General features: G+C 38.6%; 5 protein-coding genes across 7 annotated transcripts in view; 3 read left to right on the plus strand and 2 right to left on the minus strand.

The window, feature by feature from the left end:
* The window catches only part of LOC149018949 (IAA-amino acid hydrolase ILR1-like 5), a 4,459-nt gene extending 835 nt beyond the window's left edge, over nt 1–3,624 (plus strand). The window contains exons 3-5 of the mRNA XM_089154022.1: nt 233–547; nt 1,817–1,945; nt 3,247–3,624. Of these exons, the coding sequence (XP_089010148.1) occupies nt 233–547; nt 1,817–1,945; nt 3,247–3,624 (822 nt within the window). The remainder of the gene's footprint in view (nt 1–232; nt 548–1,816; nt 1,946–3,246) is intronic.
* Nucleotides 3,625–15,420: 11,796 nt separating this feature from the next.
* LOC149018950 (uncharacterized) lies at nt 15,421–16,124 on the minus strand. Its single transcript, XM_089154023.1, has 2 exons — nt 15,780–16,124; nt 15,421–15,720 (listed from the first exon to the last, which is right to left on the minus strand). Exons 1-2 carry the CDS (start codon nt 16,122–16,124, stop codon nt 15,421–15,423), a joined length of 645 nt encoding a protein of 214 aa, XP_089010149.1.
* Nucleotides 16,125–22,419: 6,295 nt separating this feature from the next.
* Nucleotides 22,420–36,166, plus strand: LOC149018951 (IAA-amino acid hydrolase ILR1-like 5). Of its 3 annotated transcripts, none has more exons than XM_089153063.1 (6): nt 22,420–23,223; nt 23,345–23,470; nt 23,987–24,301; nt 33,863–33,991; nt 34,966–35,106; nt 35,318–36,161. In XM_089153063.1, the coding sequence occupies exons 1-6, from the start codon at nt 22,897–22,899 to the stop codon at nt 35,693–35,695; spliced, it is 1,416 nt and encodes a 471-aa protein (XP_089009189.1). In that variant the 5' UTR covers nt 22,420–22,896; the 3' UTR covers nt 35,696–36,161. The 3 variants fall into 3 exon arrangements, with proteins under 3 accessions (XP_089009189.1, XP_089009190.1, XP_089009191.1); XM_089153065.1 differs by having other exon boundaries at nt 23,133–23,223; nt 23,340–23,470; nt 35,318–36,166; XM_089153064.1 differs by lacking the exon at nt 34,966–35,106 and having other exon boundaries at nt 35,318–36,157.
* Nucleotides 36,167–49,059: 12,893 nt separating this feature from the next.
* On the plus strand, nt 49,060–50,354 carry LOC149018952 (xyloglucan endotransglucosylase protein 1-like). Its single transcript, XM_089154454.1, has 3 exons — nt 49,060–49,435; nt 49,516–49,709; nt 49,802–50,354. Exons 1-3 carry the CDS (start codon nt 49,157–49,159, stop codon nt 50,208–50,210), a joined length of 882 nt encoding a protein of 293 aa, XP_089010580.1. The 5' UTR covers nt 49,060–49,156; the 3' UTR covers nt 50,211–50,354.
* A 5,695-nt stretch (nt 50,355–56,049) lies between these two features.
* Nucleotides 56,050–57,521, minus strand: LOC149018953 (xyloglucan endotransglucosylase protein 1-like). Its single transcript, XM_089154455.1, has 3 exons — nt 57,023–57,521; nt 56,717–56,910; nt 56,050–56,612 (listed from the first exon to the last, which is right to left on the minus strand). The coding sequence occupies exons 1-3, from the start codon at nt 57,299–57,301 to the stop codon at nt 56,204–56,206; spliced, it is 882 nt and encodes a 293-aa protein (XP_089010581.1). The 5' UTR covers nt 57,302–57,521; the 3' UTR covers nt 56,050–56,203.
* Between the last annotated feature and the right edge of the window lie 5,210 nt (nt 57,522–62,731).

Below are 62,731 nucleotides of genomic sequence, written 5' to 3' on the forward strand. Positions count from 1 at the left end.
CTTTATTTCATCAGTTTCTCTTTCCTGTAATTTATTTTTGGTGTGATGTGCTTCTAGCACAATGTTAGATGCAGTAAGTCCAGGTAGGTCTTGGTTCAAAACAATTTTGAACAAGAAGAAGCAGCGAGGAGTTCCAGGGTCTTGTTAATTGTTAGTTGTTATTTTAACCAAGTCCATATTTTGTTTGATTCAGTTGAAATGCCTTGATATTTTTGATTGCTTGATGTTGAAGGGAACTGTGAGACTCCTCTTTCAACCTGCAGAAGAGGGTGGTGCTGGAGCAGCTCACATGATAAAGGAAGGGGCCCTTGGTGAGGCTGAAGCAATCTTTGGAATGCATGTTAACTCCCAAAAAGCCACGGGAAGCATAGAATCCATTGCAGGACCTGCTCTAGCAGCTGCTTGTGTCTTTGAAGCAAAAATTGAAGGAAGAGATGGTCATGCTGCAATGCCCCAAAGAAATGCGAATCCAGTACTTGCCACATCATTTGCAATCTTATCATTGCAGCTCCTCATCTCAACAGAAACGGATCCACTCCATAGTCAAGTACGCCCTAACATAGTATTCTTTTTCACTGGCCATTAATATTTTGTTTCCTTACTATTCAAACCCTATTTCGAAAGTGATAAGTGACACTCTTCCTAAACTCTTTTGCGGGTTTAGTCACATGACTGTAAAACACAATAACTACACTTATACAAATAAAAGATATAGCTGAGTGCAAAAGGTTGAAAGCATAAGAACTTTGGAGGAGAGGTGGAAGCAGCAGGTGATGGATCAATTGGGAGAGGTAGAAGCATCTGGCTTAGTCAACATGTGATGCAACATACGCATCTCTCCAGTGAGAGAGAGAGAGTCTTTAGGGGTTGCTAATGGTGTCACCTGAGTGTGCTGAGCTTGGGCAGAGTCAGATTCTCCATGGCCTTGACCATAGCCACATCAGTGACAAGAAGTGGATTCGGGATGATCAAGTAGTCTCCTACAATACTCCTCCGTGTGGCTTTCCTTCCCAAGATACTCAATAACACTGGAGCATGAGCAGAGGAAGGATGATCAGCAGGAAGACCAGGTGTATCTGTGAGAGGAACTCCAGGACCATTATGGAGAACTGATAGGGTAAGAGTAGTCTGTTGACTCTCCTCAAGAAGAATAAAATAGCAAATGGCTCCTTTGGAGATGGAGGAGGATAGAAACTGAGAAGTTGAAATCTGATTTGATCACATTTTACATTGGACCAGCTAAGAACTTTTTTATAGATCCTTCTCTCATCCTTGTATTAGTTGAAGCCATAAGCATCAGTTAAGAACATGTGAGCTGGCTAAATGTTAGATATAGTCTTTTCTTGGTCATTCATCCATTTTTACAGTAAACCTTCCCATGCTAATTATGATGGTGGGTTAAACTCCTTATACCTAAATCAAGATTTATTATAAGCTACCATAGTACTTTGCCATGCCTTAAAACTAGCTTCCTGGCAATTTTATATCCTTTAGATCCGCTACCTCTTTAATGCTTTGCATCCCATAAAACTAGCTTTCTTAGCCTTAATGGTTGCTCGTATCTAATTGTACCTCCACCAAGTTCCAGTGTCATGGCATATACCCTTTGATTCCCCTAGAACCTCTCTGGCAACTTTAATACAAGTTGTCATCTCGTTCCATGTCATATTACCATATCCTTCAAAGTTGCATTTTCGTTGTTTACCTTCAAAGAATATCCTTTTTAAGCTCCACAAACTTATCCATATTTCCTAATAGCAGTTTTGATCAAATATATCTTATGCGACTTCTTGCTGATGCTAGCTTTCTGTTGAAGGTACTGTCTGTTACCTATGTACGAGGAGGGTCGGCATTAGATGCGATTCCTTCATATGTAGAATTTGGTGGCACTTTGAGAAGTCTCACCACTGATGGCCTGCATCAACTCCAGCAGAGGGTAAAAGAGGTATTTTAAATCATGACTTTTATCTTGTTGTTACTTGGTTCCTTCGGTTTAATATTGTTTCTAGTGACTTCCTGTTAACATAAATTGGTGGTTAGCAAAATTTCGTTTTTAATTCTGCAAAAAAATGATACCATTGGCATGAAATCACCTGAATAATATTGCTAACATACTGCACTTAACGTTTTATTGGTGTTGAACTGCAAGTCAGTAACTCATCACATATGTTGTTAAATCATGGCCTAGGTGCCTTAAATTGGGGTTTAAGCATAGGACTTTCAATCACACCTGAATGCAGCACCACTTTATCATTCGTATAGGTTCAGCACCTCAGTTTTAGGTTCAGCACCACTCATGTTTATAAAAATATGAGTCTGCAAAATTATTCTTCTATAAGGTGTCACTTGTCCTAGTCTCTGTGTGGTCTTGGTCGCTTGTTCCTTCTTCATTTTTGAGCACTTAGAAGCGAATTTACGTGCGTGATAGTTCAGTGAATGTCTTCTATTGTGTAGATATCTCGGTTAGAGTCATGAACAACATTCAGGCAATTTAAGACACTCTTTGGCTACGTTTGCTTGTGGATACTCTAATGTATTGTTTTGATGTGTCTTTCTTCAATCTTGCATAACATTTCAGTGCTTATATGTGAAAAAGAATATTTAAATGTCCACTCCCCAACCCAAAAAAAAAAGGAAAGAGTGAGGTATAATTTTTTTTTTAGTTGTTATTTAAACTTTATGGGTTAAATATATGTAATCATACTAAAATATGTTTCAGGTAAATATTATAAAAAATATTAAAAAAAAAAGAAAAAAAAGAAAAGGAAATTAAGAAGAAGAAAAGAAGGGGGGGGGGGGGGGGAAGGCTGGAGGCATAATTTGAATATATGAATGTCTTTTTCTATGTTTAGACTAGTAGATTCATTGGAACCTTTTAATTTAAAAAACCAAGAGAAATTGTTGCAGTGCTGAGAAGGTCATTGTTTCTCCGGGACTTGTTAACTTCTTGGGCAATCTAGATGCAGTTAGTGTGAATGGAGATGATAACCAGAGCAAGCTGACTTCTGAACCAGAGGTCAAAACCCATGCAATGGTTTGGTCCAACTCTTACATCCCAGAAGTGTGCTCCATTCATTAAAAGAGTCTGCTGTATGGTGATAAGTGTCTTATGAGTTCCATCTTTACTCTCAGCAATTTGGGATTTTAAGCGGAATAGTTAATTTATGAGTTTTGAGTTATTTGTTGCAATAAATCAGTTGAGCTGGGCTGGTCTACAAATTACATTCTGTATGAGATTGTTTGCAGGTTATCGAACAGCAGGCAGGTGTACACAGATGTAATGCGATGATCGACTTGATGGAAGAGAAGTACCCATCATACCCAGCTGTGATGAATGATGAGAAGTTGCATGAACATGTGAAGACAGTAGGGAAGCTTCTTCTTGGTCCCAATAACGTAATGATAGGCGGGAAGGTGATGGCAGGTGAAGATTTTGCTTTCTATCAGGAAGTGATTCCTGGAATAATGTTTGGTATTGGAATCAGAAACGAAGCAGCAGGATCTGTTCACTCCCCACATTCCCCTCACTTCTTTCTTGATGAGGATGTGCTTCCCATTGGAGCAGCATTGCACGCCGCACTTGCAGAGATATATCTGAATGAGTCTTCGTCTTTAAGATTCTAAAATTTGATGACAAAGATGTTAACGCTCACTGTATATTTGCTTAAGAAGCAAATTTGACAATCTTTGCTGGTTATAGGCAGGCCTTGGGGATCAATACACCTACTCCTCTAGGGATATCTAGGAATCCCACTACCCCACACCACCGGAAAAACCTACGATGTAATGTCCTTTGCTGGATCTTCAAAGTACTGCACAACATGATAAAATAAAATGTTATTTTTCTACACAAGTTCCACAAAAAGACCAAATCCCTCTACAATAAGTAATCCATTCATGATTTTTTTATATTATTTATTATTATTTTTTTAATACAAGGATCAAACTTTATCTATTTATAAATGAAAAAAACATAAACAAATAGAGGAACAAATCACTCAATCTTGCAACTTTACTTTGCCTAACACACCAAACTCGCTGGTTCCTTTATTATGAAATAAAACGAAAACAAGGCCAATATATGGGGTACGAAGTCTGATCCTTCACCGCTGACTTTGCAAGGAAGTCAACAATAAGATGTGCCTCATGAAAGCAGTGGGTAATCCTCCACTTTATACTATCTAAATATGTTGTCAAACCATTCTCAAGAGCATTGGTGATTTGGTGCTCTTCTACTTCCCTTTCCTCTCTAAAGCCTCCCTCTATGTTTTCAAGAAATGAGATCCCCCCCCCCCCCCCCCTCATGTAAGGTTTTGAGGCATTTTTACCATTTTACCTCCCACTAATACCATCAACCGGGAATGATTGGTGGTCCACAGATCGACTAGCAGCTCAGGGTAGCCCACTAAGAGACCTGTACTAAACCCAAGCTCCCTAGGATAAGTATGTGTACATACAAGTGATTAAATACTGGTGTAGGGCGATGGGATTTACCTGATGGAAACATTTCACATATGCAGTTTCTGAAATTGGGGTATCCACCAGTGTTCCTTTTCCGGTTCTCTCCCTGCACACCTACATGGTATGGAACATCTACTTCCATATTTGTGGGTTGACTTGTGGGTCTATCCTCAATGCCCATAGAATAGCCACATTAGCTCTCTCGGGTTCCAACATCTAATTTAACCGGGTTAGAATCCTGAGGGATATATCACATGTTGAGTTTCCCAAGGCTGTAAACTCACCGGTTGCAAATGGATGTACAAGACCAAGAAGGATTCTTGAGGAAAGATCGAGAGATTTAAAGCCAGTCTGGTAGCTAAGAGATTTATTCAAAAAGAAGGAATTGGCTATAATGGGACTTTTTCACTTGTCTTTTCTAAAGACTCTTTTAGGGTAATCATGACATTGGTAGTTCATTTTGATATGGAATTGTACCAGATGGATGTAAAAACTGTATTTTTGAATGAAAACATTGATGAAGATGTTTATATAGTTCAATAAGAGGGTTTTGCGATGGATGGTTTTGATCATCATGTGTGTAAACTCAAGAAGTCTATTTATGATCTCAACCAAACATCCAGATAGTGGTACTTAATGTTTGATTGTGGTGTGACTTCATTTAATTTTGTCAAGAACTTCGAAGATTGATGTATATATAGTAAAGTTAGTGGGAGGAATTTTATCTTCTTCATTCTTTATGTTGACATCATTTTGCTTGCTATTAGTGATTGGCTTACTAGGTCAAACCAAACAAATGTTGTCTGAGAATTTTGATATGTAGGACCTTTGTGAGGCATCTTTTGTCCTAAGCATTGAGGTCCATCAGAATTATTCATGCCATTTATTGGCTACTCAAAGTGCATATGTAAATTGTATTTTGAAGATGTTTGTATGCTGGATTGCAAACTTGGGAATTTTCTGATTCTCAAGGGAGATAAACTGAGCCTATTGCAGTATTCTAGAAATGATGTTGAGAGAGAACATATGAATAAAGTACCCTATGATAGTGCACTTGGTAGATACAGTCAAACCCTAGTCATGATCAATAGGTTGCTTTGAAGAAGTTTTTGAGGTGCCTAAAGAGGACAAGAGGTTATATGTTAATCTACAAGCATGTTCCAAACTTGTTGTTGGTTGGGTATACAAGTTCTAACTTTGCTGGTTGTTAGGATGATAGAAAGCCCACATTAGACTATATTTTCTTGATGGTTGGAGGGGTAGTATCGTGGAAAATATGAAGCATGGTATATTCGCTTCTTCTACAATGTAGGCAAAGTTTAGAGCATGTTATGGACCAACTACTTATGTAGTTTGGCTAAGGAATCTCATCAGCTAGTTGACAATATTTGACTTTGTGGATAGATGTATCCAACTGTACTATGGTATTCTACCATGTTGTTTATTAACACAATTAAAGTATTATAAGGTCTAAACACATGAAAATAAGTATTTGGCAATTAAAGAAAATGTTAAACAAGGTGATATCACAGTGAAAAAATATTTTTTACAAATGATATGGTTATAGATCCCTTGACTAAGGATCTCTGTCCTAATGTCTTTGAGAAACACGTAGTGACCATGGCCTTGGGGACATCCTAAAATGTGGTTTCTTAGTGAGAGTTCTTGTATCTTTCTTTATTGTGTAATAAAGTTTTTCAATCTATATTTGTATATTAACATTTTATTTGCATATACACTGATTACCTAACATTTGAATTCAATAAAGATCTTTGGTGAAATATGGGTGTTCACAATTATTATCATATTGCATATTATGCAAGTCTTAAGATATGTGTTACCTTAAGCAAATGCTATGACATTTACTTTTAGCTTTAAGGTATATTATATAACACATAAAGTTAAATTTGAGTTATCAAAGGATGACATAAAGATTCATGAGAACCATTAAGTATACTCTCTGAGAGCATTGACTCACATAAAATAAGATATTTGGACTAACATAAGGGAATGACACATAATGTCATTCAGTTGTCACACTACTATATTGCATTCATTTCAATGTAGTTAAGAGTCTTTTTTTTTTTTAACCATGGATGATTTAGTGTAGCTTAAAAGATGCAATTATTGTCATGACTCCATAAGTTGTGCACATAAAGGTCAAAACATTCTCAATGTGTTTTTTATTTTTATTCTTAAAAACAAAAAGAGTTTTGTTTTATTTGATTGATTATAATCATAATATGGCAAGTGGTAGAATATTAGAATACTAGTGAAATACTCCACATAAGGTGAACATTATTGATTGTATCTTATTTTATTTGGTTTTCTTAATTTAGTTTGATATGGGAGACATATAGTTACTAAACCCTGATATGGACTGGCTAGTGTAGGCTAATAGGGACTATTAGATCTTCTATTAGATCTTGATGGAGGATCTAATGAGTTTGCCTAGATAAAGAGATGCTAGGTCTTTCATCTAACCCTAATCAATCACACATCTTTCTCTGTCCATAAGGTATGAGTTCAGAGAGTGGTTGTTCTGTTAAGTTAGTGAATATGAATGAGCTTAGAGGAGAAGACCCTATTGTCAAGAAGAGAGTTTGATTTAATGGGGGACGGAAGAAAAGACTCCACAGTGTATCATCTCCAATGGATCGCAAAGAAGGTATGCTTCATGATCTTGTACTGTCATTATTTATGGTGTTTTTAATCAATCTATGTCCCGAGCTGGCTTAAACCATGCCTTTACTAAAAAAGAGAGTCTCGCCATTTCAAAAGAAAAGCCTTTAGCCCCTTCCCTTGGCTACTTTAACTACGTACGCTATTCAAAGCATCTCGAAAGCCCGTCTTATTGGCTCCCGCTTGAAAACATTGAAAAGACTAGCTGCGTATTCTGACTTCTATTCTTCTTGAGAACCTGAGCATCTCAGAAGGTGAGGTCAGAAGGCAAATGGATTCCGGTGCGGGAGAGAAAGAGATGCATCCTACTTAAGTGAGATTTGTTTTGTTTGGTTGTTTTTCTCCCCTATCTAGATTGGTTGAAACTTCGGTTCAGTTGTGTAAAATGGCTACCTGAGAAGGTGGAGCTTTCAAGGATATTAAGTTTATAAGATAATGAAGTTTTCTAAAGGATGGATATCAAAGAAAAGTTGGATAGTGGAGTCATTAACAACCCTATGTGTTCCAAGGAGTTGAATGATTCAAGACATGCAATATGGAAATTATTGTAGATATTCTGGAAGAGATGTATGGATCGAAAGGATGGGATGTCAAGTTTGGTTAGACATACAATAAAAACGACAACAAGCCTTGTCCCAACTAAATGGGGTTGGCTACATAGATATTGCATTCCAGTCAGCTCTATTTGAGGCCACATTAGATAAAAGGCCTAAAGCTATGCATATCCTTTCTAACCAATTCTTTTAAGGTTATATTGGGTCTTGCAATTAGTTCTTTTAATTTCTTCAATATGGATTAAATCGCTTCTCCACATAGGGGCATTTACAAGTTTGATCCAATATGCTAATGAAAAAGATGAAATAAGAATGAGAGTAGTTGTTATGTGTGACTAGAATCCTTGAAATTAGTTTGAAAATTGACCTCACACAATCATACTTTGACAGATAGCCTGAATGAACCATTTGCTAAGATTTATGGTGGAAGCAAAGGACTTGGGTTGACCCATAAACTCTATAAATATATACCTTAGTTCTCTTACAGAGTCATTGTGAGGTGGTTTGGGGACTTTTGCCTTAAGGTTATGGGAGAAAGTTTTGTAAGCCATTATGGTGTTGGTGAGAGATCTCCATTGTGTACATAGTGAAAGTTCTTGTTCTCCATTGGTAGAGTAGCACACCATGTTGGTGTATGAACAATATTAAATATTTCTGTTGCTTGGACTTGTTTATATTTCTATTCGTGATTTCTTGGTGTTGATTTTAATAGTGATACTTTACATAGCTAAAGAAGAGAGTTAGAGAAGCAATAAGAAGAAAGAAAAGGAGGTGAGTGATTGACTAATTGTTAAGAGAACAAATAATAGTTGCAATAGGGACTAGGGTTTGGATATCAAATTCAAAGGATATACCAAAAATTTATTCTTTTATATATCTTAGTGGAAATTTGATCACCCTGTTGATGTAGGTTGTTTTACTAAACTCCATAAGTCATTTGTAGATTATGTGTGTTATATTCAAGACGAAAATTTACTGTTTTATTTGAAATTTTTTATTAGACACCATGGAATACCCATTCTCTTATAAATGCTCTCGTTGCATACACTAAAGATTTGTGGGTCATTTCATTCAAACCGGTTGATATATTTGAAATTGTTGACAAAAAATGGTCAGACAACCTACAAACATTTATATAAGAAATGAATAATGTATCATGACTAGTGGTGCATATGCGAATATGATTATTAATATCTATGAGATTATTTGATTACACTAAGTATGGTCTATTTTAATCATGATTCCTGCATCTTACTAGGAAAACTACACTAATTATGATATCTTATGCTTCTAGTGTTGTATTGTTGGTCGCGAAATAACTAGAGTATGAAAGAAATGAAATAAAAGGTTGAAAATGTTATTAAATAAATTACTAAAACAATGCTTCCACATAGGAGGTCAGAGTTCGAATCCCCTCAAGGCCAGGGGTGAAGCTCCGCCTATATTAATTATATGAAAGCTCCCTTGAGGATGTAGTTGAGATGCGCATATGCTAGCCTAGATGAGCCTCATATCCGCCCACACCCAAAAAGAGAAAAATTATTAAATAAATAGCTAAAGAAAATGACTTTCATGTGAGAATTTGTTATAAGAGAGCCTTGATCCTCTACTGATTAGGTGCTCTTTCATAGCTCTCCACCAAACACTAGTAGGGGGACCTGAATGTGAACGCTAACAAGGTATATTAGAAATGGAACCCTTTCCTAGATATAAAGACTTGAACATCATTGATCTCTAGCTTAGAGTGGAGGATTCTATTTGGCTTCTCTCCTTGGAGAAAATCTCCCAATGAATGCTCAATAAGTTGTAGAATTTAGCCACGTGTGGTATTCTAATCCAAGGGCAATCATTGATTTACACTAGTAAGTTAGCTTTGTCGATCGGATAACCAAGTCACGTCATCAAATTCAACACTGATTTGTACAAGAGTTATGAATCTGTGATGCATTTCGTATTTTTATCCATGCATTTGTATTCTTATCCATTGCTCCATTCTTTGTTTGTTTCCATTAATTTTATACCCTCCTTATAGTATATTGTTGCCATTGTACAGTTAAGTTGCATTTTCATATGAATCCCAATTAACCTTATATTGAACTTGGTTGCCAACAATGAGAATGAATCGAAGGACTGAACGGTTACAAGGGGAAAGAAGACACAAAAACGCAAAACCTTGCATACAGCCTACTTACTCAACGCATAAAATAAATCGCTGATGTTGCTTTGCTCCTCTTAGTCGTTGTAGGTTGTTGTAGTCTTGCGAGAGAAGGAATTAACAAAGTGAGTGAAGTTAACAATTAAGTTGAATATATATATATATATATTGTACTCTTGTTGTTCTTGTAATGATTCTAACACATTTCTTTAATCTTGCAGTGCCTCCCAAATTTAACCCGAACGCAATGAGGGCTCTGGCCCAGCAAAAGTTTTCTTCTACGGAAGAACGGGTCTCCTGAAAGGGGAAAGAAAAAACTACTCCCAAGGGTTCTCCTAACCTAAAGGGGGCTTCTGCTGTTGTTGCCCCAAAGGGGCTTCTAAAAGTAAGGCAGAATCATGCTGCCAAAGAGAAGGAACTGGTGGACGTTATCGAGTCCACCCATGATGATGCCACTCCCATTTGGAGGAAACGGGAGTTGGTGGACGATGCTGCTTAAAAAAGGAGTAGAATCGATCAAGGGGAAGTCTACGTCCCCAAATGGAAGGTGAGCACTTGGGCCCGATTTCTCAAGATGCAGAGGCATCCATTGACTGGGTCGTTAATGCTCGAGCTTCTGGGGATTTGGTGGCCCTGAAAACCATGCCAACAAGGAACTGGTGAACTCCAACATCAGGTTTGTCTCAAACCCAAACCTTGTGTACTTAAAAAATTCTATTGTACTCATTGTCTAATTCCCGATCGTATTTTGAATGCAGGGTCCTCACAGAGCACTTCCACCGTCAGATGGAAGCAAATCTTTGGGTAAGTCACCTCACCGTTCCGGCTAAACATAGTGATGCCCTTGCCAAGGCGAAGCAAGAAGAGGTCTCCAAGTTGACAGAGGAGTGCCTGACTCCGCACTTCTGGCGGGGAACTTGTGGTGGTTAAGTCCCGAATGGAGGAGATGGAGAAAGAACTGGGACAACTGAGTACTGTTGTCTCGACTTCAGAATCCAAAATTAGCAGCCTCATTCGGGAAAAGATAGAGCTAGAGGAGAAACTGAAGGTTGCTGCCCCAAGGGTCCCAAAAGACTGGATCATGAGATTCGGAAGGCTTGTGTCAACAAATATTTGAATAGTAAACCCTTCAGTCAGTTGCTCAATCTTTATAATTTGGTAGCATATCGAGCAGAGATCAATGAGGTTTGGAAGAGCATACTGACTAAGGACCCTGCCTTCCCAATTGAGGAGTAGAAGGACCTCATCTATGAAGAAATCTTTGAGGAACTGCAGCAGCCTACCCCTATAACAACCCCCGTATTTCTAACCCGGGATCAGTATTGCAGGTCCAAGAACCCGAAGGTCTAGCCGGGTAAATCTGTGGAGTGTCCGGATAGAAGTCCATGATCCATACCCTGAGCCCATGGATCTGGATTCTCTTGATCAAGAGCCTGCCTTGCTTGGTAGTTGGACTTCTATAAGGCAAGTGATGTCTGGAGTTGTCCGGAATGAAGGTAAGACCTCCCCCATGTGTCCATTAGGGTTAGGTTGTACTTGGACATCAACCCCCTAAGCAAAGCACCCTTGCATAGCAATATACTTGGAGGCGGTTGCTAGTGGCGGTTGATTAGACCAAGCGACCGCCTGGTCCTGGTTGCGGGGTTTTGCCCTATTTTGCCTCTAGACTCCTATAAATAGTAACCCTCGCCTATTTTATGAATATTATATTCAGGATTACTGTTGTTGGAGGTTAGATGGTTGTGGAGATGTGCTGGAAGGTGATATGAAGTGCTGTTAGTGTTCCAGAAGGTTCTACTATCCTTCATAGCTGATTTGGTTGAGGTAAGTGATTCTCTGTTCACTTCATACTTCACTTTAAGATATAATAAAAGTAGATTAGTGTTCTTCTTTGGTTGTTCTTGATCCTTCTATTGCATTGTCTACCTTTTTGATGATCTTGGTGAGATCAGATCCGAAAATGAAACCCTGCTTTCGTGAAAAGGGCTGATCTAATCAAGAGGGGGGATTTTGGATAACCAAATTGATGTCATTGGTTGGGTTTAGTATCACCCTTGGTTATGGGAGTGATAGATTTGAAATTCGGACTATGATCATCCAAAATTCGGATTGAAATCGGATGATCAGAAACCTGAGTTTCGGATTGAAACTCTCTATTTTTGGGGCGGTCACTAGTGGCGGTCGCTCAGCCTAAGCGATTGGCTGGTTTCCAGTGACCAAATGGCTTTTGGTTTTGACCCGATTTGATTCATTCGACTTATACCTTATTGTAACCCTGTATATAGGTGTTCTCTATTTCAAATAAAAGTCTTATAATTGTTCCTGGTTTGCAAGTTAGAGGAATTCTACTTATTTACAAGTAAGGACATACAATCCTATCTTTATGAAATGACTTAAACATGCTAGTCTAGTGTCTGTTAATACTATTCTTTCATTTCATATACTGCTGTAACCTTGTTTAGTATGCTGATATTATTATATGCTTACTGTTTGTACTGTCTTTACTTATACTTTGTTGATTATGAATGTGATATGATAATGGTTGATGGTTTGTGGTTCTGATGGAAGGGGTATTCCATTGGGATATCTTGGCTTAGGATATCAGAGGGCTGTGGTATGAGACACATGCTCGTTGATGTCTTCAGCACTGTCATAACTACTAGATGACATACCTAGGTAGAGTCTAGAGTTGCATGGCTAGGTACCCCACATGCTACTACCCTTTCGGTAGGGGAATTGAAGCCGGATGACCCATGACAGCAGTGATGTGACGATGGTCCATTGTTGGTCATACAATGGTAAGGTTGCATATGTTAGGGTTGGGCTCATGGACGTCCCAGGAACGGACCGGGTGTCTTGAGGAGTCATGAGAGCATCCCGCCCTAACAATATGTGGATGACCATAGGGTTATGAAATGGAGTCCAATAGCGGTAGCCAGTTCGTGAGGGTTCTCATTCCTAGGTTGCGAAGGATATTGAAACGAGTTGGTTGGTGCCATAGGGGATGTATTTGGACTTCACGTAGTATGTTATCAGTATGACTTGCATTGGATTAGAAACCCTGACATGCGCCAGTACTCATGCCAATGGTCGTGGTGAGAGAGTGTTGACTTAACCCCAGCCATGGTTTGAGAGCCAGGTGCATATGGACTTTCCATTTTACCCAGGATCCTACAGAGGTAACCAGTCCTTGCCGGATCAGAGTGACTAGACCTACCCAGAGGAGGGCTGGTGTTATATCTTAAAGCATGTCAACTGTTAGAGACTTGCATAATTAGACCTTAGTGGTATTCATACTTTGCATCATACATATCATGTATGCATTTTTGATTGGTTTGACATATGGATGGGAATCATTGTTTATTCTTACTGAGTTCTCCATAACTCATTCCTATATTTGTCTATGTTTTATTAGCTTGTACAGATGGAGGATATACGCCGAAAGATGGATTGGTTTCCCATGAAGGAACCTTCTCGTATGAAGAAGATGTGGCACCGACAATGGAAAATGGAGATAGCTTGTGCGGGAGCTCCTGGGAGTGCATGGAATGTGCTTATAGCACCCATTGATGGGCGGAGGAGACAGGTTGCTAGGCAGTTTGCTCACCGAATGGAGAAGAATTGGAGGACCCCATTTCTAGAAATTCATGAAAAACATTATCTAGCTTTAGAGAAAGAAACTGAAAAGAAAATCATATAACTCTTTTTGATTGCTTCCGCTGAACTCATTTTCATTATTTATTCTTTCATTGATTATTTTATTGGAGTATTTGGACTCCTGTAATCCTTTTATTTAATTATTGAACTTATTCTTGCTCATAATTGTCTTTACTTGCATTTATTATTATTTAGACTAAAACCGTGGATCCTGTGACGGATCACTCCCACGGGTTGTCGGGCGGGTGGGGTGTGACAACCCTGAACTGGGTTATGGAGAAGGATAATCCTCCTCCTACCAATCCAAACGTTGAGGGGTATCTTAGTGATGATCCTTCTATGACTCCTGAACAAGAAGGTGTGGAGGAGAATGCTGCCCAACTTAATGTTCGAGATCAAGCTCCAGATGACTAAACTCTTGAGCTTATCAATGTTCAAGTTCCCAATCCTCTTGTCTGATTTGTAAACTTTTTTCTGAAATTTGTAAGAACTTTGTAATTTCTTTTCCTCTCTTTATGTTAACGAAGTTCTTTTCTTGTTAGCCTTTGAACATCATAAGACCGAACGTAATCAACTTCATAAGATTGAACGTAATCATTCATAAGCTTTTGGATTTATTCGGGTTTATGCTCTCGATGCCTCATCATAAACATACTTAGAGGAATTCCGTAGAATTCATAAGCTTTTGGAGGACTCATTTCGGTTCCTGCTCCCAATGCCTCATCATAAACATACTTAGAGGAATTCCGTAGAATTCATAAGCTTTCGGAGGACTCATTCAGTTTTTGCCCCCGATACCTCATCATAAACATACTTAGAGGAATTTCGTAGAACTCATAAGCTTTCAGAGGACTCATTCAGGTTCGTGCCCCCGATGCCTCATCATAAACATACTTAGAGGAATTTCGTAGAATTCATAAGCTTTCGGAGGACTCATTCGGGTTCGTGCCCCTGATGCCTCATCATAAACATACTTAGAGGAATTCTGTAGAATTCATAAGCTTTCGGAGGACTCATTCGGGTTCGTGCCCCGGATGCCTCATTATAAACCTCTAGAGTCATCTGGTATAGTCAATATTGGGGCGTTAGTCAACCTCTTCTTGAGTTCTTGAAAATTCTCCTCGCAGGCTTCACTCAAAAAAACTTGATTCCCTTTCTGGTAAGCCTCGTTATAGGAGCCGATAGTCTAGAGAAGTTCTTAATGAATTGCCTATAATAACCAGCCATACCCAGAAAACTTCTAATCTCGATGACTGACTTGGATCTGTCCCAATCTGCCTCAACTTTCACCTTAGCAGGATCAACTTTAATACCTTCAGCTGATACAATATGCCCCTAAAAGATAACTTTTGACAACCAAAAGTCACATTTTCTGAATTTGGCATATAACTTCTTCTCTCTCAATCGCTATAAGGCAAAACTCAAATGCTCAACATGCTCTTTCTCGTTCTTTGAATATATCAGAATGTTATCAATGAACACTATAATGAATTTGTCCAAAACATCTTGAAATACTCAATTCCTCAGATCCATGAATGTTGCCAGAGCATTTGTAAGACCAAATGACATGACTCTGAATTTGTAGTGCCCATATCTGGTCATAAATGTCGTCCTGTAGACATCACTAGATTTTACTCTCAGCTGATGATATCTAAATCTCAGATCAATCTTTGAGAATACAACAACACCTTTCAATTGATTAAACAAGTCATCGATCCTAGGAAGAGGATACTTGTTCTTGATCGTTAACTTGTTCAACTCTCGGTAGTCTATGCACATCCGCATACTACCATCCTTCTTCTTCACAAACAACACCAGAGCTCCCCAAGGTGAAACATTGGGTTGAATAAACCCTTTGTTTAACAATTCATTTAACTGGGTTTGAAGTTCTTTTAACTCTATTGGAGCCATTCAGTACGAAGCTTTTGAAACTGGGGCTGCTCCAGGAATTATATCAATAGAAAACTCTAATTCCCTCCCTAGGGGTAAACCAGACAAATCATCAAGGAAAACATCAGCAAAATCCATGACTACCTCAATATCAGATAATTGCCTCACATCTTCAGGAACATCTATTGAAAAGGAGAGAAGTCCAACATCCTTAGTCCATTCTCTGACTTTCACCATTGCAGCAACAATCTTCTTACTCAGCTTCCCTTGGTTCCCTTGGTATTCAAATGGATGAGCATCTTTAGGATGAAAACTACTTTCCTTTCAGAACATAGGATGACAGCTTTATGCTTCGTCAACCAATCCATTTCGAGTATCACATCAAAGTCTTTCATATCAAGCTTCACTAGCTGAGCTTCCAAGTTTCTACCAGCTATAGCTACTAGACAAGACTCAACCACTTCATCTAATCTTACAACAAATCCGGTAGGAGTACTGATAACTAGTCCTCTTTCCAATTTCTCAAGTGTGATAGGGATACGACTCACAAATGAAGATGCAATGAATGAGTGCGATGCGTTAGTATCAAATAATACAAATGCAGAAGTATATGATACTTGAATAATACCTATCACCACATCATGATCTGTTTCGGGTTCAGTACCAATAACACTGAAAACTTTCCTTGCAGGAGCATTTTGTGCTGGCTTCATCATAGCTGACATCTGCGGATTAGGTCTCTAAGTACAATTGTGAGAATAGTGACCCACCTTTCCATAGTTGAAGCAAGTAACAACTCTGACGCCAATAGGAGCTGTTGAGGTAGGAACTGCAGGTCTTTGATTACTCACCGCTGGACGAGGATTAGTATACACCAGTCCAATACTTTGACTTCCTACAGCTGGACATACTGGTCCACTGCTAGATACATAACTCTAACCAGATCTAAAACCAGAACTAGAACCTCTAGGCTGAAAAGTAGGTGCATGATATGGAGCAAGCCTAGAGAATCTTTGGTTATGGTCCACTAGATTGTTCCTGTTCGCCATTGATCTTTGGAGCTGATAATGTTCTTTTTCATTATCTTCAACTTTCTTGGCATTTTGCACCGTTTGAGCATATCCTTCAATCAGCTGAATAGCAAGATACGTCTTCAGTGATGATCTTAGTCCTTTGAAGAATTTCTTTGCCTTCTTACGATCACTTCTTGTGGCTTCATGGGCAAAGAAGAACAACTCTTCAAATTTTTGTTGGTACTTTAGAACTGTACTAGATCCTTGAATGAGAGCCATGAATTTAGACTCCTTAGCATCTCTCACATACTCAGGAAAGTAGATCTTGAAGAAGGCCTCTTTGAAGATTTCCCAAGTAAGATTCTGATGCAATGCTTCAAGAATGGCCGAGTAGCATTCCACCAAGCATCAGCTTCATGCTACAGTTTCTGCTCAGCACACAGGATCTTCTGAGCTTCATTACAGCGGAGGTTGCGAAAAGCTTTCTCCATCTCTCTAATCCACTTGTTCAGAAATAGAACATCCTTGGTGATTCCAATGAAAGCAGGGACTTGAAGCTTGATGAAATGTTCCATCAACTTCGAATGAGGATGCATAGGATGAAGATCAGGGAGACTCGCCACCACCACATAGTTCAAGGTACCATTTGGGGCTTAGGGTACACCAGAGAGATCACCGACTTCAGCACCTATCTGGGCTGGAGACGCAGTCCTAGGTGAGATACTCACTCGATAGAGCACCTAGATCTAAAGCAGCATCAGGCAGTGATGAGGGGTCAGTTGGGCGAGTGTTTAGATATTCTTCACCAACTGAGGCCAGCAGCCCACCACCACAAGAGTAGTTTAGTCATGTTTATGCTCGTTTTGACTCTGTATGGACTGACTTAGGAATTATATATTATTTTTATCTTAAACCACCACTTGTTCATTTCCTACTCATTTTGACTTTTAAAGTGTGAGTCACTCTTCAGCTTATCTTATTAATGAAATTCAGTTATGCTTGTTGCATTTTTTATTATTGTCTCTTATGCACTTCTTGATGGTTATTAAATGAGAATATGCTTCGCTTAATTTATGGTATCTTATGAGAAAACAAAAATTCATTTTCTTTATTGTTTCACTTTCTAGCAAAAGGTTGTACCTATTATTCACTTATAATATTTTAAGTCACTTCTGGATCTATGACTCAGATTGCTCAGTTATTACTTGTATTCACTATTAAAATCTCGGTTTGGACCATGATGCACACTAGTTGAACTATAAGTAAATAAAGTTGCACCTTCTCCATAGGTCTGGACTTTTGGAGTAATGACAAGAGCTTGATCCTACACTTCCTTTTTGTATGAAGCTTGCCCTAGCATCCATTTCTATGACTCTCACTATGGGTGTTGCTTAGGTCTCCCTTTGTCTTGACGTTGATAGTGGCGGGCTGTAGCAATACCCCCTCTTTCTACCTTGTCCACTTGTTGGAGCTAGCTTCCCTCTAATTTGAAATACCCACCATGTCAGAGTTATTCTCAATTGGATCTAGAGGCCCGACCACATGGGAGTAGATGTAGGCTCAGATTGAGGAGGGTTAAGGTTACAAGATCTGTTGGAATGTCAAAACATACCGTGGCATGAACAAAATGAAGGTGCGCAATCATACTTAACCTATTGAATATACTCATCCTCCATCATCATCTTCAACAATCCTCAAAAGCCCATTTTTACTTCAATAAGAACATGAAAGCATGCAAATGCCAACTGCTCATGAGATGCAATGCACTAGTCCATACATATATGAGTTCTAAAGATGCTCTCAATATTGCCAAGAGCTTGACATACCCAATGGTGAAGGTTAAGACTAGGAAGTCCACCCCAAATGGGGAGGATAGATTCCTCCATTCATTGAAGGGAGACTTTCTTGGACCACAGTTTTAGAACTAGAGGTTTATCACCCATTGTCCTAGGGCTTTCTTCGAGTGTCTCTGAACTCAGAATCATCTCATGAAACTTGAATACAAACTTCCCATTGCTTAATCCGTAGACTTCCACCAATGCTACATGAGCCCATTTGTCCTGAATGAACTTACTTTGTGTCCCTAAAAGATGCTAGGTACTAAAAAACAGGGCAATTTCCCACCTGTTAAATCCATTAGAGTAGTCTTCAACCATACATCTAGCTTTCTTCTTCCCATCAACAACTACAAGAGGAAAGTAAGAAAGGGGTTTGACAGCCTCACTATGTTTTCCTGCAACAAACATACTTGGCCATGACCGTTGAGGATTAGTACTTCTCTCTCTCGAAGCCGCCTGACCCTACATGGCAGGGTGATCAAGGGATGGGTCACCGAGGATTGGCCCTTCGGGACCCAAATGTTGGAAAGCAAGTGTTGAGTCACCACCTTGGTGTTTCTTTGCTCACTTCAAATTTAGATCTCGTCACTCTATACTTCTTCCTTTTCCACCCTTCATCATTTTTTGTATAAACTTCGTTTTTGATGATTATTTGGTCAATCTGCAAGAGCATGGAAATCCAAACAAGTAATGTAAAGTAGACTATTATCCCAACGGAGACCAAATCGAAACCAAATTGCTTACGAACTTCGCTTTTCTTATAATTATTTGGCCAAGCAATAATTCAAGCCAATTTAATTCTAACATTTTCTACTAAGAAGGAATTAAAAGGAATTAATTAAATAACTAGAAAATAAGAATTGAATGACTACAAATAGTGAAACAAACTGATAAAACAATCATACAATTCACTAAGGCCTGTTTGGTTACTTGAGTCTGGAGATTTCAAATTTATGGAGTTCTGGTTCATAAAATTAACTGTTTGGTTAGCTTGAATCTTTGGAATGAAATTTGTAGATTTATCATGAAAAACCATCTATGGAGTCATGGTTCGAATGTTTAGCGCTTTTATACTAGGGGTGAAATCTCTAGATTTCACCTCATACCCATAAATCTACATATTCACATTTGTAGTGTAAAAAGGTGAATCCCTAGATTTCATGAATCCAGGGATTCACACAACCAAACAGGTATAAATCTCCCATTTGTATCCACATATTTCAAATCTTTGGATTCATGTAACCAAATAGGCCCTAAATTTCTCTTTGTATTTGTGGATTTCCTTCAACTAGACAATCACTATCACACCCCACCTGATGGTATCGGATCTGCCCCAACAACCCATGGGTGTGATCCACAGCCACAAGATCCCTAGTTACACGATCGTAATGAATAAAACACATAATTTCATAATTAAGAGCAAAAGAATAGTTCAATAATTAACTAAGGAATAAATGTTTCCAGAATTCAAGGAATAAATACTTAATGAATTAAAGGAATGTATCAACGAAAGTAAAAACAAAACTATATGTCTTTTTATGGTTTACTACTTCCTTTTATCAGCTTATGGTATTCTTCTTATAGTTTCTCTATGAAAGGAGTCATGAGACCCTCCTCATCACTTTATCCAAGTGATGGACAACCTGGATCTCTTCCCATCAATCGGTACCATAAGAGCACCTCATTCACCCTCAAGAAGCTTCGTGTTGATCAAGACTAGGTCCCACTGACATCTCCAATACCTCTTCAGAGGTATTCTCCCACGCATAGGAAACTTCTCCTAAATCTGCAAAGGTAAATGAAGAAAACAAAACTAATCCACAAGGATGAGTTCCAATGAACTCTGTAAGGCAACAATTCCATATATATACCACAATCACTTAGTAAGCAAAAGATGAGTAAATGAAATGCCAAGTTATGGATGCAACTAATAATCTAACTATGTGAGTCTCTATCTAGGCAAACATGCTTTAAGATATACCACCAATCCTCTTCTAGGTAGGTCTCATAACTCTGATTCCTCATGGACTGGCTACCTTTATTAGAATTCCGGGTAACAGGTATGGTCCTCATCATTAACCATGGTGGGGGGGGGGGGGAATAGGTCCACACTCTCTCACCACAACCATTGGTCTAAGTATTGGCGCATGTTAGGGAATCTAAACCTAATGCAAGGTCCTATGGTAACACAGTACATGTGGTCCAAATACCTTTCCTTATGTCTAGTGTCCTTTTGGTCCAATATCCTTCTCCACCTAGGAATGTAAATCCTCATGGATTGATTACCTTTGTTGGACGTCATTCCTTTACCCTACGATTGCCCACATATTGTTGGGGTGGAAGCTCTCCTGTCCCCTCACAACACTCAAGTCGTCTTTTGGACACCCATTAGCCTAACCCTACCATTGTATGATAAATAGTGGATCACTAAGTCTCCTCATGGACTAGTTATCTCTTTTGGATGACATAGAGCCACGTCACTGCCATCACAGGTCACTCAGCTTCAATATCCCTATCGAAAGGGTATTAGCATGTATGGGTACCTAACCATGTAATCTAGACCTCCTATAATGTAGGACAACAACCATGATAGTGCAGGGGCATCAGAGGACAGTGTCCTATACCACAACCCCTGATATCCCAAGCTAGGAGTACCAAGCTAGGTATTCCCCAATCATAGTTGCACCAAACACATCATTTCATAATAAACCAAAAAGTAAAATGCATCAATCTTCATTCACGACACATCATTAACAAGTAAACATGCTTAACATTCCATTGTGTCCTTACCTATCTTAGCGAAGAAAGTATTGAAAAATGTGCTAGATCTCTCAAGCAGAACCCCCAATAAATACTAGAAAACCCCTAGATTAAGATTATAAAGTTACATTAGAGTCTGAGATTCAAACTAGGCAAGGATAGCTTCAACACAACCTCTGGAAATCGACTGGTCGGAAAGGCAGTTGGTCAAGTCGGTCGACCGCCTTACGCAACCGCCCAGTCTCGAGTATAATTCCAAGTTTGAAATTAGACTTTTGTTACCCATCATTGATCTAATTTTGGGCTAATCTAAGTCTAAACTACATTCTTAGAACTCTAAAGAGGTTACTTAGACTACAAACACCGAAAGGAGAAATTAATTCTATATCGATAAGATCCACAATTTGAATCGGATATGAAATGCACTCCTCTTGCATGTTCAATCGAGATCATCAATGGGAAGAAATAAAATCATCCAAACCACCACAATAGAACTAGAGGAGGAATAACTACTCTATAATTTAAAAAATCAGAGAGAATTCGAAAGATTCTTCACAAAAAAAGGTTCCCTTCCACCAACCACGTGTTCTCTGCCTCCATTTAGTCCACAATAGCCTTAAAAAATAAATTTATGTCGTGGAAGGCTTTAAATAGGGTGCCAGGGGAAAATTAGGGTTTTTCGGCAAAATTTTCCAATCAATTGTCTTAAACAACCGCCCCCTGGTACTCTTCAGTACTTGGATGTTTTGCTCTCCGGTTGATCACTAACACTGCTGCAACAATCAACATGTGGAGGGGTTTTACCTTGTTCTCAGACATCCATCTGCCCAATCCATCCGGATCTCGGTTGGATCTTCTTCTAGTTCCCAATAGGGTAGGTTCTTCACTAACAATATCCAGATCAATGGGCTCTGGGGCTGAAACATGAGCTTCAATCCGGATGGACCACTCCTTCTGGTTAAAGCTTCGAGTACTTAGACTTAGAATTCGGGTTTTGGGTTAGGAACATGGGGATTATTACAATCACACCTACTACAACAATGGTATCCCTACTTTATCCAAATCATCCTATCATTTATTAATTAGATGAAATTCAACGAAAGACAATGCGATTTTTGGAAAACTGAGTAAGGCCAAATAAGCCAACTAGAACTACTCCAGGTGCTAGATGTAAAAACTCATCGTTCTAATCCCCTTTCACCCACACAAATTTATAACAGTTATGTACATCAAAATCATGCTAAGAGTCAACTGAATATTGATCCGGTATTCAAAATTTTATTATTTTTTAGTCAAATGGTATTCAAAAAATCAAGAACTAAAAAAGGAGCACAAGAATCGAAATTTATGAATTGCATAAAGGTAACTCGAACATATCTATTACAGCCATTATCTAATCAAAACAATAGTAAAGTGCAAAAGAAGAAGAGAAAGTTCACAACGCTCCAAGCTTGTGCCGCTCGCCAACTCCAAATCCTAGAAAATTCCACAATCCAAAAGTCCATATCGTTCTAAATTCATCTTTCTTGTTTTTATGGAGGAAAAGATTTAGGGCATTAGGAAAGGAAACTAATTGACTGTGCGGCTTTTCTTCAGCCCAATCGACTACATTCGAGTAGGTCAATCAAGGATCGACTGACCGATTGACTGCTCAAAAAGATTGGCTCTAAAAATTGAAACTCAACAGGTGTAATATGTTTGATGACTCACTTGATCGTCGGTCGACCAACTCTTGATTCACAACCTGGGTTGGTGGGTTAGGATTCTTTTTCCTGATAGTTCTACACTTCTACTTCAGTAGCTGGGGCTGCTGTCGTTTGATTGATTGATTCTTAATGTTCATCATTTGTTAGTTGTTGTTTCCAATTGTTGTCTGAAAATCTGAGATGTGGACTATTGTTTTCTTTCTGATCATTTTACCGATTCCGTGTTCTGGATTGCATGGGGATTTTGACGAGAGCTACTCAAGAGAGCTAATGGACTCCGCTTTACAAGACAGAGACTGGTTGGTTTCCATCAGGAGAGAAATACACGAAAACCCAGAACTTCGTTTCGAAGAACACAACACCAGCGCTCTTATTCGTAGAGAACTCGATACGCTCGGCATCTCTTATTCCTTCCCCTTCGCCACAACCGGTGTCGTAGCGCTGATTGGGTCTGGTTCTCCACCCGTTGTTGCCCTACGAGCAGACATGGATGCTCTTCCGTTACAGGTCTCTGCAAACTGCAATCCCTGTTTCACTAATGCTTTGTTGCTGTCTCTGTTTACTTCTTTTGCTTTCGTTTTTCATTCTTGTCTCTGTTTGACTTCGTTGCGTTTGAGAGGCAGTATAGGAACTTGTGGAGTGGGAGCATAAGAGCAAAGTTGACGGTAAAATGCACGGATGTGGCCACGATGCCCATGTAACCATGCTTCTTGGAGCTGCTAAATTGCTTAATCAACGGAAACATAATCTGCAGGTCAATAGTCTTTGATTGGATTTCTCGCTTCCAGTCTAATTTTAATTTTCTTTACTCTCTGTGTGGGTGTGTGGGAAGGGTTAGTGTTGTCACTTTGCTGCAAATATCATATTCTGTTTAAATGAAAATCAGAGGACTTCGTCTTGGAGATTCTGGAGCAGCCATTTGGTTAAAACCTTTATTTCATCATCTTTCTCTTTTCTGTAATTTGTTTTTGGTGGATGTGTTTCTAGCACAGTGGTTGAGGCAGTAAGTCCAAAGAAGTCTTGGGTTTAAGTCTCCACCCTTCAACCTTTATTTCATCAGTTTCTCTTTCCTGTAATTTATTTTTGGTGGATGTGCTTCTAGCACAGTGTTAGATGCAGTAAGTCCAAGTAAGTCTTGGTTCAAAACAATTTTGAACAAGAAGCAGCAGCGAGGAGTTCCAGGGTCTTGTTAATTATTATTTTAATCAAGTCCATATTTTGTTTGACTCGGTTGAAATGCCTTGATATTTTTGATTGCTTGATGTTGAAGGGAACTGTGAGACTCCTCTTTCAACCTGCAGAAGAGGGTGGTGCTGGAGCCGCTCACATGATAAAGGAAGGGGCCCTTGGTGAGGCTGAAGCAATCTTTGGAATGCATGTTAACTACCTACTAGCCACGGGAAGCATAGAATCCAATGCAGGACCTGCTCTAGCAGCTGTATGTGTCTTTGAAGCAAAAATTGAAGGAAGAGATGGTCCTGCTGCAATGCCCCAAAGGAATGCAAATCCAGTACTTGCCACATCATTTGCAATCTTATCATTGCAGCTCCTCATCTCAACAGAAACGGATCCACTCCATAGTCAGGTATGCCCCTAACATAGTTTTCTTTTTCACTGGCCATTAATCTTGTATGTTTGATAGGTGCCTGTAGAATATTTTGTTTTCCTTACTACTTTAACCCTATTTTGAAAGTGACGAGTGACACTCTTCCTATACTTCTTTTGCGGGTTTAGCTTAATTCTTGGTCTACTTTGTTAAATTTTAATCTATTTGTCAATTGCACATGGGATAAAAACAAGTAAGCTACTTTTCAGCCCTGACATCACTCTTCTACCTACCAAGCCAGTTTGTTCATAAATAAAGGTGAGAGGGATATCGGCAATCCAATGCGTGAGCTTGATATACAACTTGGAGAAAACTAGCAGAGCTAGTCACATGACTGTAGTACCAAGGTAAATTATACAGGATGAGACATTAGTAGAACTACAATGACCAAATAAAAGATAGAGCTGAGTGCAAAAGGTTGAAAGCATAATAACTTTGGACTGAGAGGTGGAAGCAGCAGGTGATGGATCAATTGGAGAGGTAGAAGCATCTGGCCTAGTCAACATGTGGTGCAACATAAGCATCTCTCCAGTGAGACAGAGTCTTTAGGGGTTGCTAGTGGTGTCACCTGAGTGTGCTGAGCATGGGCAGAGTCAGATTCTCCATGGCCTTGACCTTAGCCACATCAGTGACAAGAAGTGGATTCGGGATGACCATGTAGTCTCCTACAATACTCCTCCGTGTGGCTTTCCTTCCCAATATACTCAATAACACTGGAGCATGAGCAGAGGAAGGATGATCAGCAGGGAGACCAGGTGTATGAGTCAGATTCTCCATGGCCTTGACCTTAGCCACATCTGTGATAGGAAGTGGATTCGGGATGATCGGGTAGTCTCCTACAATACTCCTCCGTGTGGCTTTCCTTCCCAAGATACTCAATAACACTGGAGCATAGCAGAGGAAGGATGATCAGCGGGGAGACCAGGTGTATCTGTGAGAGGAACTCCAGGACCATTATGGAGAACTGATAGGGTAAAAGTAGTCTGTTGACTCTCCTCAAGATGAATAAATAGCATATGGCTCCTTTGGAGAGGGAGGAGGATAGAAACTGAGAAGTTGGAATCTGATTTGATCACATTTTACATTGGACCAGCTAAGAATTTTTTATAGACCCTGCTCTTGTCCTTGTATTTGTTGAAGCCATAAGCGTCAGTTAAGAACATGTGAGCTGGCTAAATGTTAGATGTAGTCTTTTCTTGGTCATTCATCCATTTTTACAGTAAACCTTCCCATGCTAATCATGGTGGTGGGTTAAACTCCTTATACCTAAATCAAGCTCCTATTATAAGCTATGCAGATTTGAGTAGTATTTTGGCAATGATAGTTCAGGCTGAGTGGTGCCGTAACATGCTTGTGTAGATCAAACACTAGGGTTACATTTCAAACTCTAGGAAATATGTTTCTTTTACAGCGTTCCTGATCTTCTCGGTTGTCCAAAAGAAGGTACCCTGGGTCAATATTTGGCTGCATAAAGTTGATTAGAAAGGCAGTAACAAGGTTATTCGATCCATTTCCCCAAGAGAGGGTCAGCTGTAGTAGGCTTTGAAACCGTACCCAGTAAGAAACAAGTAGCAATTGAAATAAATCTAGACTAATCATATCGATTGAAGGATTGATCCCAAATAGAAAGTATTTTCTATTGAGAAGCTTCAAGCCAAAATAGGAAGTTCTAATGAATTCTTGCTGCCATACATGAAAAATATAAATTCCTATTTCAGAGAAGAAAACAGAAAATAGTAACAAGTGAAGACGGGAAAGTTTCTATAAGTTTCCTATACTTAACTCCATGTTTACTCGAACTCCCCTTCTTTAACTTTCATATCTGATTCCCCCCCCCCCCCCCCCAAAAAAAAAGTGAACTTCTACATCCCCTTCTTCTTTGATCTTTAGAAAACCCTAATTATCCCTCTTTTAACGAAATCTCAGCTTCTCTGTCCCTTTTTATTTGACTAATTTTCCAATTTTTTTTGCAATATTTTATATTTGATTCTTCTTTTGATTTCCTGCCTGTTCTGCCAAAATCAGAATGCAATCCCACCTCCCTTTCTTCCCTCCCCAATTCTCCCCTGCCCTCACCCACTCACTCCATCCATTCCTCTGCCCTGCAACCCCATCAAACTCCACCATCTCTTGTAGCCTGGCCCAAAAAAAATGACAAGCTTGAACCAAGAGATAGGTTGTGCACTTTGATTTGTGCACATACACCATTTCAAATAAGAGGTTAAAAGCTAAGAAACAATTTCCCATTTATGTTTAAGTGGTGGCTTCAAGTTTTTATGTTGCGACTTTCACTACTCTTTAACTTAGATTACCCATAGATCTGCTTTCTTATGTTTAAGATTTGCAGGAGTTCGGTTCAGTTAGTGAGTGAAACACTGAGTGGGTCTTAGCATCATTAAAGAATTAAACAGCTATCTTATCCTTTCTGTTAAGCTTTGTAATAAAACCTGGTGCAAGCAGTTTCTGCGTGATAGTGTTGCTTTAGTTGCAGAAATACCTTCACACCAATGTCTACAATTTATCTGATCTGGGTCTAAATACCCAGTACCATCTTTATGTTGCTTCTTCAGTTCACTATGGATGAAATCGTAATCATGGTCATTGGATCCAATCCGTCTGAAGAATCTTACTTCCCCTGTGAAAATTTCTTTTTTCCATAAAGAAGTGGGACCTACTAATTTTTGTGTTAGTCATGGGCGCATTGTTTTTACTTCTATTGAATAACACACCGAGTTTCAGAGCTGGAATTGCATTGATTATTTTCTTCAAAAATGTATATGGGGAATTATATTGGCTTTACCGGAACTCACATTCCATCACAATCTGTTGAGAAAATCGATTGTGGTAGAATAGCTTGAATTTATTAGTGTGATTTCATGCCCTCTATTTATAAGGTGGAAAGAGCACTATTACATAAATATCCTTACTTTGGGTATTAAGAAATATGAAAATAACATGAACCAAAGCTCTAACATAATACTCCTAATAGAACTCAACTAACACCCCCCTCAAGTTGAGGCATAGATATTAGTTATGCCCAACTTGCTTACAATAAGAAGAAAATCTCCTTCCTTCAAACCCTAAGTGAAAATATTTGCCACTTAGTCTCCGGACCTTACAAAAGGCATGTAGATGAGCCTTTGTTCCAGCTTTCTTTTGATAAAAAATCTGTCAATTTCAATGTGCTTAGTTCAATCATGTTGCACATGATTATTTGCAATACTAATGGCAGCCCTGTTGTCACAATATAGCATCATAGGGTTTGGAATTTGGACTCCAATATCTTCTAGCAGGCTTTTCAACCATAATAGCTCACAAACTCCATGAATCATAGCTTTGTATTCAGCTTTAGTATTGGATGAAGCTACCCCCCCACCCCCACAAACAACCACCACCCCACACAAGCCCCAACAAACACAGAGCCCCAACGGCGGAGGCCAGCAGAACAAGGCCTAAGCAACAACCCCACCACCTCCAAGGACAGGCACCCCAGCTCCAGCCCAAAGGATATACACCCCGACGGGAGCAAAGGCGGAACGGGGGCCACCCAAACGACTCCAAGCACACAGGGAGCAACCACCAACCAAAGACGCTACTATCCATCCTAGGCCACCATCCACAGCATCCCACGCAACGAGATCAAGACAACACCCAACACCGCACGACACAAGCGGCGAACAACGGCCAAAAATTCCAAGCAAGGAAACGCCGACACAAAGACCCGGACGACCTCTCCACCACCACCCTATTTAACGGAAACCTCATCTTCCAAACACCTCACATGATTGAACCAGGTACCAAAACAACACCCGAGAAACCCTATCGCAAGTACACCACCCATCATCGCCGATCAGACTAAAGTTACAAACTAAAAACGCGATCTACTAAGTAAAGCCGATTCCAAAGCAACTCCAGACTAATGGTAAATCCCCACGGCATCAACAACACAATATCATCCCAAAAGCAACACCGGGGACCTCATCTTGAATGTCTTGGTTAATTCATCCATACCAGTGCAAATAGATATAGGCTTAAAGCGACCCTGATGTAGCCAACGACGGGAATCTCCAGATTCTAATTTGGTATTAATCCCCACGGGTTCATCAACAACACAATACATCCAAAAAAGCATACACCGGGGACCTCACTTGAATGTCTTTGGTTAATTCATCCATTACCAGTGCAAATAGATATAGGCTAAAGGACCCGATGTAGCCCAACGACGGGAACAACGCCCCCCGCAACACAGTCACCGAACCACAACAATCCAACAACAAAACGCAACACTCTCTCAGTACTGCCAAAAACACCAGGGACCATCAAAGCCAGGCAATAAAACCAAGAAGACCCACACTCATACCCCAAAGTCTCTAATTAAGTAAATAGCCTCCGGAGATCTTCCGGCAAAACCCAAAGGCCCAGCGTAGAAGTGTCCAAACGGGCAAACTCTCCCAAACACCGATGGCTCATCAAAAGCCCCATAGTATTACAACGAATATCTCCAGTAAATGGAACCACAACACCCCTCCAACACGGCACCCGTGCCAACAAAACAACAGTCAACCAAACAGTCCAGGGCCAAGCCCCAACTCAAGGGATTCACGGACCGGCGCGAGCACCCCAAAGCCACTGGACATCGAAATCTACGATATAAGTCGGACCTGGTGCCTGGTGAAAAGGTAATCGCCGAAACATAAGTGCTGAAGAATGCTCATTAGTAAACTAGAGAAATAGGTTTCCCATCCAATATCCTCCTCACAAACTAATACTACCATCTCCAAATACATCTAACAGGAAGATCTCTACTCCCTACCCCATCAGCTATCTATAAATAGACCCCCCGGCCCAAAAACAACTCCATACCCCGCCGCAACAGCCACTATCCAACCTAACCAGAAGATCCTCAACATCTTAGCGCATGCCGAAACTAGCACCTAATGGCAACGAACCTCACACCCACCACCACGCCCATAAGAATGAGTCCCGATCACCAGAACATCTAGCCACCCAAACACAAGCCATCTCATCCAAGCATGGTATCCCCAAAATCCCACCGTGACTACTTCATAATGAATGATTAGAGTACTCTCCCAAACACCATCACGGGATAGTTACCGGACCAGGCGGGACTAAGCACAACCAAGACCACAAGCAGGGCGAAGCCCCCGGACACCCAACCGCACAACAATCTATCAGCACAGTAAGAAGAAATCATGGCTCAGCGTCCACTGAAAGTAATTAAAGCATCTCGAAGAAGTAAATATAGATAGATCAAAAGAGAGCAAAACCAAAAGAAACCCCCCACCCTCCAAACCAACCTCCAGAACACTCCAACCTCGACCAAAGTCCACAAACACCCCAGATAACCCGGAATCCGCAAACCACCAACCCCAAAACAGCAGACCACAACCACGAGGTGCAAGCACAAAAAAGCAAACCGAAGAAAACCACACCCACAACACCACAAAAAAACCACAAACCCACCAAGATCCCGAACCAAAGAAAGCACCAAGGACCCCCACAGCGAGAAGCAAAACCAACACAACAACAAGAAAGACAGCCAAGAGCCAAAAAGAGGACAGGAGGGAGACAGGGGGGGGACCAAGGAGGGGGGAGAGGCACGGAAAGAAAGGTGGGTCGGGGCCCTCCACGGGGGGGGGGGGGGGGAAAACGGGGGGGGGGGGGCCAAAAAAAAAGAAGGAGGGGAGAGGGGGGGGGGGGGGGGGGGGGGGGGGGGAGGGGGGGAGGGGGGGGGGGGGGGTGGGGGGGGGTGAGTGACAAAAGTATTCCTTTTCCAAACGTTCCCTTTAAATACTTGCATTATTCGGTAAGAACCTTCATATAAGCTAAATATGGATCATGTATGAATTGACTCACTATCTCCACGACATAACCAATGTCTGGCTTGGTGTGAGATAAGTAAATAAGCTACCCTACTAGCCTTTGAGATCGTTCTTTGTCCATTGGTTTTCCCTCTTTCTCCTTAAGTTTAGCTCCAATCTCAATCGGGGTATTAACTGCTTTACACCCCAACATTCCCACTTCGATAATAAATCTAGGACATACTTCCTTTGGGATAGGTATATATACCCTTCTTTGACTCCACCTCAATCCCTAGGAAGTATTGTAACTTCCCTATATCTTTAATCTCAAACTCTCTGCGAATAAAGTCCTTCAATCTTTAAATTCTTTACCATCATTTCTTGTGATGACAATATTGTCCACATAAACAATGTGAAGTGTGATATTGGTACCTAACTTCTTGACACATAATTTATGATCAACATTGTTTTGCTTGTACCCAATAGAGGCACTGTCTTCTAGAGGCATCCAAACCTGCATCTAGGAGACTGTTTTAACCCATAAATTAACCTCTTCAACTGACAAACTTTCCTCGTAGTATTATCATCAGAGAAACCATGTGGGGTTTTCATATAGACTTCCTCCAACTCCTCATGCAAAAAGGCATTCTTTGCGTCTACTTTGTGCAACTTTCAATCTTTGTTCACAGCTACAGACAACAAAACTCTGACAGTGTTCAATTTTGCAACTGGGGCAAATTTCTCCTGATAATCAATCTCATATGTGTGGGTAAACCCCTCTGCAACTAGTCTAGCCTTCAACTTGTTGATGGATCCATCCATGTTTTGTTTAACTACAAACATCCATTTACAACCCACGGGTTTTTTTTCCTGAACAAAGTGTAACCAACTATCAAGTGTCATTTTTCTTCATTGCTTGCATTTCCTCTATCATAAATGCCTTCCATCTCTTATCAACATAGGCTTCCCTATTAGCTTTTGATATCTTCCTTTGTCCACTAGTTCTCCCTCTTTCTCTTTAAGTTTAGCTATAGCCTCAATGGGGGTATCAACTGCTTTACACTCCAACATTCTCACTTCTGATAATAAATCTAGGATATACTTTCTCTAGGATAGGTTTATGGCTTTCTTTAATTGAGCCACCTAAATCCTTAGGAAGTACTGTAACTTTCCTAGATCTTTAATCTCAAACTCTCTGCCAAGAAAGTATTTCAACCTTTGAATTTCTTTGTCATTATTCCCTGTGATGACAATATTGTCTACATAAACAATGACAAGTGTGATATTGGTACCTGACTTCTTGACAAACAGTTTATAATCAGCATTGCTTTGCTTGTACCCAATAGAGGTCACTGTCTTCTGGAGGCATCCAAACCAGCATCAAAGAAATTGTTTTAACCCATAAATTGACCTTTTCAACTGATAAACTTTCCTTGCAGTATTGTCATTAGAGAAACCATGTGGGATTTTTATATAGACGTCTTCCTCCAATTCCCCATGCAAGAAGGCATTCTTTGTGTCTAGTTTGTGCAAGTTCTAATCTTTGTTCACGACAAAACTTTGACAGTGTTCAGTTTCACAACAGGAGCAAAAGTCTCCTAAGAATCAATCCCATTTGTCTGGGTAACCCTTTTTCATAGTTACAATTTTTTTTTTTTTTTTGAAGGTGGTGAGGCTGAATAAAAAAAAGAATCGAAGGTGCTGGTTTGGTGATATTTGCAAGCGCTAGAATGGTTTCCCCCTTGTTTTGCAACTATGATCTCTATTTTTTAGTTGTAGAGGTGAAGGAGGTGGAGGCAGTGGCCGGCTAGGAGAATTGCATCAGTCTTTGGTTGTGGCAAGTGATGATGGTAGTGGTTGCAGATGGCAGAGGAGGTGGAGGCAGTAGCAGTGAGAGAGAGTCGCTACGGTGAGGAAAATCGAGAGAGATAATCAATTTCTCTAGTTCCCTCTTTTTCCCCCTTTTTTTTCTTCCCTTAAACGACCTTTGGCTCTAATACCATGTTGAGAAAATCGATTGTGGTAGAATGGCTTGAATTTATTAGTGTGATCTCAAGCCCTCTATTTATAATAAGGTGGAAAGAGCACTATTACGTGAATACCCTTGGATAACAAGAAATATAAAATTATATGAACCAAAACTCTAACAGAATTGAATTCAACCAACACAATCTTCTTTCCTAACTTCATTGTCGATGAAATCTCACACCCCTCTCCCACTATTATTAGATTCATCACTGCATGAGAGATAACCAACACCCACATAGTCCTCTTGTGATGTTCTCCATCCACAATTTGCCATTGATTTCTTGTTGGGTGAAGGATAGGAAGGATAGTTATTGAATAATAGATATTGGACAATTAATAATAAAAAAAAATAAAGCAAGAGGAGAGAAATTAGGAAATTCTATTAAATTAGAGGGTAGTTTGGGTATTCTAAAAGATCAGGGGAAAGGGAGAAGTAGGAATTCATATTCTTAGGGGTGGGGGGGGGGGTCATATGTGAATGTACCAGTATGGGAGTTTGAGTAAACATGGAGTATGTATAGGGGACTCAAAAATTTTCCTAGATAAGAAACTTCCTAAGACTGTTGCAATGAAATAGAATATCATACTATCATACTACCGTATAAAAATAGAACCCCAATTCAGTTATGGTATGTTGTTTCATGGGACCAAAATACCCTTCCACCATAACAACATGCCTTTTCCTCATTGAATATACCCTTTGAAACCACCTCCGTATAATATTCGTTGAATCAGACTGCCAACGAAACATCCCACCTATCCTTAAGAGGTAAACCTCTTCAACTAACACCATCTCACCCAAACACTAGGTCTCTTCACCTCCCTTATTTCTCCCATAAATATTATTCACAACCAAAAAGTTTCTCACTATATTTCATCCCACCCCAAGAATCTGCCTAATAACCACATCAATCAACTTAATAACTCATGAACGTTTAAAAAATAATTTAAGCTCGATCATTTATCTATTCCCTTAAAAGAAAATATGTATATATTTATGTTATTAAAATAAAAAAAAATAATAAAAAAAAAACCATGTGCGTTTGTATGTGAAAATTTTCTAGTACTTTCTAAGACTGAAAATGAAAACTAACCTATCAGTAGCATTAGGATAGAAGTTTTCTCCACTTGATGCATGATGGCAACATTAGCATTAGAATATATTTTTTTCAAACAGTGTTTTGGTCCTTTTTCTTTCATATTTCAATCTTCATCAAGATTATTGTAAAAATCTTCATTATTTTTGCCCGTGGTTTCCATGCAATCTTCTTAACTTTGTTTTTAGCAATTTTATATCTTTTTATATTCTCTACCACAGTATTTTGCCATGCCTTGAAACTAGCTTCCTGGCAATTTTATATCCTTTAGATCTGCTAACTCTTTAATGTTTTGCATCCCTTAAAACTAGCTTTCTTAGCCTTAATGGTTGCTCGTGTCTAATTATGCCTCCGCCAAGTTCCATTGTCATGGCATGTACCCTTTGATTCCCCTAGAACCTCTGTGGCAACTCTAACACAAGTTGTCATCTCGTTTCATGTCATATGACCCTATCCTTCAAAGTCCCATTTTCAGTATTTACATTCAAAGAATCTCCATTTTAAGCTCCACAAACTTATCTATATTTCCTACTAGCAGTTTTGATCAAATATATCTCGTGCGACTTCTTGCTAATGCTAGCTTTCTGTTGAAGGTACTCTCTGTTACCTATGTACGAGGAGGGTCGGCATTAGATGCGATTCCTTCATATGTAGAATTTGGTGGCACTTTGAGAAGTCTCACCACTGATGGCCTGCATCAACTCCAGCAGAGGGTAAAAGAGGTATTTTAAATCATGACTTTCATCTTGTTGTTACTTGGTTCCTTCTGTTTAATATTTTTCCTAGTGACTTCCTGTTAACATAAATTGTTGGTTAGCAAAATTTGGTATTTAATTCTGCAAAAAAATGTTACCATTCCTAAAATGGCATGAACTTACCTGAATAATATTGCTAACATACTGCACTTAACGTTTTATTGGTGTTGAACTGCAAGTCAGTAATTCATCACATATGTCGTTAAATCATGGCCTAGGTGCCCTAAATTGGGGCTTAAGCATATGACTTTCAATCACACCCGAATGCAGCACCACTTTATCATTCATATAGGTTGAGCACCTCTGTTATAGGTTCAGCACCACTCATGTTTATAAAAATATGAGTGTGCAAAATATCTTCCATAAGGTGTCACTTGTCCTAGTCTATGTGTGTGGTCTTGGTCGCTTGTTCTTCATTCTTGAGCACTTAGAAGCGTATTTACGTGTGTGATAGTTCAGTGAATGTCTTCTATTGTGTAGATATCTCGTTTAGAGTCTTGAACATCATTCAGGCGATTTAAGACGTTCCTTGGCTACGTTTGCTTGTAGATACTTTAATGTATTGTTTTGATGTGTCTTTCTTCGATCTTACATGAGTAACATGTCAGTGCTTATATATGAAAAAGGATATTTAAATGTCCACTCCCCCCCCCCCCCAAAAAAAAAAAAATAATAAATAAATAAAAAAAAGAAAGAAAAAGAGTGAGGCATAATTTTTGTTTTAGTTGTTATTTAAACTTTATGGGTTGAGTATATGTAATCATGCTAAAATATGTTTCAGGTAAATATTATTAAAAAAAAAAAAAAGAAAAAAGGAAAGAAAAGAAAACTAAGAAGAAGAGGGGGGGGGGAAGGCTGGAGGCATAATTTGAATATATGAATGTCTTTTTCTATGTGTAGACTAGCAGATTCATTGGAACCTTTTAATTTAAAAAACCCAGAGAAATTGTTGCAGTGCTGAGAAGGTCATTGTTTCTCCGGGACTTATTAACTTCTTGGGCAATCTAGATGCAGTTAGTGTGAATGGAGATGATAACCAGAGCAAGCTGACTTCTGAACCAGAGGTCAAAACCCATGCAATGGTTTGGTCCAACTCTTACATCCCAGAAGTGTGCTCCATTCATTAAAAGAGTTTGCTGTATGGTGACAAGTGTCTATGAGTTCCATCTTTACTCTCAGGAATTTGGGATTTTAAGCGGAATAGTTAATTTATGAGTTTTGAGTTATTTGTTGCAATAAATCAGTTGAGCTGGGCTGGTTTACAAATTACATTCTGTATGAGATTGTTTGCAGGTTATCGAACAGCAGGCAGGTGTACACAGATGTAATGCGATGATCAACTTGATGGAAGAGAAGTACCCATCATACCCAGCTGTGATGAATGATGAGAGGTTGCATGAACATGTGAAGACAGTAGGGAAGCTTCTTCTTGGTCCCAATAACGTAATGATAGGCGGGAAGGTGATGGCAGGTGAAGATTTTGCTTTCTATCAGGAAGTGATTCCTGGAGTGATGTTCGGTATTGGAATCAGAAACGAAGCAGCAGGATCTGTTCACTCTCCACATTCCCCTCACTTCTTTCTTGATGAGGATGTGCTTCCTATTGGAGCAGCATTGCACGCCGCACTTGCAGAGATATATATGAATGAGTCTTCAACTTTAAGATTCTAAAATTTGATGACAAAGATGTGTTAAGGCTCACTGTATATCTGCTTAAGAAGCAAATTTGACAATCTTTGCTGGTTATAGGCAGGCCCTGGGGATCAATACACCTACTCCTCTAGGGATATCTTGGAATCCCACTACACCACACCACTGGAAAAACCTACGATGTAATTTCCTTTGCTGGATCTTCAAAGTACTGCACAACATGATAAAATAAAATGTTATTTTTCTACACAAGTTCCACTAGAAGGACCAAATCCCTCTACAATAAGTAATCCATTCATGATTTTTTTATTTATTATTTATTTATTCTTTATTTTTAGATACAAGGATCAAACTTTATCTATTTATAAATGAAAGAAGCATAAACAAATAGAGGAACAAATCACTCAATCCTGCAACTTTACTTTGTCTAACACACCAAACTCGCTGGCTCCTTTATTATGAAATACAGCGAAAACAAGAACAAAACCAACAACATCTACTACTAGGGCTAATTGGCCTAAACCAAACCTGAACCTAAGAAGCTGCCACACATCCTGTTGCAGCTCCTTTTGGTTGTGGCCGGGCCACTCGCCAATGGGGTACGAAGTCTGATCCTTCGCCGCTGACTTTGCAAGGAAGTCAGCAATAAGATGTGCCTCATGAAAGCAGTGGGTAATCCTCCACTTTATACTATATAAATATGTTGTCAAACCATTCTCAAGAGCATTGGTGATTTGGTGCTCTTCTACTTCCCTTTCCTCTCTTAAGCCTCCCTCTATGTTTTCAAGAAATGACATCTCCCCCCCCCCCTCATGTAAGGTTTTGAGGCATTTTTACCATTTTAACTCCCACTAAATAGCATCAGCCGGGAATGGTTGGTGGTCCACAGATCGACCAGGGTGGCCCACTAAGAGAGTTGTACTAAACCAAGCTCCCTAGGATAAGTATGTGTACACACAAGCGATTAAATACTGGTGTAGACTTGTAGTGCGATGGGATTTACCTGATGGAAACATTTCATATATGCAGTTTCTGAAATTGGAGTATCCACCAGTGTTCCTTTTTTGGTTCTCTCCTTGCACACCTACATGGTATGGAACATCTACTTCCATATTTGTGGGTTGACTTGTGGGTCTATCCTCAATGCCCATAGAATAGCCACATTAGCTCTCTCGGGTTCCGAACGTTCAATTTAACCAGGTTAGAATCCTGAGGGAGATATCACATGTTGAGTTGCCTAAGGCTATAAACTCATTGGTTGCAAATGGATGTACAAAATCAAGAAGGATTCCTGAGGAAAGATCGAGAGATTTAAAGCCAGTCTGGTAGCTAAGAGATTTATTCAAAAAGAAGGAATTGGCTATAATGGGACTTTTGCACTTGTCTTTTCTAAGGACACTTTTAGGGTAATTATGACATTAGTAGCTCATTTTGATATGGAATTGCACCAAATGGATGTAAAAACTGTTTTTTTTTGAATGAAAACATTGATGAAGATGTTTATATAGTTCAATAAGAGGGTTTTGTGATGGATGGTTTTGATCATTATGTGTGTAAACTCCAGAAGTCTATTTATGATCTCAACCAAATGTCCAGATAGTGGTACTTAATGTTTGATTGTGGTGTGACTTCATTTAATTTTGTCAAGAACTTCGAAGATCAATGTATATATAGTAAAGTTAGTGGGAGGATTTTATCTTCTTCATTCTTTATGTTGACAACATTTTGCTTGCTATTAGTGATTGGCTTACTACATCAAACCAAACAAATGTTGTCTGAAAATTTTGATATGTAGGACCTTGGTGAGGCATCTTTTGTCCTAAGCATTGAGGTCCATTGGGATTATTCATGCCATTTATTGGCTACTCAAAGTGCATATGTAAATTGTATTTTGAAGATGTTCTGTATGCTGGATTGCAAACTTGGGAATGTTTTGATTCTCAAGGGAGATAAACTGAGCCTATTGTAGTATTCTAGAAATGATGTTAAGAGAGAACATATGAAGAAAGTACCCTATGTTAGTGCACTTGGTAGATACAGTCAAACCCTAGTCATGATCAATAGGTTGCTATGAAGAAGGTTTTGAGGTGCCTAAAGAGGACAATAAGTTATATGTTAATCTACAAGCATGTTCCAAACTTGTAGTTGGTTGGGTATACAAATTTTAACTTTGCTGGTTGTCAGGATGATCAAAAGCCGACATTAGACTATATTTTCTTGATGGTTGGAGGGGTAGAATCGTGGAAAATATGAAGCATGGTATATTTGCTTCTTCTACAATGTAGGCAAAGTTTAGAGTGTGTTATGGACCAACTACTTATGTAGTTTGGCTAAGGAATCTTATTAGTTAGTTGACAATTTTTGACTTTGTGGATAGATGTATCCAACTGTACTATGGTATTCTACCATGTTGTTTATTAACACAATTAAAGTATTACAAGGTCTAAACACATGAAAATAAGTATTTGGCCATTAAAGAAAATGTTAAACAAGGTGATATCACAGTGAAAAAATATTTGTATAAATGATATGGTTGTAGATCCCCTAACTAAGGGTCTTTGTCTTAATGTCTTTGAGACACACATAGTGACTATGGGCTTGGGGACATCCTCAGATGCGGTTTCTTAGTGAGAGTTCTTGTATCTTGCTCAGTTGTGTAATAAAGATGTACACTGATTACCTAATGTTTGAATTCAATAAAGATCTTTGGTGACACATGGGTGTTCACAATTATTACCATATTGCATATTATGTAAGTCTTAAGGTATGTGTTATCTTAAGCAAATGCTAGGACATTTACTTTTAGCTTTAAGGTATATTATATAACACATAAAGTTAAATTTGAGTTATCAAAGGATGACATAAAGATTCATGAGAACCATTAAGTATACTCTCTCAGAGCATTGACTCATATAAAATAAGATATTTGTACTAACATAAGGGAATGACACATAGTGTCATTCAATTGTCACACTACTATATTGCATCCATTTCAATGTAGTTAAGAGTTTTTTTTTTTTTTTTTTTTTTTTGAACCATGGATGATTTAGTGTAGCTTAAAAGATGCAATTATTGCCATGACTCCATAAGTTGTGCACATAAAGGTCAAAACATTCTCAATGTGTTTTTCAATTTTATTCTTAAAAACAAAAAGAGTTTTGTTTTATTTGACTGATTATAATCATAATATGGCCAGTGGTAGAATATTAGAATACTGGTGAAATACTCCACATAAGGTGAACATTATTAATTGTATCTTATTTTATTTGGTTTTCCTAATTTAGTTTAATATGGGAGACATAGTTACTAAACCCTAATATGGACTGCCTAGTAAAAACAAAGACATTGAAGTGGTTGCTTGGTCAAAAAAATTGAACTCGTTGGCAACTTCGAAAACCCTAGTCTCCCGGCCCACGCTGAACGCTCCCCAACAACGTGCTGTTTGAGGCGGAGAGTCTCAGCCTCTGCAGTCTCTCCGCCTCCATTTCTCTCTCTTCTCCTCTTCCCACCTTCTTGCCTTCCCTCCTCTGCTCGAAGCTGAACTTCAGATCGGAATTGTTTTTTCCTTCTGTTTTGTCTTCTCCTTCTTTGGTTCGAAAACCAGATTTGTTTCTGAACGCTCCTCTCCTATCTCTCCCATCTCTGTCTCTCCCGTCTCTGTCTCTCTCGTCTCCGTCTTTCCCGTCTCCGGCTTCTGCTCCTCACCCATCTCCATCTTTGTCTTCGTCATTCCCACCTCCGCTCTCCGTCTCTCCTTTCTCTGGTTCCATCACCAGATCTGGGGTTTTTCCCTTAGATTTGTTTGTTCTTACCAATCTGTCTCCTCTCTTTCCGATCTGTTTGTTTGCTCCCACTTCTCTTTTCTTTCTTTTTTTTAGGATAAAAAATAAAAAAATAAAAAAATAAAAAAAATTATGGTTGCAGGGAGATTTGGTGCATACCACAGAACAACCCAGATCTGGAGTCCAAGTTCTTCTGTGGAAGGCTTTACAGGTACGCCTTTACGGCTGTGATGGATGGCAGGCCAGACCTTTTCCGCAATATTGTTGCTCCCTACGCGACAACCACGGTTCCACCCTTGTGTGTTTTTGTGTCCGCCCTTGTGGCATGTTTTGCGTCCACCCATGTGGTGTGTAAATTTCCGCATTTGTGGTGTGTTCCCCCCTTATGTGGGTGTTGGTGCTTAACTGCTGTTGTATTGGTTACAACTGCTCTAAGGGTTTCGTGGGCTTGACCCATCCCTTAGCCTGGATGACCCCGTCTATTGCATGTACGACAGTTTGGTCATTTCCGCTCCTTGGTTCGGACCGAACCTTGTGTTTTCATGCACCTATCTATTGTATTTTCCTTTCTTTTGCGGGTCTATTTTTTTTTCTTAGTTCATGAATGAAGTGTTATTTACCAAAAAAAAAGAAGGACTGCCTAGTGTGGGCTACTAGGGACTATTAGATCTTGATGGAAGATCTAATGAGTTTGCCTAGATAAAGAGATGCTAGGTCTTTCATCTAACCCTAATCAATCACACATTTTTCTCTGTACATAAGGTATGAGTTAAGAGAGTGTTGTTCTATTAAGTTAGTGAATATGAATGAGCTTAGAGGAGAAGACCCTATTGTCAATAAGAGAGTTTGATTTAATGGGGGATTGAAGAAAAGACTCCACAGTGTATCGTCTCCAATGGATCGCAAAGAAGGTATGCTTCATGATCTTGTACTGTCATTATTTATGGTGTTTTTAATCAATCTATGTGATTTTGGTTTGGATTCTAATCTTACATCCTACTTAAGTGAGATTTGTTGGATTTGGTTGTTTTTCTCCCCTATCTAGATTGGTTGAAACTTCGGTTCAGTTGTGTAAAAGGGCTACTTGAGAAGGTGGAGCTTTCAAGGATATTAAGTTTTTAAGATAATGAAGTTTTCTCAAGGATGGATATTAAAAAACAGTTGGATAGTGGAGTCATTAACAAGCCTATGTGTTCCAAGGAGTTGAATGATTCAAGACATGCAATATGGAAATTATTGTAGATACTTTTGGAAGAGATGTATGGATCGAAAGGATGGGATGTCAAGTTTGGTTAGACATACAATAAGAACAACAACAAGCCTTGTCCCAACTAAATGGGATTGCCTTCCAATCAGCTTTATTTGAGGCCACATTAGATAAAAGGCCTAAAGATATGCATATCCTTTCTAACCAATTCTTTTAAGGTTATATTGGGTCTTGCAATTAGTTCTTTTAATTCATTCAATATGGATTAAATCGCTTCTCCACATAGGGGCATTTACAAGTTTGATCCAACATGCTAATGAAAAAGATGAAATAAGAATGAGAGTAGTTGTTATGTGTGACTAGAATCCTTGAAATTAGTTTGAAAATTGATCTCACACAATCATACTTTGACAGATAGCCTGAATGAACCATTTGCTAAGATTTATGGTGGAAGCAAAGGACTTGGGACGACCCATAAATTCTATAAATATATACCTTGGTTCTCTTACAGAGTCATTGTGAGGTGGTTTGGGGACTTCCACCTTAAGGTTCTGGGTGAAAGTTTTGTAAGCCATTATGGCGTTGGTGAGAGATCTCCATTGTGTACATAGTGAAAGTTCTTGTTCTCCATCGGTCGAGCAGCACACCATGTTGGTGTATGAACAAAATTAAATCTTTCTGTTGCTTGGACTTGTTTCCATTTCTATTCGTGATTTCTTGGTGTTAATTTTAATAGCGATACTTTACATAGCTAGAGAAGAGAGTTGGAGAAGCAATAAGAAGAAAGAAAAAGAGGTGAGTGAGTGACTAATTGTTAAGAGAACAAATAATAGTTGCAATAGGGACTAGGGTTTGGGTATCAAATTCAAATATACAAAAAATTTATTCTTTTATATATCTTAGTGGAAATTTGATCACCGTGTTGATGTAGGTTGTATTACTAAACTTCATAAGTCTTTTGTAGTTTATGTGTGTTATACTCAAGACACAAATTTACTGTTTAGTTTGAAAATTTTTATCAGACGCCATGTAATACCCATTCTCTTATAAATGCTCTTGTTGCATACACTAAAGATTTGTGGGTCATTTCATTCAAACCGGTTGATACATTTGAAATTGTTGACAAAAAATTGTCGGACAACCTATAAACATTAATATAAGAAATGAATAATATATCATGACTAGTGGTGCGTATGAGAATATGATTATGAATATCTATGAGATAATTTGATTACACTAAGTATGGTCTATTTTAATCATGACTCTTGCATCTTACTAGGAAAACTACACTAATTAGGATATCTTATGCTTCTAGTGTTGTATTGTTGGTAGCGAAATAACTAGAATATGAAAGAAATGAAAATAAAAGGTTGAAAATATTATTAAATAAATTACTAAAACAATGCTTCCACATAGGAAATCAGAGTTCGAATCCCCTGAGGCCCAAGGGTGAAGCTCTACCTATATTAATTATATAAAAGCTCCCTTGTGGATGTAGTCGAGGTGCACATATGCTAGCCCAGATGAGCCTCTTATCCCCCCACCCCAAAAAAAAGAAAAATTACTAAAACAAATAGGTAAAGAAAGTGACTTTCATGTGAGAATTTGATATAAGAGAGCCTTGATCCTCTACTGATTATGTGCTCTTTCATAGCTCTCCACCAAACACTAGTAGGGGGACCTACATGTGAACGCTAACAAGATAGATTAGAAATGGAACCCCTTCTTAGATATAAAGACTTGAACATCATTGATCGCTAGCTTATAGTGGAGGATTCTATTTGGCTTCTCTCCTTGGGGAAAATCTCCCAATGAGTGCTCAATAAGTTGCAGAATCCAGCCATGTGTAGTATTCTAATCCAATGGCAATCATTGATTTACACTAGTAAGTTAGCTTTGTTAATCGCATAACCTAGTCACGTCATCAAATTCAACACTGATTTGTACAAGAGTTATGAATCTGTGATGTATTTCGTATTTTTATCCATGCATTTGTATTCTTATCCATTGCTCCATTCTTCGTTTAATTTTATACCTCCTTATAGTATATTATTGCCATTGTACAATTAAGTTGCATTTGCATACGAATCCCAATTAACCTTATTGAACTTGGTTGCCAACAATGATAGCTTACGCATAATCTATACAACTAGACCAACAAACACAAATCTTTTTGCTACCCAATATCATATTTATCATTTTTTAGAATGTTTTATTAGTAACCAACCAAATTATCTATGTTGACTTGAGTCCTTCAATAATTAATAGAATATTAATCAAATACAACCAAATGTTGATAATGACTTTCAAATATTAGTGGTAGCCTCCATGGATACAATAAGACTAGAAAGTCTTAGGTTGAAATTTCCAACTCTCCACAACTTATAAAAAATTTCCCTTCTAAAAATCATACTTTTGACCCTCCACACCTTATGGTTTCCTTTTTTTTTTTTTTTCGGGCATCCACTTAAGTGGGAAAATTTTCATGGCGCCCACCTTTAGGTTTTTGCATAATTCTAAGTTACCCACTGTTAGTATTCAAATATTTGATTGTTACCTTTGTTGGTCAAGTAACCAACATACGCATATACATATAAAAACACTAAAATACACCTCACCGAATCCACCACCACATCCTCCTCCGACTTCGGCGGCGACTGTATGACGAGAACTTTTGACTCACATTTTCAGTCCTCACCACTTCTTCTCCAACGTTTCTTTGTGCATGGTTTGGCTCTTTGGTTATCTTGATTTTCCTTCCCTTTCACCATGTGTAATTCTATCCTCTCTATGATTACCGATGAGAACTTGAACAGGGAACGAATTAACTCGAGAAGAATTCGAGAAAAAGCAAAGTATATTCCCCAATCATCAATGATTTGATTAATACAAAGACTGTATTGAGAGATCTTTGTGTAGCAGTTAAGAAGGTAAGCATAAATCTACAAAACCTGAATCCCATCATTGGAAAAAACTTGAAATATAGCAAGAGAAGAGGAGCAGCATGATTGAAAAACATAAAGGGATTGATAGACAACAAGGAGAATTCGAGCTTTCCATTATCGGAGCAACGATCGCAATTACCATGGACCAAAGTGCATCAACGTGGGAAATCCTATAAGGAACTTATAAGGCCCAATAAATTCAAGCACACCAGAATTCGATTTGGATGATTAATTTCAAATTAGATACACAAGCTTTGCCTTTTCCTCTTCCTTGCATCTTACATATGGAGTTTGCATATTGGTTCATCGATCAGCATTTTTAGGGACTTCAAGAACAAAGTTGTTAAGGTCTTGATCTCACAATAACCCCAAGAAATGAACATATACTCGAATTTTTTCAATCTTGGAATTCTGGGGTTTGATCTCATTCGGCTCTGGTAACAATGAACCACCACAGATAGGGTACGGTTTCTACTAAAATGATGATCCTCGCCTTCATTCACAAATACCACCTCAACAAAAATAGTTACAACTCAAAATATGGTTTTCACTATAGAGAGTCAAAGGAGAGGAGGAAGCAAGGATGGATGCTGTTCGTCGAAGGTTCTCGCCATACGATTTTCGGAGTTGGAGGAGGAGTTCGTAGTAGCTATTAGCCATCATATGACCGTTGGAGATCTTTGGAAAATATGATCGTTGGAGATAATATGACCGTTGGAGATCTTAGATTATATGACCGTTGCAAATAATTTCTTTCCTTATGTATAGCATGTTACATTTATTTTATTCTTTACTTGATTGTATTATATATATACATGAAGAAGTAATACAAAATCACTCCTACACAAAATCATCTTAACATGGTATCAGTTTAGGACGATCCAAACATTTTCAAGTGACGCTATTTTTTTTTCAAGAGCAGTCAACGATCCCTACGTTGTTGTTTTCTTTCCGCTGCCTTTACAATGACGGATCCATCTATCAATGCTCTTGCTACAGCTGTTGTTGCTTCCACTAATGTTGTTTCCATCAACTTTGATGGTTCTTCTCCATATTTTCTACATCATTTAGATAATTTTGGTGCTATACTCATCACGCAGCTTTTACGCGGCGATAATTATCCCACTTGGAATCGTGCAATGCGGATGGCTCTTGAGGCCAAACATAAGCTTGCATTTATCGATGGCTCCTTACCTAAACCCGCCGCTGATTCTTTGGAACTTCACGCATGGACACGATGCAACAGCATGGTCCTTTCTTGGTGGCTAAATGCTCTCTCACCTGATATTGCTAATAGCATTCTTTACATCTCTACTACCCACGAGGTTTGGGATGATCTTCGTGATCGTTTTTCTCAAAAAAATGCTCCTCGAATTTTTGAGATCCGACGTAGCATTTCTAATTATCGTCAAGGAACCTCTTCTTTGGCATCTTATTAGACTATTCTCAAGGGTTTTTGGGATGAAGTCGACTCACACAACCCTTCCCCACCCCCAGTTGTGTTGTTGCCACGTCGCTCCGCCCGGTCGCATAATCCCCCCTCCCATTTGAAGGACTACATATGCTCGGCTACTCACGCCACATCATCTTCTTCGGATGCCGGTAAACTCTTTCCTCTTGATTCTTCTATATCTTATAAAAAGGTCTCACCTTCTCATCTTAAGTTTATCAGGTCTCTTTCCTCTTCTGAAGAACCCACTAGCTTTGCTAAAGCAATGTTGTCACCTGACTTGAAAGATGCCATGCAGTCAGAGATTGAGGCTCTTGAAACCAATAATACTTGGTCACTTGTTCCTTTGCCGCCTCAAAAGAAAGCCATTGGTTGTAAATGGGTCTACAAAATTAAACGACACTCTGATGGTTCTATTGAACGGTACAAAGCACGTTTGGTGGCCAAGGGGTACACCCAAACTGAAGGTGTTGATTTTCATGAGACTTTTGCTCCTGTGGCCAAACTCGTTACTGTATGCGTCTTGCTTGCTCTTGCCTCAATTAAAAATTGGTCACTTCATCAACTTGACGTTAATAACGCCTTCTTGCATGGTGATCTTGACGAAGAAGTATATATGACTCTACCTCCTGGTTATCATCGTAAGGGGGAGAACGTTGTTTGCCGCCTCCACAAATCTCTCTATGGTTTAAAGTAGGCTTCTCGTAATTGGTTCGCCAAATTTTCTACTGCCTTAATGAGTGTGGGCTTCATTCAATCGACTGCAGATTATTCCCTCTTTTCTAAGGGCTACGGGAATTCAACCATCTTTGTATTAGTATATGTGGATGACATCCTTATTGCTGGTTTTGACGCTTTGGTGATTTCCACCTTAAAGAGTTTCCTTCACCAACAATTTCGTATCAAAGATCTTGGCCCCATGAAATACTTTCTTGGTCTTGAACTGGCTCGTTCACAAAAAGGTATTTTCCTCAATCAACGAAAATACACTTTGGATATATTATCAGATGTCGGCCTTACCGGTGCTCACCCAACTTCATTTCCAATGGAACAAAATCTCAAGCTTATGGACTCCGATGGTGATATCCTTCCTGAACCTGCATCTTATCGTCGTTTGATTGGACGGTTGATTTATCTCACCATCACTTGTTCAGATATTGTGCACACTGTCAACATTCTTAGCCAGTTTATGCACCAACCTCACAAACCACATATGGACGCTGCAACTCGCCTTCTTCGATACCTTCACAACTCACCTAGCCAGGGTATTTTACTTCCAGCTAATAGCACCTTATCACTTCGTGCTTTTTGCGACTCTGATTGGGCCAGTTGTCCCATGACTCGCCGCTCCACCACCGGTTACTATGTTTTTCTTGGTTTTAGCCCTATCTCTTGGAAGACTAAGAAACAACATACAGTTTCTCGATCCTCTGCCGAGGTGGAATATCGAGCCATGGCAATGGCCACTTGCGAGCTAATTTGGTTAACTTTGCTCCTTCAAGATTTTGGTGTTCATTTGAAGCAGTCAATCCCTCTTTTTTGTGACAATCAAGCGGCCATCCACATTGCCACCAATCCTGTGTTTCATGAGCGTACCAAACATATTGAAATTGATTGTCATGTCATCCGTGATAAGATACGCTCTGGCCTCATCCGCACCGTTCACACTTCTAGTTCTACCCAAATTGCTAACATTTTTACCAAATCCCTTGGCAAAGATTCTTTTCTATTCCTCAAGGACAAGTTGGGAGTTCTTGATATTCACTCTCCAACTTGAGGGGGAGTATTAGCCATCATATGACCCAACTTGAGGGGGAGTATTAGCCATCATATGACCGTTGGAGATCTTTGGAAAATATGACCATTGGAGATCTTTGGAGAATATGACCGTTGGAGATCTTAGATTATATGACCGTTGCAAATAATTTCTTTCCTTATGTATAGCATGTTACATTTATTTTATTCTTTACTTGATTGTATTATATATATACATGAAGAAGTAATACAAAATCACTCCTACACAAAATCATCTTAACAGTAGCTTCTTCGTGAAGACACAACAAATGGTAGGGAAACTTATTTGAGGGTATTTTAGTCTTTTTATACATATAGGGGTATATAAGTCACTTGACCAACAAAGGACACGGTCAAACCTTTGACCATGAATAGTGGGTAACTTGAAATCATGCAAAAACCTACAGGTGTGCGCCATGAAATTTTATCCACTTAAGTAGGCGCCCTGAAAAAAACTCTAATTTTTTTCTCATTTAAAAGTCAAACTTCTACCCCCTCCACACTTTATAATTTTTTTTCCTATTTAAAAATCATTTTTAGTTATTTCTTAGCCTCGAGGTTTTGACTTATCCAATCATACCAACAACTAACACAAACCATTAAAACTCGGTAAAGGTTAAACCCTCTTTAGAAATTTTGGATTCATTCCCAACCAAACCTACCATTCTTCTACTAAAGGTTAAACCCTCTTTAGAAATTTTGAATTTATTACCAACCAAACCTACCATTCTTCTACTAAAGGTTAAACCCTTTTTAGAAATTTTGGAATCATTCCCAACCAAACCTACCATACTTCTACTATAATATTCACTAGAAGTGCCTGTGCAAATATTGAACCTCTGAAACTATATGATTCTTTCGCAAAAAAAAAAAAAAAAAAAAAAAAAAATCACTATGATTCTCTGGGTCCACCCACCATATCATGAAAGAAATACTTATGGGTCCACAAATTATGTTGAGGATTGCAATGAAAAAAGATGTCCAATACTCCAGCTATGAACTATGAATCACTGAAAGTGTTTGATTGTCCATTTCCATCATGAAAGGAAATAAAGATGTAGGTACCACACATTATGGTGAGGATGTCAATGATTTTTTTTTTTGGGGGTAAAATTAAGGTATTAGTGTTTGTATTGGTAGTTTTGTTCAATATGATTGATGTAGTACAATTCTGGGCAAGGTTTAAAGTATCCCATGGTACAATACGATACTTGCTGATACATATGCATATTTGACCCAACCGATACGATACATCTTGATACGTCTCTCCATTGAATTATACTAAAATACATTATTCAGAACGATACAATACTCGATATAGGACAATACATCTCTTAAAATTACCTGACCGATACGATACTCGATACCGATACTTTAAACCTTGATTCTGGGGATGATCAGTATCGATACTAGGTCAAACATATATCTGTAAAACAAAGATAGTACTTGATTTGAAACTGTGCACTAAAACCATGTATTCAATGGAATCAATATCTTTTACCCTCGAGGATTGAGGATAAACTACGTTAATGCCCCATCCAACACATATTTAGGAGAGAGGTGCAAATTTAATTGAACATTGATAAGGTGATCACCTTCTCCTAAACATTTGATGCCACTCGTATCCCATACTCCATCATATAAAGTATGAACCGTTGAAATTGTTTTCCTGCCCAGCTCCATGCCTTCATCAAATAATGATGAAAGGAGAAAAAACTAAGGGCCACACGGTATGATGAGGATGGCGATTGCCAAAGCAGCCACCCCTTATTTTTCGGATGCATTATTTGTAGAACTACCAAATAAATGGTGCATGTTTGTCTTCTTTCTTCATGGGTCCCTAACATAATTCATATAATTATAAGCTTTTATAGATCTGAGTTGGAGATATAAATACATCCACGTAGGTCCAACTTTGACAGCTGTGTTTCCCTGTTTGGTCATTAAACCCAAAACCCTAAGCACAAAAATCAGCAAAAAAAAGAAGCAAAACTGCTAGGGCAGGGGGTCCACCGCCGCTGCCTACAAGCCCATCACCCAACGCGGAGACAAAGCAACTTCCAGCTTCCAAGGTGCTCATAGCTGTGCCAGCTTGAAGCCACCACTGGTTTTACTTGCATTTCATAATCAAACTTTCCCCACAGGCCAGCAAGCTAGGGCCACATCACAAGCATTCCTTACTATATATATAGACTTGATCAAAACCCATTTCTTCATTCCTCACAGAAAACCTCTATATCTCTCTCAAGAGCTTTCTCTCTTTGGTATTCTTTCTCCTTTCTCTTTACTGTAAAGGTGTTTAAAATGGCAATCTCTTCATATGGGCTTTCAGCCCTTCTGTTGTTTGCTCTAGTCCTGAGCTCTTTAGGTTCTTCCTTTGCTGGTAATTTCCATCAAGATTTTGATCTCACTTGGGGTGATAATCGTGCTAAGATACTCAATGAAGGGCAGCTTCTCACCTTATCACTTGATAGCACCTCTGGTTCTGGCTTCAAGTCCAAGAATGAGTATCTCTTTGGCAGGATTGACATGCAGCTCAAGCTTGTTGCAGGCAACTCAGCTGGCACTGTAACTGCTTATTATGTAAGTCTCCGAACCCACTTCATCATCTTTTACCTTTCCCATGTTCATATGTCCTCTGATTTTCACTCTGTGTCGAACAGTTATCTTCTGAAGGGCCAACCCATGATGAGATTGATTTTGAGTTCTTGGGGAACCTCAGTGGAGACCCTTACATCGTCCACACCAACGTGTTCACCCAAGGAAAAGGTAACAGAGAGCAGCAGTTCTACCTTTGGTTTGACCCAACAAAGAATTTCCACACATACTCCATTATCTGGAACCCGCAAAAGATCATGTAAGCCTGTGATCATTTTTAACTTAAAAGAAATTCGAAAATCACCAAACGGTATGTCTTAACAGTTCTGGGCTTTTGTTTTCTTGTTTCAGTTTCCTAGTTGATAACACAGCTATCAGAGTTTTCAATAACCATGAAGCCATTGGAGTTCCATTCCCTAAGAACCAACCCATGAGGATCTACTCAAGCCTCTGGAATGCTGATGATTGGGCAACAAGAGGAGGACTAGTGAAAACAGATTGGACCAGAGCACCTTTCACTGCTTATTACAGGAATTTCAAAGCTAATGCCTGTGTTTGGTCCTCTGGAATGTCATCTTGTAGTTCAAGTTCTCCAAATTCTTTCTCTGATGCAGCTTGGCAGACTCAAGGGCTTGATGCTGTGGGAAGAAGGAGACTTAGATGGGTTCAGAAATATTTCATGGTTTACAACTATTGCAACGATTTGCAGAGATTCCCTCAAGGTGTTCCTGCTGAGTGTAAACGTTCAAGGTTCCTGTAGAAACTGAGCTTTAGTTATTGGTGTGTCAATTATGTGAATTGTATCCGTTGTGGTTGATTTGTTATTTATTTTCGATGTACGTAAATTTATGTCTCATCTCAGTAAAGGTTTATTTAATTAATTTTCTCATTAAGTCAGTTCGTATTCCTCAACTTTTTGAAAGACCGAACTTGGATGCCAGATTGAACCGATAAAAAAACTGAAACCGGACCGGAAAAATTAGATCGAAATCGAAAACCGGCAAACTTACAGCTTAGACCAATCTAACAGTTTGAAGCCAGCTGGGCCATTAAAGTATGTTTTCTAATTTTTCACACTTTCTTTTTCATTTTTTGGTATTATTTTTCATCTCTTTATTATTATTTCTTTTTGTACAAAAGAGTTTTATTAAGCCGGGATTGGGGATATTAATATGCCTCAACGAGAGTCGAACCTACGACATCTTTTTTTATTTTTTTGGAAATGAAGTTCATCCGGGCCAACTTGCGCGCACCACAACTACATCCTCAAGGCGCTTTTTATATAATTAATATAGGCGGGGCTTCACCCCTAGCCCCGAGGGGATTCGAACTCTGACCTCCTATGTGGAAGCATTGGGCTTTGCCAACTGAGCCACCACTCGGGATTAACCGAGGACATCACAAGAATTGTTTACAACAGAATTTAGTTGAGAGAATATTCAAATTTGAATTTGAAGTTAAATTTAATTCAAATTTAAAAACTTGAATTCAAAAATTAAATTTAAAAACTAATTTAAAATTTTGAATTCAAAGACTAATTGATCCGTTATGGTCTTTCATCCACCCTCAAACTCTGCATTGGTAGGTGCAAGAGTTTGTCCTTATGCTTGAAAAAAGCTTGTGATGTTAAGCTCTTAGTAAACACATTTGCAATTTTATTCTCTAACCGAACAAAGTACACTTTTAAGGTGTTGTTCTAAACCAAGTCTCGAACAAAATGGTAGTCTACTTCTATATATTTTGTGCGAGCATGTAGCACTGGATTTGCAGCCATTTGTATTGCAAACACATTATCATAATAAATTTCCATTCCTCTTGAAAATTGTATTTGCAAATCACATATAATATAAGAAAGCCATAGTAACTCAAAATGTTGTGACAGTAATGGATTTGTACTCAGCTTCTGTACTTTATAGATAATGTAGGTTGTTTCTTGGAAGACCATGATAATAAATTCGCCCAAAAAAAGTGCAAAACCCACTAGTTGATCGGCGTGTGTCTGGGCATCCTGCCCAATCTGCATCAGTATAAGTAGCTATGAAAGAAAGTTGGGTTGGTTTCAAGAGAACTCCAGCACCAGTAGTATGATTGACATAATGTAAAATATATTTTGCTGGTTGCAGATGATCTTCTGTGGGAGATTGCATGAACTGACACACTTGATTGACTACATAGGAAATATCTGGTCTAATGATCGTCAGATATTGTAAGGGTCCTACTAATTGTCTGTATGGTGTTGGATCAAGTAAGGGATAACCTGTTGTTAATGACAACCTATTGTTAATTAAATAGAAAAGGGTAATTTGTGATGTTTGCCAAGTTGGCTAACGTCACAAATTTTATTGAATTTAAGTGTTTCAAAGGAATTTGATTAAGTATTGCAGAAGAAGGATGACCAAGCCGACAATGCCAAATATCAGAAGGAACTTTATTTCCATAAAGGGCCAAAGAAAGCACAACATTGGTAGAGAAAGAATACAATTTATCTTTTACTGGATCCTTTAATAGAGTGATGCCTGGCTCCAAATCCTTCACACAGAAACCCCATGGAAAAAATTCAACAAGAAAAGAAAATTAAATTCTTTGATAATTGGAGAACTATTAATATATCATTAAGAGATAAATGATTTGAATTTGTTTTCAAAGTTGAGGAACCTATATGAGTTATAGAGAGTTTCTTACCATCACTTACTGAAACCTGGTATTCTCCTTTGTAAGTGGCAGAATGTTGTAGCATGGCTGGATCAAATGACATATGGTTGGTAGCACCTAAATTTGACATCCACTGTGCATCATTCTGTGGTGTAGTGTGTTGGGTATTTTGGGTACTATGTAAGCCAATATAAGGAATGTAAGGTGGTGGATTAGGATTATTTAAGCTCTCGGCATAATGGAAATAGAATCTATTAGCCGAATGGCCTTGCTTAGCACATATTGACATTTGAAGGAATTAATATTAAATGTGTTTTGGTTTGGTCGGTTATAGGAATTTTGAGATCTTGGAGGGCCATTTGATGAATTTCGGAAGTTAGATCTAGGTGGGTTTCGATTGTTGAGTGGATATGAATTAATATTGTTACTAAGTCGACTAAATTTAGGCTGATCTGTAACAAGTAATGTAGTAGGGGAATGTGAATCAATTAAGATTGATTGGGTGTTCCCATAGTCACGGCGTAACCGTTGTTCATGAGTAAGTGGCTTGACCCTTAGGTCGGTAAAGGTAACGGGTGGGGTAATATTTTTCACCGTGATGATGAAAGTGAGATAATCCAGACGAAGACCATTTAATGTATGCTATCAAGTTAGAGTCATTTACCTTGTCATTGATTGCTGCTAAGAAATCAGCGATGGACTTAATTTTCTGAAGATAGTCCATAATTGTGCTCGTTCCTTTATTCATCATCTGCAATTCATTACAAAGATAAGTCCTTCGAGTAGTGGACTGTTGTTGAAAGAGTTGTGCAAGAGCATCCCATACATCCTTCACTGTTTGAAGGCCAAGAATATGAGAAGAAAGAGACACTGTGAGGGTGGTATTGATGCATGCTCAAACAAAATGATCATTCATTCTTTAGGTTTAAAATGTTGGATTCGGTGTTTGAGTTCTTCCAGTAGTAATAGTTTGATTTGGCATTGATCTAGTACCATCAAGATGATGCATAAGATCACAAGTAATAAAAATGAATTCTAATTGTTCTTTCCACATGAGATAATTTGCTCCATTAAGCTTGACAGAAACAAGGTTGGAGAGATTAGTAATGGGGAATGGAGTATTAGCAATGGCCATTGAAGATGTGTTTTGGGAAGAAAAAAAATCTCAAAACCTTTGCTCTAATACCATGAAACAATGGAGAGAAGAACTCTAATTTTGATAAGTATATTGCTTACCTTTATGGATAAGTTTTATGTATATATTTATAAATAAACTTGAAAAAAATATGGCTATTATACAAGAGCCATTTACAACAGAATTTAGTTGAGAGAATATTCAAATTTGATTTTAAATTTGATTTCAAATTAAAAAACTTGAATTCAAAAACTAATTTAAAAACTTGAATTCAAAAATTGAATTCAAAGACTAATAGATCCGCAACCTCAAACTCGTTCTAGCATAAAGAAATGCGATTACCGTTGAGTTAAAACATAAAATAGAGCTTAAAAATCGGGAATTCCGTTTTTGCCCTGAAACAGAAAATGGGGTGGAAGGTTGGTTCACCCAACCGACCGGTCCATGGTTGGACCCCCCATACGGACTCCAATTTTAGTGATTTTTGGCTTGTTGGAAAGGTCTTTCGACGATATTCGATTTGATACCTTATTTGCGTTAATAGGATTCTTCATCGCTGATCTACGGACGTGCCAAATCGCCTTTTAATACCATCGTGATTAATCTTCTCTTTTCTTTTAAACTCCATAAGAGTTATCAATTCATCACTAGATTCATCGACGATCATTTGGTCCTCTTTCAAACCTTTGGGCTTGATTCGAATGGTCCACAGTTGTTGCCAACTTGAGGCCTAGGTTCCCGGTCCTGAAACCACAGGTTAACGGGTTAAAAAATCTGGGGGATTTCACAATTTATGTCTCGGTTTTGGTTTCAACTAAGGAGAGGAAGAACGAGTTTACTTCAAGTCAATCAGAGGAAGAGGAAGACTTCTTCTTCTTCTTCTTCTTCTTCTTCTTCTTCTTTTTTTATTATTTTATTATTTTATTATTTTTATGTATTTTGTATTTTTAATTTTATAGATGGGGTAAGAAAAGAATATTAGTTTTTTCATCTTGCCTGGTTAAGTTGGCCCAAACTCTAACTTGCCCACTTATCCCAAAAACCCAAGGTTAGTTTTGTAACATGGACTATTAAGTTTTCATGTGTTAAGAAATAAATACTCCAAACTTATGTGAATGATCAAAATGCCCTCTCACTCACTATGTACCCAACCCCTAAGTGAGTGACCCATCTTCTTCCTACATCTCACTGGAAATCCCACCACTGCCAGTGACTACCACCCTTCCCCAGCTAGCAACCACCGCCCCATCTCCATAGCTTTTGTATTGGTTTCCAGAGTGATCAATGAAGAAGATGTTTGGCTCATGGATTTTGAGATATCCATGTAGGAAGAGGGATTTTTGGTTGTGTGGAAGCATGGAAATAGAGAGAGACACAGAGCTTGAGACCTGCATCTTAGACCATCTGAGTAGGAGAAAGATAAGATGACAACCTGTACTTCCCATGGCTTCCTTCTCTACCAAACCCCATCAAATGGGAAGTTCCACACCTTCTAGCCCTAGTAGCTTCCAACAAGTAGTCTTGACCAAATGCAAAATCTCCAAACTTGAATCAGGTCATCAAAATTCTTATGGCATTTATTGTATACACAATCTTGCCATTATTAAACGAAAGATCAACAATGGAAAATATCATAGCTTACGTAATGTGAAGAAGAAGGTCAATTGCAAAAAGAAGGTTGTTGAGAATCGCAGAAGCCACAAAACTACAAACCCCTTTTACTCTTTCAACCCAGATGCCAAATGCTGATAACGAAGAAGACTGAGAAGAAGGAGGAGATCTCTGAGGGGAAGGAGATGGGTAGGCATAAAACTCCATGAAGTGAGGTATGGATCATTGATTGCTTCATGGCGTTGCATATGGTCACTCTTAGTTTGGGTGTGTAGCCCCAAATTTGCAAGAATGAGAATAAAGCTCCTTTAAACCCTTAACCTTGTAATTGATTGTGAAAGTGTCATTCTTGCACTAGCCAAATCCTAGCAATGAAGGGGACAGAGATGCCCGAGGTAAAAGGTTTTTTTTTTTTTGTTATTGTTTCAAGAATCATGAAATTTAGAAGACTTTTTTTTTTTTTTTTTTGAGAAGTGACGATCTTGCTAGATTTTTCACAAAAATTGACAGTTCCAACAACATCAAGAGGACTTTGGGGAGAGTTTTGGTGCAACTAGCAAGTTACACAGTTGTGGTCTCTGATGGTGGTGGGATTTTCATGAGAAGTAAGAAGAAAATGGGTAAAGGGAGAATCCCTTCTCCCTCCTAGGGGTTGGGAACATAGTGAGTGAGAGGATTGAGGGGTATTTAGGTTTTAATAATTTCAAATTTTGAAAACTTAATAGTTAATGTTAAAAAACTAATGTTGAACTTTTAATAATATTCTAAGTTCACCAGATTGGACAACATATAATATTGACCATTTAAGTGGACAAGCAAGAATTTGGGCCCAACTTAAGTTGGTAAAATATAAAAACTCCTTTTTCTTTTTTTAACTTTAATAAGAGAAGAAGTTGGGAGTGAGGGTTAACTTCTTCTTAATCACTAAGGATAATAATGTAATTTAATATAATGTGTAAGGATTGTTTTGGAGTTTTTGATCGATTAGTCAAAGATGTCATGCTAGACGGAGGGGCATAGTTAGAAGTTGAAGGTGGGTTAGTAGTTTTGAAAATATGAGAATAATGTTGGAATTATGCTATAGTAAATGCAGCAATAGTAATTATCCTTTTAAGAAAAAAAAAATTCCCCCTTTTATATGACGTGATGGGGGTGAATTTGATGACAATCTTTAAAAAACAAGATGTAACAGTAACACAGGTATCAGAAAATCCATTTATTTGCTTTTGCTGCGTTGAGATGTAAATCTGAATACATTTAAATAATTAACAAATCAGGACTGATGATCACCAATATTGGATATATATCACAAGCTCAATTGACACAATCGACACAACAGTAACTAAACCCTCTTTCTAGAGGAACCTTGAACGTTTACACTCAGCAGGAAAACCTTGAGCGAATCTCTGCAAATCCTTGCAATAGTTGTAAACCATGTAATATTTTTGAACCCATCTAAGTCTCCGTCGTCCCACAGCATCGAGCCCTTGAGTCTGCCAAGCTGCATCAGAAAAAGAATTTGGAGAACTTGAGCTACAAGATGACACTCCAGCAGACCAAACGCAGGCATTAGCTTTGAAGTTCCTGTAGTATGCAGTGAAAGGTGCTTTGGTCCAATCTGTTTTTACTAGTCCACCTCTTGTTGCCCAGTCATCAGCATTCCAGAGACTTGAGTAGATCCTCATTGGTTGGTTCTTAGGGAATGGAACTCCAACTGCCTCATGGTTATTGAAAACTCTGATAGGTGTGTTATCAACTAAGAAGCTGATGAAACAAGAAAACAAAAGCCCAGAACTGTCAGATATATGGTTTGGTAATTTTCCTTTTTTTTTTTTTTTTTTTTCAATTGAAAACGAATGCAGGCTTACATGATCTTTTGTGGATTCCAGATAATGGAATATGTGTGGAAGTTTTTTGTAGGGTCAAACCAGAGGTAGAACTGCTGTTCTCTGTTCCCTTTCCCTTGGGTGAACACATTGGTGTGGAGGATATAAGGGTCTCCACTGAGATTCCCCAAGAACTCAAAATCAATCTCATCATGGGTTTGCCCTTCAGAAGATAACTGTTTGAAGGGACAGTGAATATCAAAGGATACATAGCCGTTTTAGAACTTGGTTTGAACATAGGAACGGTAAGAAATTAGGAAGTTAGATTAAGTGGGTTCAGAGACTTACATAATAAGCAGTTACAGTGCCAGCTGAGTTGCCTGCAACAAGCTTGAGCTGCATGTCAATCCTGCCGAAGAGATACTCATTCTTAGATTTGAAGCCAGAACCAGAGGTTTTGTCTAGTGATAAGGTGAGAAGTTGCCCTCCATTGAGTATCTTAGCTCGATTATCGCCCCAAGTGAGATCAAAATCTTGATAGAAATTACCAGCAAAGGAAGAACCTAAATAGCTCAGAACTAGAGCAAACAACAGAATGGATGAAAGCCCATATGAAGAGATTGCCATTTTAAACACCTTACAGAGAGATACTTTCAATGAGAAACAAAGAATGATCTCTGGTCAGGTATTTATGCTGCAAGGGATGTTTGCCTTGAGGCCCTTGTGGCCTTGTGGGGGAAGTTTGATCGCGAAATATCAAAATATGAGTAAACAAGTAATGGCTTCAAGCTGGCACAGCTATGATCTTTTCGGAAGCTTTAGACTTCAATGATTTCCGCGTTCGGTGAGTGATGGGGTCGTAGGACGTTTGCGGTGCTCTGAAGTCTGAACCTTACCTATTTTTTTGTGGTTTTCTGTTTTTTCTTTATTTGGATTTTGTGTTAAGGGATTAGGGTTGTGGGTTGATGACAAATCACAGTTGTCAAACTTGAATCTACGTTGTATATTCAAGGGCTAGCTGCTTTGGCAATTGGAATCCTCACCATGTGAGAACCCACAAGTTTTTCCTTTCATCATTGGGTCAAATATATGACCTGGCAACTCATTCGAAAGGTACTTAAAAGGAGTTAGGGCTGTAAAAAATAAAGAACAGGAAACCTGTGAAAAATGATTAAAGAAACATGATTATCCATGTACAAAAGCAAAGAATGAATTCTCATAAGTATCCAAGATGATCAGAAAATGTTATGGAATATTGTTGAATGAGTGATATGATTAAGTGATATGAGAATACAATACTGAATGAGAATGAGCTATATTACAATGTATGAGAATAGCTAAGTATATTTCTACATGTCATATTACTTACTATCTCTAATACCTTTCCAAAAAGTCAAGGGTCCAGCGTGAAGCTTGAGTTTAGACCACAACAACTGAAATCTAAAGATAGACAAACTCTAAGAATATTATCTGCAAGCTGGTTCTCATTAGAAACATAGCCAAAGTGAAAATCAACGTTTATGTGCTTTGTCCGTGCATGAAAGACTTGGTTGGCTGAGATGTATAAGTCACTCCAATATTATCACACCAAACCGTAGGAGGGGAAAGAGAGACACTTTGTTAGAAAGGAAAGATTAGATCCATGTTACTTTAGTAGTAGCAACAGCAAAAGCCCTATATTCACTTTCGGTGCTAAATTGGGCTCCAGCAATTTGCTTCCATGATTACCAAGAAACCAAATTATCACCAAGGAGTATAAGATACTCTCCTATAGATTTACGATCATTCGGACATCCATCCCAATCAAAAAGTATAAAAACCACAAGAGAATGACTAGATGAAGATGTCAAATGAAGACTATACAAAATTGTCCCCTTCAAATAATGCAATAAGCATATGAGAGCAAGCCAATGATCCTCAGTAAGGGATGAGAGAAACTAACACAACTTATTGACCGAAAAAGAAAGATCAAGTCCTATCGAAGTAACATATTATAGCACACCAACAAGAGTTCAATAAAGGGAGGGATCTTGAAGAGGTTTCCAACTTGTAGAGGATAAGTGAAGAAAGGGAGCCATGGGAGTAAGAATAGGCCTAGCCCTAGCCATACTGGCTCGATCTAACAAACTATTGACGTCCCATTATTGAGAGGGAATAAGACCATCATGAACCAGTATTAACTCAACTCCCAAGAAAAACCTAGCTGGTCCAAGGTCTTTTAAAGCAAACTCATGGGAAAGAGAAGACATAGTTCATCAATAGCAAGTTGAGAAGGCCAAATGATTTAAAATATCATCAACATATACCAAAACACAATGAGATCTAGAGATAGTATGATGAGAAAATAATGAGAAATCTATATTAGGACTAATAAAACCAAGAATTCCCAAACGAGTGCTAAGATGATGAAAACATACATTCTGGCTTGCTTGAGACCATGCAAAAAGAGTTGGAGTTTATACACACAATTAGGAAACCAAATATCTAAATACCCAGGTGGTTGTTGCATGAATACATCCTCAGTCACATACATGTAAAAATGTATTATACACATCTTGTTGCCTAATAGGCCAATGACCTAATACTGCCATAGCAAGTAGAATACAATGGTAGTGGGCTTGACAACTAGGTTAAAGTTTTCCTATAATCCAAGCCATACTATGAGTACACCCCCACAACGTTCAATAATGCCAACCAATCACAATTTAATACCGAAGAATCATTTGCGCCCAACAACATGACCACTAGTTTGGGGGAATCAAGGTCCAAGTATGGTATGCCATTAAAGCATTAAATTCAACATCAATGGCTTTGTGCCAAGCATTAGGCTCAAAATCACATGGACACATGGCAAGAAGAGCAAATGGAAAAGGATACTTAGGGGTTGTTTGGCAATGATTCTTGGTGTTCCTCGCCCACATGAGCAAGACTCCATTTCTAGTGTGCTTGTGCCAATTTTCTCATTTCACCTTGTTGAAATCTTGTTTGGTAAAAACAGAATGGACATATTTTAGTGACAAAATGGGCACAAAATCACGTTTGGTATGCATAAAAAGTCTCTATGCCCATTTCTCAACTCTCATTTGCTTTTGATAAACCCAACGAAAAAAGTTAAGACACATTTATTATTTTTTTGGTCAAGACACATTTAAACTTAATTACATAAAATGTGGTTAAAAACTATTTATTTGAACTTAAACAAATTACTTACAATGTGATTAAACCCTATTTATTTAAACTTTAATAAATAACATACTAGGTGATTAAACCTAACTTAAACAAATTCATCTAATGAACATGCCACCTAGTCACTAGCAATCCCCCTCCAATGGGCAGCAACTGGGTTTTTGATCCACTTTTCTTGGCCACCATGGTCCTTTGCCTAACACATTTTAGCCCGCACAATTGTCTCTCCTTGCTTCACACCTCTGATTGCACTGTTCGAAAGACTCATAATCAATGAGAATGAAATCTGTTTCTTTATATCAATTCATTAGAAGTCTTCGAACATCACCAATAACAAACTCAACATAATCAACAAAAGAACTAGTAATCCTTTTATATGATTTGATTAGGCATTCAAACAAACAATTGGTGGGCATAGAAAATGTGCAAATCTAACAGAAAACACCGTTGACCATGGTGAAAACAAGAAGCAAGACAACTGAACCATTGGACAAACCATAATATAGTTTAAAAAAAATTAAGAACAAGAAGTCGTCAATTTGAATTCATTGGAACTTCAAAAATTCAAATTCAACCCCTGCTAAGTAAGTTAGTTTTGTTTTTTTTTTGGTTATTTTTTTTAAAGAAAAGAAAATCAAAATAACAGAGAAAGAAATTAAGATCATAGAAAATTGAGGAAGATACTCAAAGAGAGATGAAGAGAGCTGGAATCGGGTTTGGAGACTTGATTGCAGAGCACAGAGAATGCAGGTGGTAGAGGCATTGTCAAAGATTCAGCCATTTTGAGATATGGTTTCGCTGGCTTCAGCCGTTGTTTTGGCCACTGAAATAGAGACGGTGGAGTGGTTCCCTCTCTGTAGTTTCAAAGAGGGAGATCATAGAAAGATGATGAGCCATGTGGATGGAGATCTAGTGAGGAGCAGCTCTTTCGTGAAAGAAAGAGTGAGAGCTAGTCAATGCAGGATTGGTAGAGTGATAAGATCTATACTTTTCAGTGGAAAGGCCATGGGTTCAACCGATGCGGACAATAAAACTCCCCCCTAAGGATTAATCAAGGTGCCAGAAAGCTGGTCCGAATGATCTTAAAAAAAAAAAAAAAAAAAAAAAAAAAAAAAAAGAGTGAGAGCTAAAGGATGAGTTTAGAGTTTGATTTTGGCAAGTTCATGTTTTGATGTAAAACTAAAAGTGGCAGTGTGCCGCCGCATTTTCTTCAAAATTGTACCCATGCCCAAGACACTTCAATTTGGAGCTTCTTGGGCACAATCTAAAGTGTGCCAAAACACCCGGTTCATGCCCTGTTCTGCCCATTTTAGTGAACCAGCACACCTTTTTCAGCACAATTTACCAAATAAGATTTCATCGATTCTGTGCAAAAAATAGCCCTGAGCATGAGAAATAGTTCCAACAGTAGCTTGCTGTTTATAGGAGTAATAGAATTGGAAAGCCCAGTTCAATTGTATGCTGGCCAACAATGCCCGATGGCTCGAATGTCACCCTAATTCATTTGAATATATTACCAGGGTGTTTCAAACCAGTAGCTTGCCGTTTATAGGAGTAATAGAATTGGAATGCCCAGGTTCCATTGGATGGTCTAATGTTTTCATTTGAATTATTAAGCCCATTATCCTTTTCAAGTAGCATACAAGTAGCATCAGCATGAAGCCCATTAAAATTCGTTACAGTAGGCCCATCTAAAACCATAATGGAATGAATCTATAGAAGCATTTAACAAATCATTAGATCCATTACAGGTCACAACTTGGGACAAGCTAATGAAGAACAATTAGAAGAGGGAGGATCAAGAGAATACTCCAGTGGGTTCTGAGACCCATCAACGGACCTAACCACCAAGTTCTGAAGCGGCTATATATCCTTCGATTTTCACTCACTGTGTCCCAACAGTTACGTTCTGAAGGGCCAATCCATGATGAAATTGATTTTGAATTCTTGGGGAACCTCCGTGGAGACCCTTACATCCTCCACACCAACGTGTTCACCCATGGAAAAGGGAACAGAAAGAGCAGCAGTTTTACCTCTGGTTTGATCCTATAAAGAACTTCCACACATACTCCATTATCTGGAACCCACAAAAGATCATGTAAGCCTGTGGTTCATTTTTAATTTTAAAAGAAATTCAAAAATCACCAAATCATATATCTAACAGTTCTAGGCTTTTGCTTTCTTGTTTCAGCTTCCTAGTTGATAACACAACTATCAGAGTTTTCAGTAACCATGAAGTGATTGGTGTTCCATTGCCTAAAAACCAACCCATGAGGATCTACTCAAGCCTTTGGAATGCTGATGACTGGGCAACAAGAGGGGTCTAGTGAAAACAGATTGGACCAAAGCACCTTCGACTGCTTATCACAGGAATTTCAAAGCTAATGCCTGTGTCTGGTCCTCTGGAGTGTCATCTTGTAATTCCCTTTTTTTTTTACTCCATTTCTAAAGTGAAAACCAGCTCATTTGGAAAGTTAACATGAGATTTCTACCCATAAAGCAAATAATTACAGTGCAAAACTAGCGCATCCTGCAAGTGTAAGTGTGCTCAATCTTGAAGACGGCCGTTCAGCTGATCAAAGGATTGCATTAGATTCCTTCGTATGTTAGTTAACCAGCAGGGAGATGGCATCTAGGTGTGAGGATTGTATGTTCATTCATCACTAAAGGGAAATAATTCTAGGGTGATTTCTTAGCTGAATTTAACCAATCCGCCCAAAAGATCCATTTTCCTCCTAATTCTCTTTGAGGGCCCTCTCCAATGTTACTTGAGATGATATTTTATTACAGAAGTACTAATCTATATAATATTTTATTAAATTATAAGCAAAGGAAGAACTTAGAGAGCTTAGACCCCCAACAAACAAAAAA

This window comes from Hakea prostrata, chromosome 4 (assembly GCF_041222555.1).
Source record: "Hakea prostrata isolate BN-2017 chromosome 4, UWA_Hpros_2, whole genome shotgun sequence".
Taxonomy (NCBI): Eukaryota; Viridiplantae; Streptophyta; class Magnoliopsida; order Proteales; family Proteaceae; genus Hakea; species Hakea prostrata.

Coding starts and splice junctions, on each gene's coding strand:
- LOC149018950 (XM_089154023.1), bottom strand. CDS start 16,124: ATGTCAGCTATGATGAAGCCAGCACAAAATGCTCCTGCAAGGAAAGTT. Junction 15,721..15,779: donor TTGATATGAAAGACTTTGAT/GTGATACTCGAA, acceptor ATGTTCTGAAAG/GAAAGTAGTTTTCATCCTAA.
- LOC149018951 (XM_089153063.1), top strand. CDS start 22,897: ATGTGGACTATTGTTTTCTTTCTGATCATTTTACCGATTCCGTGTTCT. Junction 23,224..23,344: donor TGGATGCTCTTCCGTTACAG/GTCTCTGCAAAC, acceptor GAGGCAGTATAG/GAACTTGTGGAGTGGGAGCA. Junction 24,302..33,862: donor CGGATCCACTCCATAGTCAG/GTATGCCCCTAA, acceptor TTTCTGTTGAAG/GTACTCTCTGTTACCTATGT.
- LOC149018952 (XM_089154454.1), top strand. CDS start 49,157: ATGGCAATCTCTTCATATGGGCTTTCAGCCCTTCTGTTGTTTGCTCTA. Junction 49,436..49,515: donor GCACTGTAACTGCTTATTAT/GTAAGTCTCCGA, acceptor TGTGTCGAACAG/TTATCTTCTGAAGGGCCAAC. Junction 49,710..49,801: donor TGGAACCCGCAAAAGATCAT/GTAAGCCTGTGA, acceptor TTCTTGTTTCAG/TTTCCTAGTTGATAACACAG.
- LOC149018953 (XM_089154455.1), bottom strand. CDS start 57,301: ATGGCAATCTCTTCATATGGGCTTTCATCCATTCTGTTGTTTGCTCTA. Junction 56,911..57,022: donor GCACTGTAACTGCTTATTAT/GTAAGTCTCTGA, acceptor CCCTTCAAACAG/TTATCTTCTGAAGGGCAAAC. Junction 56,613..56,716: donor TGGAATCCACAAAAGATCAT/GTAAGCCTGCAT, acceptor TTGTTTCATCAG/CTTCTTAGTTGATAACACAC.